Source organism: Canis aureus, chromosome 9 (genome assembly GCF_053574225.1).
Source record: "Canis aureus isolate CA01 chromosome 9, VMU_Caureus_v.1.0, whole genome shotgun sequence".
Lineage (NCBI taxonomy): Eukaryota > Metazoa > Chordata > Mammalia > Carnivora > Canidae > Canis > Canis aureus.
This window is the reverse complement of record NC_135619.1, coordinates 6,902,445-6,972,695: the sequence shown is the minus strand read 5'-3', so window position 1 is coordinate 6,972,695 and position 70,251 is coordinate 6,902,445. Positions and strand designations below refer to the sequence as shown.

At 47.1% G+C, this 70,251-nt stretch overlaps 2 protein-coding genes and 1 long non-coding RNA gene across 5 annotated transcripts; 2 read left to right on the top strand and 1 right to left on the bottom strand.

The window, feature by feature from the left end:
• Positions 1-13,433: 13,433 nt before the first annotated feature.
• NGDN (neuroguidin) lies at positions 13,434-22,763 on the bottom strand. Of its 3 annotated transcripts, none has more exons than XM_077908658.1 (11): positions 22,210-22,763; positions 21,677-21,736; positions 20,768-20,839; positions 16,237-16,374; positions 15,906-15,990; positions 15,770-15,822; positions 15,437-15,560; positions 15,172-15,340; positions 14,262-14,418; positions 14,052-14,109; positions 13,434-13,603 (listed from the first exon to the last, which is right to left on the bottom strand). In XM_077908658.1, exons 1-11 carry the CDS (start codon positions 22,246-22,248, stop codon positions 13,584-13,586), a joined length of 975 nt encoding a protein of 324 aa, XP_077764784.1. In that variant the 5' UTR covers positions 22,249-22,763; the 3' UTR covers positions 13,434-13,583. The 3 variants fall into 3 exon arrangements, with proteins under 3 accessions (XP_077764784.1, XP_077764785.1, XP_077764786.1); XM_077908659.1 differs by having other exon boundaries at positions 22,075-22,214; XM_077908660.1 differs by lacking the exon at positions 22,210-22,763 and adding an exon at positions 21,835-22,040.
• Positions 22,764-23,851: 1,088 nt separating this feature from the next.
• On the top strand, positions 23,852-26,094 carry LOC144320314 (uncharacterized). The gene is made up of 3 exons (XR_013385841.1): positions 23,852-23,983; positions 24,730-24,828; positions 25,696-26,094. It is a non-coding gene; the product is annotated as an uncharacterized LOC144320314 (long non-coding RNA).
• Positions 26,095-47,265: 21,171 nt separating this feature from the next.
• On the top strand, positions 47,266-69,505 carry MYH7 (myosin heavy chain 7). Its single transcript, XM_077908656.1, has 40 exons — positions 47,266-47,368; positions 48,953-49,006; positions 49,475-49,683; positions 49,980-50,123; positions 50,415-50,571; positions 50,752-50,779; positions 51,418-51,526; positions 51,610-51,702; positions 51,806-51,869; positions 52,206-52,304; positions 52,539-52,642; positions 53,295-53,433; positions 53,526-53,644; positions 53,749-53,898; positions 54,150-54,320; positions 54,927-55,236; positions 55,509-55,576; positions 55,942-56,029; positions 56,734-56,851; positions 56,999-57,122; positions 57,384-57,520; positions 57,764-58,019; positions 58,629-58,871; positions 59,021-59,197; positions 59,978-60,123; positions 61,206-61,296; positions 62,161-62,550; positions 62,776-62,902; positions 63,082-63,200; positions 63,945-64,141; positions 64,691-64,874; positions 65,064-65,229; positions 65,375-65,499; positions 66,077-66,385; positions 66,634-66,837; positions 66,957-67,082; positions 67,289-67,564; positions 68,441-68,536; positions 68,643-68,777; positions 69,367-69,505. Exons 3-40 carry the CDS (start codon positions 49,483-49,485, stop codon positions 69,382-69,384), a joined length of 5,808 nt encoding a protein of 1,935 aa, XP_077764782.1. The 5' UTR covers positions 47,266-47,368; positions 48,953-49,006; positions 49,475-49,482; the 3' UTR covers positions 69,385-69,505.
• Positions 69,506-70,251: the final 746 nt, after the last annotated feature.

Sequence of the window (70,251 nt, the reverse complement as noted above, 5' to 3'; positions counted from 1 at the left end):
ATATCACATTTGTATATGAAACAAAAGATATTCAAGACATGTTTTTTGTTTGTTTTTTTAGGTTTTTTTTTTTTTTTTTTTTTTAAGTTTTTACCTATTTATTCATGAGAGACAGAGAGAGTGGCAGAGACACCAGCAGAGGGAGAAGCAGGTTCCCTGTGGAGAACACGATGTGGGACTCGATCCCAGGACTCCCAGAGCCAAAGGCAGACCCTCAACCACTAAGCCACCCAGATGTCCCTCAAGACATGTTTTAGTTAAAAAAGTAAGTTTATCAAACACCACTCAGAGTATAATTTCACAATTGGGGAGGGGGTTAGATGTGAATGAATGGCCACCAGAGGAAGACACCGGAGTTCAAATCTTCATTCTGCCACTTAATGGTTCCTCGATCGTGGGCTCACTGCTTGATCTTTCCAAAGCCATAGTTTAAGAATTACCTAGCTCATGGGGTGCTATGAGATTTAAGTGTTTCAAGTACTTTCTAAAAGCCTGGCACAGATAAGCACTCCATAAATGGTAGCCATTATTTGTATTAATAATAATAAATTCAGATCAAAAATTGGATCCCTGAGATCATTTCAAAGAGAATCTTTATGACACTTGATCATGATTTAGCCTTAACATTAATCATTATTATTTTTTAAATTACTGATTCTGTGAGTTTCAGTCATTAAATTTTAGAGCTGGAAAGGATCCCGAGAGTTCATCTGACTTGGTGGTTGTTCCACATCTGGCTGCACAGAATTAGCCAGAAAGCTATTAGAGGTGGGGGAAGGGGGAAGACATTCCAAGGCTCCACTTCAGACCAGATTAGAATTTCCAGAGGTGGGATGAATGATTTCTATTTTTCACAAACCTTCTGTAGCTATACATATGCTTATACATGCACAGAATACCTCTGGGGAAGGAAACGAGGGACAAAGGTGGAGGAAATTTCTTTGTGCTCCCTTTTGTAGTGTCTGAATTTTTTACCTATTCAAAAAATAAATCCTTTTTTAAAAATTAAATAATAAGCTTCCCTAGGTGAATCAAATGCAGTCAATCCACAAACCAGAATGGGGGTCTTTATCCTTTGCTCCAGAAATTCCACTTTGGAAAAGTGCAAGATTTACATGTAAAGATATGGATATCCATCATAGAAAGAAGAAACACTAACAATAAACCTAGAAAGATCCTAAATGTCCAACAATAAGAAATGGTTTCACAGATTATGATACATCATGTTAAGAGTATTACATGTTCATGAGGTGCTCTTTAACCTGATTTTTTAATAGCACAGGAGAATATGAGAGTATGACACAACAGTAAGTGGACAAGATAGGGTGTAAATGGGCACGAATGACCTAATCATAATTTGGGAGTGTAAAGATGCTGGGAAATTTCTATGAGAAAGTGAAAAGGAATACACTATAGACAACAAGAAGCCTGTGCCCTGTTCTCTGCACTCTGCTGCCTCTCTTCAGGTCCGCACCTCTTTAGGAACCTGCTTCAAACTCCACTGAAGAGCATAAGCACTATTACCCCATAGAGTCACCTATCTTACTTGTCACATAATTATCTTATTCACCATCACATTTTTCATAACTTTAAAAAACAAGAGCTCCTTTCAGAGGAAAATATTTGCTGCACTAGGAATGTCACAGACTCTAATATCAACTATTAAACCTCAATAAATGGCTGTATGTTAATGGAATACTACTCAGTCATCAGAAAGGACCGAATACCCACTATTTGCTTCAACGTGGATGGAGCTAGATAGTATTATGCTGAGTGAAATGAGTCAACTGGAGAAGGACAACCATCAGATGGTTTCACTCATATGTGGAATATAAGAAATAGTGAAAGGGATTATAAGGGAAAAGAGGGAAACTGAGTGGGGAAAAATCAGACAGGGAGACAAACCATGAAAGACTCCTGACTCTGGGAAATAAATAAAGGGTTGCGGAAGGGGAGATAGGTGGGGGGATGGGGTGACTGAGTGATGAGTACTAAGGAGGGCACTTGATGGGATGAGCACTGGGTGTTATATGCAAATTGAATTTAAATTTTAAAAAATGGCTGTATGTTAATCAATGTTTGCTGAGGAGCTGCAAACATATAAGGCTTAGGCTAGCACTCTGTGTGCCCCACTCTAAAGACCTGGTTTCTCCAGGAGCTACCATCTCTGTGACAGATAAGACATAGATATAAGAAAATTAAGTAACAATATAAGAGGACACAAAAGCAGCACAGGCCCATCAATAAGTGCTACAGGAGCACACACACACATTTATAGATACACACAGGGTGACTCACAGCACTGTACTATGCTCTGCCTAGTTTGTATGCAAATATTTTGGGGTGAATTAATTACTGCAGTATGATGACAGAGAATGCTAAGTGGACGGTGGTTAGGGATGTAGACAATACAGCACTTGTTCCCAGTGTATTTTACACTCAAAATGATTGAGGAACATTCTTCTAACTGCTGGACTTCTCCTAGACTTGAGCTCTTGGTAAGGGGCTACACAGGGGAGACTTTAGATCTGTATTGAATATAGTTTTCTTTACTCTTCAGAGAAGAAGAACAATGACAAGCAAGCTGTCCCTATTTTTTTCCAGGTTGGGCCATAGTAGTGACTTTAATGGAATCCTTGGTGCCAGACATACTCCTGTCAATCCATACCTCATCTTCCCATCTCTGTTCTCTTCTATATAACTCCAGTTGCTCTCCTGTCTCTCTCTCTACCCCTTGTTCAAAGAGAAGCCATGGTAACCATATGGCACTCATCTTTCCAAAGATCCCACCAGTCTCTTTTAAACCTCCTAGCAAAGCAATTATCTTATTTGAAGAGAAGTTTCATCCCTAAAAAGTTGACAGGACTATAGGGAGCAAATTCAAAGTTCAACAGAATGCAATAAGGAATGGAGAATGAATCCTGAATTTTCCTATCCTGGATTTTCTTGGTTCTCCAGGACAGAGTACATTCTTAAGGATTAATATTTGTCTATCTAGATTAATATTTGCCTATTCCTCTGGCTTTGGGCAGACTTTAACCATTCTGGACAGATAAGAATTTATCTCCCAAAGAGTTCCTTCAGCAGAGTATCCCACTGCCTTGCAAGGAGGAAGTTCTTCATTTCTAACCTAAAGCACTCCTATTAAAATTGAGATTTATTTCTTTAGAAGACATTCAAGGCAGCAAATTAGCATCCTCTGTATCATTATTTCCCAGGTTACTCATGCATACTAATGTTTGAGACCCACAGCTCTACCTCTAACCTTTAGAGGCTTCAAGACACTTTCATTTCTCCCATGCTAATTATTCTAATTATTTTCCTTTTTAATAGGTTCCACTCTCCATGATTTCCCTTCTCTGTCTCTTCATACCTCTCTTGGGTTTCTTTCCACATCTACCCTTTATCCCCTCTTTCTCTCTACCTCCCATCCCCAAATCTCCTATCCTAGATGGACAGAAGCCTTGCTTTACCACCCCCTGCTTTTCTGACCTGGCATGCTTCCCTGTTGGAATGTTAATTAGCATGTGGGATTTAATTAATTCAGCAGCTAATTAAAAATGGGAGAGGAAGAGTGGGAGAGGAGGAGGTCATGAGAGACAGAGCCCGCCTTAGTGCAGAAGGCACTGGAGATGGTTCTGGGTTGGTTGGCACCATGCCACCGCCCTCCAACCCCCTCCCTCCCATAGCACGCAGAACGAGGGGGGAGGGGCAAGAGTGAGGGGCACAGACTGGCAGAGGCTCTAGACAGACTCGTTCAGTCCTGCCGCTGCTTTGTGCTGGGGAGAAACAGAAAGAGGGAGAAAATGAGAAAAAAAAGGGAGAAACACGGACAGATCCACACTCAGGAAGAGCAAAAGAAGAGGGCATCGGATCCAGTGACTCCTTTCCTCTTCAACACTGGATGAAGCAAAGAGGAGAGATTGTTCATCCCAAAAGAGAGCCAGCATCTTGGGGTTCCCTGGCTCCTAAGGACCACTGAGGACAAGATGGGAAAAGATAGCCACTAATCCTCAGGAGAAAAAGGGATAGCTTACTCTGACAACCAGAGACCCACTCTGCAGCCATTCTTCCCATACCTGCCTGTTTTCTCTGCAAGTGTAGGAAATGAGGAAGATAGCTATTGAAAATGAAAGATGGAGGAGTGGAGGGAGTAGGCACAGATGGGCGACGGGGAGCAAGTGGACGAGAAGGAGATTTAAAGGAAGAGGAATGAAGAGTATATATACATGAGGAGGGAAGGGAGAAGTGGGAGAAGGCAAAGGAGAAGAAATAAATAATGGAGAAGGAAGAGAAGGAAGTCAGGGGCAGAGCCACGCTTTGTTTGCCACGATGGATAAAGAGGGATGGAGTGTCCAAGCAGAGGACTTCCACATACTGATCCCACCCAGCCTAGGTCAGGCAGAGGGAGAATGGCAGTAAGGCAGGGAGGGGCAGGACCAGATCCTTCTCTGGGTCAACTAAGATGCCGGAGACAGGGAACTCATCTCGCAGGACCTTCTAAATACTGGATATTTCTGCCAAACCAGGAATTTATCAAAAGCAATGGAGAAAAGCTTCCAAATGAACAGAAAAGGAGGCTAGGATGACAGGAGGCTGCAGAACCCGATTCCAGGAGCTCCAACGGGGAGATGGGTGAGGAATGGGATTTTTAGCATCACCAAGCTGGCTCTCTAAGGGTATCATCTGATACTGAGGGAAATACATCCATTAGGGGGTTGATTTGAGGATTTGAGGGATGAGAAAGAGAGGAAAGACTGGGCTTCAGAAAGCACCCCTTTGGTGGGAGGAATCTAGGAAGCTTTGGAGCTTAAAGCCTTGGAGGGAATAAAGGAGGGCAAGAAGGAAGTCTTCCATCAGTGATAGATTACATAAGGCTTGACTGAAAGAAACAGGAGGAGGGTGTGAAGCCAGATGAAGCTTTTCTGGTGTTAACTGCCATAGAGCTGAATGCAATGGCAGACAGAGGTCATTGTAGCTAAGAGACAGGGTTTTCCTGGCTAGGAATTCTGATTTGATCTCTTTACCACCTAGGGCTTCCTGCAAGAGCTAGCAGTGAGTGAATCACAATTGGGAGAGAGGAAGTAGAAACTCAGGGGCTCTTTATTCTCTAGAGTTCACCAGTGGGGCTAAACCCAAGGCTGGCAGATGAGACAAAGCAGTTCTCAGAGCAAGTTGCTACTGGCTCAGTCAGAATGGAAATACATGAATGCTTTCTGAGCCTATTTTCTAGCTCAGGTTTTAATTAACAGTAAAAACTATATGGACATTTATTAATATAGCCACAATGATGGTTTTACACTAGATTCAGGATCACTGGCACTAGTAGGAGGAAGTAGGTGGTCCATAGCCTTTTGTTCTTTTAGTGGTCCTGGAACTGAAGAGTTAGTTGCAAATAAGCAGCGAGGAAAGAGCAGAGACCAGAGTTTCCGGTATCTACTTCTAAGAGCCAGAGCTATCCAGCTTCAAGATACTTTTAAGGGGGAGAAGTCTTAGGGCAAGGGGCATATTAGCAGTAAGGTCAAATTAAACATGGAATGGGAAATAGAAGCCAGGTTTGGAAATCCCCTCCCTTGACACTGCTGAGGCACTTCTGATAGGCTGGACTGTGGAACACCTAAGGGCGTTCGGGCCAGGTATCTCATTCAGCCCACATACCCCAGCTCTCCCACTGCTGATGCCCTCCCTCAGCTGGCCAACCAAGGCTGGGTTAGTTTAGACATAAACCTGACTTGCTGCTGGCTTCAAGGCTGTCAGTGACTCTGAGGATGCAACGGGAACACTGGTTTCCAAGAGATAGCCAACAAAGTCAGACCTAGATGTCAGAGAGGGTATAGGCTCTAATGCCAGCTCTGCTAATGATTTATTTATAAAATTTTGGACAATCACTTCCCTCTATAAGGCCAGAGTTAGAGAAAAAAAAAAAAATCAACCAATTTTAGCTACAGCACCGTAAGCACTAAAGGAGGAAGTTAAAACTTACAACTAAAAAAAAAAAAAAAAAAAAAAAAAAAAAAAAAAAAAATAAAACTTACAACTTTTCTAGAAGGGAACTAAAGCTGAAAAGTTCCTCCCATTCACTGCAACACATATTTACTGAGCCTTGCTTTTAAGAGAGGGACCTTAAAAGAGAGAGAGAGAGAGAGACAGACCTTATTAAGGGATGCCTCAGTGGCTCAGGAGTTTAACGCCTGCCTTCAGCCCAGGGTGTGATCCTGGAGTCCTGGAATTGAGTCCCTCATCCAGCTCCCTGCATGGTGCCTGCTTCTCCCTCTGCCTGTGTCTCTGCCTCTCTCTCTCTCTCTCTCTCTCTGTGTGTGTGTCTGTGTGTGTGTGTGTCTCTCATGAATAAATAAATAAAATCTTTAAAAAAAAGAAAAAAGAGAGGGACCTTAACAGGGATCACTATCTATATTACAGGAGTCTGTGACCCTAACTAGAGAGTCTGAAAAAGGGCAGTAAAACATTCAGCTGAGAAAACAAAGAGTGCACTGGCCTACCTGCCTCCATCAATATGCACACCTTAGGAAGGTGGGAGAGGCAGGCAAAAGAAAGGTTTTCACAGGCACCTGCAACACAGTGAAGATAATACAGTGAAGAGTGTGGTGTTCTAGCCCCCATTTTCACTGATACTCCTTCCTGTGCTCTGCTGGGCAGGCAACTCTGCTTCTCTCCAATGTAGGAGACAGCCCTGACCCACACATACTAGGGAAGTGGGAGCCAGTCACTCTGGGACAGTCATATATGCTATGGAACATCTCCTCCCACCAGGAAATGAAGGAAGGAGGCCACATATCCATACATAATTCAAGGGCACACACAAGGCAAAGAATCAGCACTGTTGCCCAGAGAGTTGCTAGGATGCTATTCATCCATAAAAATAATTCAGTAAGAGAAAAATTAGGCATTCTATTTTTTTTTTAAGATTTTATTTATTTATTCATGAGAGACACAGAGAGAGAGAGAGAGAGGAAGAGACACAGGCAGAGGGAGAAGCAGGCTCCATGCAGGGAGCCTGACATGGGACTTGATCCCGGGTCTCCAGGATCACGCCCTGGGCCAAAGGCGGCACCAAACCGCTTAGCCACCCAGGGATCCCAAAATTAGGCATTCGAGAAATTGGATCACCTTAGGATAAACAACACTACTACGTTAGTTGAGGAGCTATATTGGTCACATGACGGGCCATCACATGATGTCTCCAGATAAAGCAGCAAAGTGGGGTAAGAGCCAGGATAGTGGTTTAATGAATTTGGGCTATATTCTGGAAAGACTAAACAATAAAGGTAGCTATGGCAGAGTAAGGTCACCATGTCAAATTTGCTGAGATAATGGAGACCCAGAATGGCAGGAGGAGGAAGCAGGCTACAAGAGCAAACTGATGTCCTACAGCCAGAACTGTGCTCAGCAGACAGCCAGGATGCCCACCAAGCAGGCATCATAGCTGTCCTGGCAAGAAGGATCTTCTCAGACTCAAAAGATCAATAATAGGACATCTCCTGAGGGACCAGAGAACAGGTTTTAGAGCATGTTTTTCTTCCAGAGTCTTCAAATATAGGGTAACAAAAGCATGGCTATCCTTAGCAATCTAAACCAGAAGTTTTGGGATGTAGCCCTTCTCATCTAAATTTTTGTGACTCTCTATCTCCCATTGTCCCAGCACATGGAATCAAATTCTGTGAATTCAGATAACACAGTATTCCCTTGCCAGCTGAGTGCTCATTATCCAAATCCAGGAACTGAACAAATTTGGACAGCCAAGGATACCTTTGCTTTCCCACTTCCATTCACCCCCTCACAGAGTCTTGTCATTCACCTGACCTAGCCTTCAACAGTGACTCCCCAGTTCCCCTCACCCTGCTCTCTTCTCACCCACTCTCATCCATAGCCACTTTTCATTAGGAGAGTTATCTATAAGATACCAACAGTAGAAGAGATAAAGAAAGAAAAAGGGAGTATGGAAGAGTGTATTTTAGATAGGGGTGGGGGACAGAAACCTTGCAGAAAGAAAGAGAGAGAGAGAGAAATTAGAGGAAGCAAGAGAGCTGGAGCTGGGGGAGGGGAAGATGGCACTGCAGGGGGGGGGGGAGAGCGCCACAAAATTAATTTGAGGAAGGGAACAGTAGAGGAGACGTCCCTGGAATAACAATCAGGCAGTTGAGAGCTGGAGAAAGGCGGGAGGGCGCCAGGGGGTGGGAGGAATGGTGTTAGGGAGGGGGCCCAGCATTCAGAGCTACAGCAGCACCACCTATGGGCATGGCGAAGGATTACAGACAGCAACAAAAGAGGCCCCCACCTGGGCACGGGAGTCTGGGTGCAGGTTGGGAGGGAGAAGCTATGGCTTCTGCCTTTCAAACCTCTCGGTAACCAACACGCAGGCTAGAAGAATAAATTCTATATGGCTCTCCTGGGAAAAAAGGGACTTAACAAGGTAAGGGAGGACACAGAACTCCTGGCCTTTTCCATTCCAAGGGGGTCTCCCCCTCAGAATTCAGGCAGTAGAAGGGTATGAAAGAGAAGGAATGCCAGGTACTGAAAGGAACCGTGCGTGGGCCTGCTTCTTTCATTAGCTTGAGAAAGGATTTTATCTTTATTTCCAAGTGATTTCCTTTCCCCACTGGATGCTGGAGCACAGCTCCCTCCCTGGGGCAATGGATGCCCCTCACTCAGCTGCTTTCTCCCAGCATTGCCTTGAAACTCCCAACCATCATTAGAAGCCCCCAGGGAGCCACCAAGCTCAGAGAAGGAAAAGAAGGGTTCCCCCTATACCAGTCAAACAGACCTAGGAGGGGGACAGGGTGGAAAGAATGAAAGAGAGAATGCAAAAGCTCTGCAGAGGGAGGAGAGAGAAATGTGATCAGTGGTATTTGTTGTACTTCGAGGGAGGAAGGATCCGTCACATTTTTAATAATAATAAATACATGAAGACAGATTTGCCAGCACTGCTGCAGCTCCTTAGGAAGTGTGGGGGAGGGGAGCCAATGCAGCTGCAGCACGGACCACTACCCCCCTCCCCTCCCCCATTAGATAGGCTCAGAATTGCAGCAGCTTTCCCCTCCCCCTCTAACCGCAATCCTCCCCATCACAGCCCACCCTTTCCCTGGTCCCTTCACACAGCTCTGCCTCTCCCTCCACCACCTCTCTCCCTTTCTACTCCCTCCTAACCCCAGACTCTTTCTTTTCTGCACTGGTCCTCATTTAATATGGTCTTACTCCAGCTCTCAGAAACCCTAGTACCCATGGAGTCCTCCCCTAATCCTGAGGCCCTGCTCTTTCCTACCAGGCCCCTTTCAGCTACTGGCAATCTCCCCCATACAACACCCCCACAGAACTAATCCAGTACATTTCAGCATTTCCTGAATTCCATCAAAAAGGGCTGGTTTTTCCCCCTATTTTTATTTCAATGTGACCTCCTTTCTCACAACCTTAAATATAATGGCCATTAAATGTGCTTGTGTTCAGGGGGTGTCAGGGCCTGGGGACTAGGTGACTACTGCCACCTACTGACCCAAATTTGTTCAGGACAGACCTTTAATATACTTCTTACACAGTAACACTCTGTTATTTCAAGAGCATCAATAGCTTAAACATGCGAAGGCACGGCTCTTGGGGCTTCTCTGAGACCCTCTCAACAATGAGATCAAAGAAATACAAAAGCAAGACTGGGCAGAGAGCCAGAGTAGTGATGCCTTTCTCCATACAGAGGCAGAAAGAGAGGCTGAGCACTAGAAATGAAGGAACAAGTTTAAGTCTCCTCAAGGGTCCATAAGCAAAGAATAGGGAACAGAGTTCCTCTCAAAAGTTGTTTAAAATTTTGTGCATCATAATATGAATGATGTTACCTCCTGTCCAGTTAGTTCAGCCAGAAAGGGAAAAGGCAGGAGTTCACCCACATGCTTCCATCAAGTTGGCCAAATCCTTGAATAAGTCTAAATATGGATCTGAGAGTTACACACCTAATAGATCCCAGGGAGGACTGGGATACTCAAGATTGTTGCAGACTCTCAATCTGCTACTAATCAGAACGGGAGATTGGACAGATAAACTGGGATCTGCAAAGTGGCAGATCTATACCATGCAGCTTTCTGGATTGGCTTAGCTATGTACCTTCCACCAACAAAGGCAGGAAGATGAGAAAGCCTGAACTCTCCATGGTACTGAAAATGGACACAATCAGGTCATCCCTGCCTTATATTTTTCTAATAAAAATACATCCATAAAGATTGCTGTGAACTCCTGACAAACATTTCCCCAAGCTGACATAAAACAGTAACAAAAATACGCAAAAAGAGGTCTTGGTCAAACTCTCCTCCCCCTTCCTCAGATGAAAAAACTAAGGTAGAGATACTAAATTACTTGACTAAAGCAAGGCCAAAACTCTTTTTACCATGACAAAACTGAACAAGTGCTCACATGCACTAATAACAGACATTACTTAGTCAACATTGGAAATGATCTGTTGTTAGCACTTCACTGAGGAAATCTGACATTCATGCGGTCTAACAATCAGATAACTGAATATATGAGTAGGAGTAAAGAAATAAAAAAGCAAACAAGAGCCATAAAGAAACCCCAAGATTCTAACTCTTAGTTCCGTTGCTCTACCATTGTAACAGTAGTTTTCAAACTACATTCTATGGAATTTGAAAGGTTGCTTGGAGCTACTCAGGAATCTTGAGAAAAGCAGACTATGAGAACACAGAGCTCCAGAATCCTTCAGCCCCACTTTTTAACTTTAACTTCACTTATCCAAGTAGAACTGTCAACAGTGCACTCCACATGGTATTTGATGACCCTGGGGCAAATATTCTCAGAAATTATTTAACATTTCGTTGGAAACCCCTTTTAAATAGTGTCTATCGGGATCCCTGGGTGGCGCAGTGGTTTAGCGCCTGCCTTTGGCCCAGGGCGCAATCCTGGAGACCCGGGATCGAATCCCACGTCGGGCTCCCGGTGCATGGAGCCTGCTTCTCCCTCTGCCTGAGTCTCTGCCTCTCTCTCTCTCTCTATGTGTGTGACTGTCATAAATAAATAAAAAAGAAAAAATTAAAAAAAAATAGTGCCCATCATCTAGAAAACCAGGAATAACAAGATATCCTGGGATTAAAGACTGGATTGAATTAATATACAATCCACAAGGTAGGAGTTTGTTTTTTTTTTTTAAAGATTTTTTTTTAAGATTTACTTATTTATTCATGACACACACACACACACACACACACACACACACACACACAGGAAGAGACACAGGAAGAGGGAGAAGCAGGCTCCTCGCAGCAAGCCCGATGTGGGATTTGATCCCGGGTCTCCAGGATCACGCCCTGGGCCAAAGGCAGCACCAAACCGCTGAGCCACCCAGGCTGCCCAAAGGTAGGAGTTTTTGTTTGTTCAGTTAACTGGTATACCATGAAGAGGGCAAAATAGCATCTGGAACTTGTCGTTTCTTTGAAAGCAAGACCTTGAATAGAAATGGGGCAGTAGGCAAGGGGGAGCTAGAGGCTATAAACTACCTACCGCTATTTTTAAAAAGGAAAAAAACAACCTGAAGACTTTCATGAACCCCAAGATACTTGAGGGCCTGCATACTCTGTTCTTGTCTAACTTATAAACCATGTAACCTTGGGCAAACTGCTTAAGTGTCTCAGTTTCCTCACCGGTAAAATATAGAGATGGTATATAATTTGTAAGGACTATGTATAAAGCTCTTAGCTTAGTATGCATCACAAAGTAAGATTTTAGAAAAAAAAAAAAAGTGATCACTTTCCCTTGGAAGTTCCCATAACCCAAAAATCTTAATAAATTCAAAACAAATGCAATAGTTATTCTTAAGAAGCGAATGCAATGGTCCTAACAAAAGTGTTTTTGAACTGAACCTCCTGTCCAGTTAGTTCAACCAGAAAGGGAAAAGAATCTCTGAACCTGTTCTTGTGGCTCTTTGCTTAGATTCACTGGAGCAAACAATTATGAGGGTCCTGCACAGGTCAGGCTCCCTCAGGTCTGCCAATGACTAAAAGTTCAAGGCCCCAGAAATAAGCCCATCCTGGAAGGAATCTCAGAGATTCAGTCTAACACATTCATTTTTCAGCTAAGGAAAATTGAAGGCCAAGGACGTTAAGTGATCTGCCCAAGATCAGAGTGAATAGTTGACAGTCCCAGGTTATCTCTTACTTTCTATTAGGCTACAGCTGCCTAAAAACAGACCCCACCCTATTGGGCAGACCCGTGTAAATCCAAATTCACAGGACTCAGCATCAATAAGAATTTAGTGATGTAGAACCTAATTATACCTCTCTCCATGACACTGTCCAGGAATGCCAACACAAAATTAGGTCTTTATGAAATCCCAAGACCTCATAAAAACTCCAATGAATTTATTCTACAGATTCAACTTCTGTCCCTTCCTGTTCCTCTTTTCACTTTCTGTATTATCCAAGGCCTGATGGATCTCTTACCAACAAAGATCGTTCTATGGGCAGAATACAAGATCTCAGGTATGTAACTCCTACCAGTCTCTTGACTTGGACTGATAATTCTGTGAGATTCTCAATCTTTTGGTCTTCAAGCTAGGAATTTTCTGCCTGCCTATTCCTGGCACTCTTTTGCAAGCTCTTTGTAAAAGGACTGGCCTTTACTGACAGGTAAACTGGGGCCTTAGTTGAGGGAGGGACAAAGAGGCTACAAAACACAAGACTATACTGATTATTCATACTCTAGTCTTCTTGTTCACTCTGCTATTCTCTCCAGATAAATTCTGGAACTGACCAAAGATTGGTCCGATATTTACGCTATTTTAGAAAGAAAAAAACGTTCAGAAGTGGAGACAAGGGCAGCCTGGGTGGCTCAGTGGTTTAGCGCCGCTTTCAGCCCAGGGCCTGATCCTGGAGACCCAGGATGGAGTCCCCCGTCAGGCTCCCTGCATGGAGCCTGCTTCTCCCTGTGCCTGTGTCTCTGCCTCTCTCTCTCTCTCTGTGTGTCTCTCATGAATAAATAAATAAAAGCTTAAAAAAAAAAAAAAAAGAAGTGGAGATAAAAGTAACTTGTCAATTGGGAAAGCTTCTATATAGCTTTTCCTAGTCAGGTATCAACGGGGGTTTCCTGAATCACTGATGCCACCTGGTGGGCAGCATGATTCATTATCAAAACCCACACATTTAATATGACTTGTATTTAATTATAACAAATAATTCACAAACTTGTGGCAATGTGGGTTGGAAAAGTTGACTACACTAATCTTCCAATATTTTTTGTTAAATAACCAATTTATCATTTCTGAGGAAAATATACTATCAAAGGAAACTTTGATATAAAAGTTTGATATAAAAGCCAAACTTTTCTCACTCCCTCTCCAAAATTTCAACTTTCCCTTTTATTACCCTCACCAAAAATACCCCATACCCAATGATTCCAGTCATACAATACATGTGCAAAAGGGCTTCATAAGTAAAATCAATTTTATTAATAAAGATCTTTCCACATATCCAGAACAATCAAGGAATTCCAAGAGAATAAAACCTACATACAGTGAAATTAAAGAAGTATCCCAGTATGACAACAAACATACATATAAATATGCACACCCATAATCACCGCCGCCTCCGAAAACCTGAAAGGAAGGGAAACCAAGAATGAGGCAAAGGAGAATTGGAAAGGCTGAGGGGACAGAAAAAAAGAACACCTAGAGAGAAGGACTCAAGGGTGGGTCCCCTGGGCAGTACTCTCTCCATCCTCCCAGGGCCAGAGACCAGAAGTAGGAAGGAAACTGAAGTAGGATAACAGTTCATTCAGGTGGCACTTTCACAGTTCTACTTAAGGAAGCCTGCATACAAACTGTGGGATCTTAAAGACAGATTCCAGAAATCTTTTTTGTGAATGATGCTGATTTTCGACTTGACAAAGAAGAACAAAGCCCACCTCTACAGAGACCAACGCCCAGTCAGGAGGAGATACTAGAAGCACTGATGAGACCTAGGATGGCAAATCTGGAGAGCTGATATCCCAATTTGTACTGTCTACCCTGCACTTCACTATCCTAGTCCTAGCCATTCACTGACCTTTTTTCTTCCGACCTTTCTTCAGTATCTTCTTCCGCTTCTTGATAGGATTCTGATCCTGGAGACAGATGGAGAAGTGAAGGGATGGTGGTATACTTCCAAGTGCTAGCATCTCTTCCCACATTCCACATGGTAATAAGCCCTGTGTACATCTGGCTGAAATCAAGGAGGCTATCTCCCTGTGCCTGTGTCTCTGGGCCACAACCTTACCTCATCAAGATGAGGGGTTCCTCCTGTCAAAGCACTGATGTCACTGAAGTGTGTGAGGGAATGGAGTTGTGAGCTCATGACATTTGCCCGTTTTCGCCGTCCTTTCTCGCGTTTACTAACACTTAAACGCACCATCATGCTCTCCTCATAGTTAATCCTGCCACAGAAACACAGATAGTTTACAACATGCTTAGTCCATATGCACAGAAAGCTGCAGCCAAGAATGAGGGCCCAGGTATTTACTCACCCCCTGTTCATACGGTTCTCAAGAAATTTCACAGCAAGTCAACAGAATATGTAAGAGCAAACTAAATGTCCAATATTGAGCTTCCTCAGTGCAATTCTTATATTAGAACCTCCCTCCTCCCTAGAAATGAACTCACAGCCCACCCACAAGAACACTTGAACTATTATATTGGAACTCTTCTACTTCACCTTCGTAAACAGCATTCCCTACATGGGCCCCTTCATTCAAATCTATCAACAGAGACTGATACTGGGGCAAATCTGAGGAGTCTATATTCGTGGTACAGTTGCTTTTCTGCTTTTCTTCCCTGAACTTATCTAGCACTCTCAATGTCATTATAAAAAACTGACTTCATTGCCTTGTACAGAGGTGAGAGCTGTGATAGCGAAATACATTATTTTTAAAGCCCCACAGGGTGGAACTGCACAGACACCCCTTCAAATAGCATTTGCTCCACCTAAACTATTGGGAAAAAGAAAACATTCTTCCTCTAGTTCCTATTCTGTACTTCAGATCCCTAATTCTTAAAAACCATCAGCCCGTTTTCCACTCTACTTTCTCTAGAATATGAGTTCTCTTGATACCAGATTTAATTACATTCATCCAAAGCATAAGGACAGTTTCTATGGTATAGCAAACAATTTCCATTGCAAGGACTCAGACCTATGTTGATCCTCCTGACTCTGGCGAGTAACATGAGGATGCCGAGCATCACGGATTTCCTCTGGAGCATCTGAGTATTGCTCCTTCAGTTCTCGAATGACAGAGCTGCTCAATGCCCGTTTTTTAGCCCGTTCTAGGCGCTTTTTCTCCCGCTCAGCTTCTGTTTCATCTACGTGATAAAAAATCAGCAAGGGTTATCCCAGAACAGAGAAAAGGATAAGAGAGATGCAATTTGTGCTGAGGAGGCAGCAGCCACAATTCATACCATAATGTACTGGAACCAAGCGTGGCGGAACATATTTCTTAATTGTTCCTTTTGCAGATTTCTTCCCTGAAGCTTCAGATTGGCCTTCTTCTGTTTGATCTTCCTCCTCATCCTCAGAGCTCAACTACAGAAAGGAACATAATGTCCATAAACTTAGGAAGTGTCAGACAATAAGAAAAAACAAAGCCCGGAGTACCCTGGGGAGAAAGAAAAATCTCATACTCTACATTCTAAGGCACGAGATGGGAGTCCACAGAAGAATCCCAGGAGATCTGGGATCACCAAGATCCAGCTTAGGGTCCTCAGGAAAATCAGGATAATGCAACCCCTTACCTTGCTCATCATATTGCTGGGATGAGGCTTAAAACGGAGTGGGTCATTCTCACCTGAAATAAGAAACCCAAGAGAGTTTACAAGATTTAGAAATTTATGATGGTCCCGACATAACCTTATAGCTTCTGCCACTTACTGAGGCTGCCTGTCACTGCAGTCTTGACTAGTTTGTCAATTTGATACTTCAGTTTTTGGTCCAAGGGACGAAGCTTTTCCAAAACCTATAATGTGGTTATTAGATAGGATTACATTATCTCCCCAAAATTAAACATACATCAGAGTCCCTATATTAAGTTGCCAGATAAAGCACCTAAAAAGTAGAACAAATGAAGAAGAAAAAATTTTTTTTTTCATTTGGCTTCCTTACTTGATCATGAAAACACTAACGTAAATGAGAGCTATTGTGTGACAGTCCTAGAGTTCAGGCTGTGGAAACCTAGAACGCTAAGATGCCAAGTGCTTCATACCGTGCGAATCTCCACCAGTCTCAAAACTGCAGGATGTCCCTGAAGAGACCCTCCTGAGGCTTTGTCCAGGATGAGATGGGTTAAATCCATAAGGTACATGAGCAGTAGCTGGTCTTTTACTTCCAAGAGGCTGAGACCCTGAGGTGAACAAGAATAAGAGATGCAAATTCAGTTTTAGCCAGAGAATCAGGAGGAGAGCAGAAGATAAATAGGTTATATTTTCCAAGTTCAAGTTTTTCCCAATCAGTTTATATAAGGCATCTGGAAGAGTCTCAAACAGGTGACTATACCTAAAATGGCCACAGAGAAAACAATTATGCTAACATGAAAGAAGCAAATCTCTGAGAAGTACTAGAAGACACTAAGGGCAGGAAAAACTTATTGTTTGTTGTTACTTTATTAGTATCCCCCAAATAACTATGAGGGTTTCTCAACTTCAGAGCCAGACATTTGGTAATGGATAATTCTTTGTTGTGTAGGCTATCTGGGCCCTGCAGGATGTTGAGCAGCATCCTTGGCCTCTATCCTTTAAGGCCCCTCCAATTTTTGATAATCAAAATGCCTCCACATACTGCTGAATCTTAAATTAACTTAATCAAAACAATTACTGATTTTAGCTCCGTACAATAGAATTATGTGATACAGTTAAAAACAATGACCTACATAAGCTGACATGGACTTAATAATTCCATGTCAGCACACTTCCTACACTATGATTCCAATTAAGGCAGGGGAAGTATGATGCATACACTTATTTAAAAGACTTTACTTATTGAGAGAGAAGGTGTAAAAAAAAAAAAAAAAAAAAAAGAGAGAGAAGGTGTGTGCATGCGTGCAGGAGCAGAGGGAGAGGGAGAAGCATACACCCTACTGAGTGCAGAGCCAGACACAGGGCTCAATCCCAGTACCCTGAGTCATGACCTGAGCCAAAGTCAGATGCTTAACCAACTGAGCCACCCAAGCACCCCAGAGTTTATTCTTTCACATAATAGAAAGTAACACATGAGCCGACTTAAGATACAGCTGTTAAAAAAAAGTCTTTGTGATGACATAAAATGGAACTGAAAAAGTCCACAGCCCTGGGAAGACCTATTTCAGACAGGCTAAATATTCTGCTTAAGATTACAGAGTATTAGGAGTACAGCTGAAATTCAAACCCAGTTTGACTCCAACACCTAAGCCCTAAATATCTTTAAACCAACATGCAAAGCTCTTGATCAAGATAAGCACTAGTGTGATAACAGGAAGAGAAGCAAAGATTTTAAAGACAGATTGCGTTTAAGTTTTGTTTTTGTTTTTGTTTTTAAAGATTTTATTTATTTATTCATAGAGACAGAGAGAGAGAGGCAGAGGGAGAAGCAGGCATCATACAGAGAGCCCGATGTGGGACTCGATCCAGGGTCTCCAGGATCACGTCCCAGGCTGCAGGCGGCGCTAAACCGCTGCGCCACCGGGGCTGCCCTTGTTTTGTTTTTTAAAGATTTTACTTATTTATTCATAGAGACACAAGGGGTGTGTGTGTGGGGGAGAGAGAGGCAGAGGGAGAAGCAGGCCCCATGCAGGGAGTCTGATGTGGGACTGGATCCCGGGTCTCCAGGATCACACCTCAGGCTGCAGGGGGCGCTAAACTACTGCGCCACCGGGGCTGCTCGCGTTTAAGTTTTGAATCAGGTGTTTGGTAGTCAAATAATGGGTAAGTCACTTAACCTTATGGCCTCGGTCCCTTCATCTGTAACATATACAGTATTTCCTTCCTGCCCCAAAGAGTAATTATGAGGCTTAAATAAGATCATATGAAAGTACTCTCTAACCCATAAAACACCTATTAAGGTTCTGGTCCTGAAAGATAAATTACTAAATATCTGTTCAATGAATAAACAAATACACAGTGATTTAAAAAGGTATTTTTTGTTGTTTTGGTTTTTTTTTTTTTTTTTTTTTGGTAATATGTCACATGCTCTTCTTGAGCCAACCAGGCACACCCCTATAAGTGATCTAATATACATGTTGGCAGCCCAGAACCAGTCAAGAATTTGAGAAGCAGGTTCTTCTGACAAAGCTTGGACACTATCAAAGTTCAAAGTGAATTATAAACATATGAGAAAAAAAACAAAAACACAAAGATAAAAAAATTAGAAAAAATAAACATAGGGAAGAACAAAACTGCATGAGAAGAAAAGGCAAAAAAGAGAATATATTAAAAATTCTATTAGCTATAGGAGTGCCTGGCGGGCTCAGTCAGTGGAGCATGCAACTCTTGATCTCAGGGTTGTGAGTTCAAGCCTCACGTTGGATACAGAGATTACTTAAGAATAAAATCTTTAAAAGAAAAAAATTTTTTTACAGATTTATTTATTATTCATGAGAGACACACACAGAGAGAGGCAGAGGGAGAAGCAGGCTCCCTACAGGGAGCCCGATGCAGGACTTGATCCCAGTATGCTGAGATCATGACCTGAGCCAAAGGCAAACGCTCAATCACTGAGCCACCCAGGTGCCCTGAAAAAAAAATTCTATTAGCTATCCTTCTAAAGCACAAATCTATCATAAATCCCATATTTAAAAATCCTTCAGGGGCACCTGGATGGCTCAGCTGGTGAAGTGTCTGACTCTTGATCTCAGGTCAGGTCGATCTCACAGTCATGAGTCTAAGCCCAGCTTTCCCTAAGCCTCCTTAAGGGAAAAAACAAAAAACAAAACAAAACAAAACAAACTTGACCTTCAATGATTCTTACTCAGCTACTATAATGATTTTCATACTTTTGTTGACCTATGGAGTATTTCGCTTAAATAATAACTTAGGACAAAGCTTAATATATAAAACAGGTAACACCAGTTTTCTAGTTCAAGGACCTTTTTTCATTTGGTTTCAGGAGGACCCAGAGCCCTCCTTCTACACTGCCCCATATCCAATGATCTCTAAGAAGGTTCTACAAGACCTTAATTTGGAAACCACCATATCTTGGGATGCCTGGGTGGGTCAATCGTTGACCATCTGCCTTTGGCTCAGGGCATGATTCCAGGTCAAGGGATCAAGTCCCACATCCGGCTCCCTGTGGGGAGCCTCATTCTCCCTTTGCCTATGTCTCTGCCTCCCTCTCTGTGTCTCTCGTGAATAAATAAAATCTTAAAAAAAAAAATCACCACATTTCAATTTTTTTAGGTCTCTTTATTTTTTTTTTTTTTAAGATTTTATTTATTTACTCATAGACCCAGAGAGAGAGGCAGAGACACAGGCAGAGGGAGAAGCAGGCTCCATGCAGGGAGCCCGATGTGGGACTTGATCCCAGGTCTCCAGGATCACACCCCAGGCTGCAGGCGGCGCCAAACTGCTGTGCCACCTGGGCTGCCCCCATATTTCAATTTTATTTTTTATTTTTATTTTTTTAATTTTTATTTATTTATGATGGTCACAGAGAGAGAGAGAGAGAGAGAGAGAGAGAGAGGCAGAGACATAGGCAGAGGGAGAAGCAGGCTCCATGCACCGGGAGCCCGACGTGGGATTCGATCTCCGGTCTCCAGGATCGCGCCGTGGGCCAAAGGCAGGTGCTAAACCGCTGCGCCACCCAGGGATCCCCATATTTCAATTTTATTTTTTTATTTTTTTTTTTAAACAAGACTTTATTTATTCATGAGAGGCACAGAGAGAGCGAGAGAGAGGCAGAGACACAGGCAGCGGGAGAAGCAGGCTCCATGCAGGCTCCATGCAGGGAGCGCAACGTGGGACTCGATCCTGGGTCTCCAGGATCACACCCCGGGCTGCAGGCGGTAGCGCTGCGCCACCCGGGCTCCCGGGCTGCCCAGAAAGAGAACTTTATTTTTCGGGAGCCCGACGTGGGATTCGATCCCGGGTCTCCAGGATCGCCCTGGGCCAAAGGCAGGCGCCAAACCGCTGCGCCACCCAGGGATCCCCCATATTTCAATTTTAATACACACATCGTTTTCATTTTAACATCTCTAAAGTCAAGATGTATCTTTTTATCAATGGTACCTTAATGTTATGCCACGGATTAACAGGCATTTTTTTAGTACACAAAATAAGTGGTATGTCCCCAATTAACCCAATCTTGGATTAGAAGAAATACTATAGTTGGCCTATGAAGCTCTTCACAGTGACTACTTTTCTAGTCTTATTTCCTATCCCGTCCCCAACACATTGTACATCCAATCACACTAAATGACCTCCTTTCCTGGTATATCACCATGCTTTCAGGTCTCTGCCTTTGTACATGCTGTTTCTTTCTGTCCCCCTAGACTCTGAGAAGCCTTTCCTGACTTCCTCTGTTCTTCTGGCAATTATTTAATCCCTCTCCTTGGCATGCACAGCACTCAGGAGAACTCTATGAAGTGATTGCTATTGCTTATACCTATTGCTTTGATTGGTCTTTTCCACTAGACTTCAGTACAGAAAATGGGTCTTACTCATCTTTGAAGCTCCAGCACTTAGAACCTACAAGACACTCAATAAACCTATGATGAAGGAACTGTTGAGAACAAGTCAAGGGATGCCGACTCTTCAAGTATGTCTTACCTTCTCTGTAGGATAGGCTCTAGCTTGAACTTTTTTTATCAGAGCTTGTATTTGTGCAGTTACAGCCATCACCTGAAATTATCCAAATAAAACAACTGATGAGAATACGCTCAGTCATCTTTTTGACTTATGAAGGGCAAAAGCTAAACAATAAACAATAACACCTAAAAATTACCAGAGACATTGTCTAAAATGCAGGACTACCTTCTTTTCAGTTCTGGGAAAGGACAGGATAGATGATTTTTGATACTGTAGCAAAAATGTATAAAAAAGTTCCACCTCTTCTTAAGGATACAGAAACTATCTTACCAGACTATGGGGAGGGGATGGGAACTGGGACAGTGATGGTGGTGGGGTGAACTACCTTATGTACCTTTATCTGTACTGTTTGAGTTTTTTTTTTTTTTTTTTTTTTTAGATTTTATTTATTTATTCATGAGAGACACAGAGAGAGAGGGAGAGACATTGGTAGAGGGCGAAGCAAGCTCCCCGTAGGGGGCCGGATGCAGGACCCAATCCCGGAACTCCGGGATAACACCCCCCCAGCCAAAGGCAAACGCTCAACCACTGAACCACCCAGACGTCCCTGTACAGGTTGAGCTTTCAACCAGTACACTTGGGTACCCAAGGGGCAAATCATACCAGTTTTCCCAGCATAGGTTTCCTTAGCTATAAGAATAGAGGAAATTCATCCAGATGACTTCTTTTTGGAGTTTTCTGTATTGCTTTGGATGCAGGAATCAATTACTTTGAATTCTAGCCTGAGAAGGTTTTCATTAAGTCACTTGGCTCTCATGGTATTTGGTACTATTCAATACATGCCCTCATACGACCAAAGTTTAGGGGTGAAGCACACAAAATCAAAGCCAATCCGTCACTAAACCGTCCCAAAGGGGTGACATGACTCACCTGCTCCTGAAGGTTTTTCAAAAGTGTGACGGCACTTGGCAGGTCTGACTCCAGCATCTCCTATGAGAGAAAGATGGAGAATTAAGAAAGGCCCTTTTGTCAGAATTATGAGAGGAATAGGCTGTGGGGTGGAAAACCCTCCTGTTTCCCTCAGACACCTCACACTTCCGACATTCCCACTCCACTCCACATGCAGCCTCGCTTCACAGCCGGCCAGTCGTCCGGGTTTCTAGGAAGAGCGGTAGCTTCAGCTCCGTCACCCTACTGCTGCTCTCCCCCTGCTGTGCCCAGGTGGTTACTTCCTTTCATCAGCCCCCTTCCCTTGCGCCAACAATTTGCCCAGAGCCGCTGAAGGTATAGGAAGAGGCCACAATAGCAACGCAAAGAAGCAAACTCACGGAACTCTCGGGGGCCGCCATCTCCACAAAGCCCGCCTCTTCCGGGGCGGCACTTCCGGAGAGCTAACTTTGTTATAGACTTGAGAGACAATCGCCGCTTGCAAATCTGAGCCAATAGGAATAGTGACCCCTCACCTCCGTTCCGAACAGGAAGTGCAGGAGGAAGAGCCACATCCAGCCAATAGAATGGGAGAACTAACTAAATTCGTCAGCTCGAGGGGGAAATCTAATGACGTGAAAAAGGCTCGTGGAAATGGGGCGCGTGATTCGTAGATTGTGCGGAATGTTTGGAGTGAAGCCAATAGAAACGAGGCAAGTGACTGACCGACAGTTAGAGAGGGCCAATAGCAAAAAGAAGTTTGCTGAGCAAACAGAGAGTATTGGCTTCCAGACGCCGCAGGACCTAATCGTTTTCACCACGCTGTCCTCGCGTGGCCAGAAGTGACCGCTAGGCGGCAGTCCTCGGCGTCTCAGAGGGAGCTGGGTTGCGGGTTGCAGATCCGCCAGTGCTGGCTGCCGCTCAGTGCCGGCCTCGCGCTTGTTCTCAGACTGCGCGAGATTCCTCAGACCGCGAGGCCCTCGGGTCGGCCTTGTGACCGTTGTCTCGTGTGACCCTGGAGAAGTCCCTCTGTCTCTGAGCTTTTCTTTTCTTCTGTAAATAAGAGAGTTTGGCCAGAGAGGCCCAGAGCCAGGGTTTAGAGACCGACAGCTAGGACACTCGCCCTCTCACCTCCTGGTCGTGTGCAGAGGGGGCGCTGTGGAAAGGCCCCCTCCCCCCCCCCCGCCCCGCGCCTCTCCAACACGCCTCACCCCTACCCGTTTAGGGGATGGGGACGTACGTGAAAGCTCGGCTTACAAATGAGGAAGCCAGTTAGGATTTACGTGACTTGCCCCGTCACACACAGGTTCGCAGCAGTATTTGGTCCAAATCCAGCTTGTGTTTCGTTATGCCCTGCCTCATCTTTTCTCAGTATTTCAAAATACGACAACTCATTCCTGCTTCTCACAGGCTGATAAAGTGAAATGGGTCAGTATTCACAGCTTCCATCCTCTGCCATAAGAAATAAGCACTGCAAAGGTTAATAATGGTCTTGACAATTGGTCTTTCCAGGGCGAGGTGACCTGAACTACAAATCAGAATCAGATCTCCTGACTTGGAACCGTATCTCAGGCAGAGTGGGAAGATACTGGTTTCTAAATCTTTGGCTGGACTCTAAGGGTTGTATCCAGTCCCCGTGCCTCTTAACATCGGTTTGCTGCCTCAGGCCCACCATGGAAGCTCAAGGGTGCCTCAACAGCCTATTCATTATTATTATTTTTTAAAGCTGTATTTATTCATGAGAGACACAGAGAGAGAGAGAAAGAGAGAGAGAGGCAGAGATATCGGCGTAGCGAGAAGCTGGCTCCTCACAAGGAGCCCAATGTAGGACTCGATCCCGGATCCCAGGATCTCGATCTGAGCCGAAGGCAGGCACCCAACCCGAGCCACCCAGGCGTTCCCAGCCTATTCATTCTATCAACCAATAATCTTTGTACTGTTTGTCAGGATTTGTATTATGAAAGTTGACATTTCAACATAAATTCTCATACTTGTTAGGTCACAAATAAGCTTTTCCTTTCCTTGAACTTGAAACTAATCTGTTCATATGCATTGTGATGTCAGTGAGGAAACAAATATACTGTTTTGTTTTGATTATTAATTACTTGCCAATCATTCTTTCGTAAGAAAATCTTGGAGTTAACAGTGAAGTACGTCTTTTTTTTTTTTTTTTCTTCATGACTGAATGAGAAGCAGAGACACAGGCAGAGGCAGAAGCGGGCTCCCCATAGGACTCAATCCCAGGTCTCCAGGATCACACTCTGAGCGGAAGGCAGCCCTAAACCACTGAGCCACCCTGGCTGCCCTGAAGTAAGTCTTTGTAAAAATTTTCCAAGACTCAACCAACACGTATTGGTAAAGAACACATCATTAAATTTATTGTTTTCTATTTCTTTCAGCAATTTCATAAACTGTCAGTCATTAATATTTGCATGCACTGTCATTCCTGTCCATTCCTCTAGATAAAAGGACATGTATTTTTTTTTGCTCTGACTTCTTTCAGAATTTTTCTCTTTGGTTTTTGCAGTTCGAATATGATATGTCTAGGTATAGGGGTTTTTTGTTTTTCTTTCTTTTTTGTTTGTTTGTTTTTCTATCTTTGAGGTTTTTTGTTTATTTGGTATGTATCCTGCTTGGTGTTTTCTTTCTTTTTTTTTTTAAAGATTTTATTTATTCATAGAGACACAGAGAGAGAATGAGAGGCAGAGACACAGGCAGAGGGAGAAGCAGGCTCCCTGCAGAGAGCCTGAGGTGGGACTTGATCCAGGGTCTCCAGGATCACGCCCTGGGCTGCAGGGGGCGCTAAACCGCTGCGCCCGCGGGGCTGCCCTGCTTGGTGTTTTCTAATCTTTCTAAGTGTCAGGTTTGGTTTGGTTTCTGTCATTAATTCTGGAAAATTTTCAGCCATTATTATGTCAAGTACTTATTCTCCTTTATCTGTTTTTTCTACTTTTGGCATTCCCATTATGCGTGTGTTACAACTTCTGAAATTGTGCCACAGTTATTGGATATTCTGTTCCTTTTTTTTTCATTTCTTTTTTCTCTTTGTATTTTAGTTTAAGAAGCTACTATTGACATTTCTACAAGCTTACTGATTCTTTCATCGACCTTTGTATAGTCTACTGATAAAACCATCCAAGGTATTGTTACTTTTTGTTAGCATTTTTTACTTCTAACATTTCTTTTTTATTCTTTTCTAGAGTCTCCATCTCTACATTACCCATCTATTCTAGCATGTTGTACACTTTTTTTTTTATTAGAGCCATTAGCATATTAATCATAGTTATTTCAAACTCCCTGTCCAAGGGCACCTGAGTGGTTCAGTCAGTTGGGTGTCTCTCAGGTCATGATCCCAGACGCCTGGGATGGAGCTCTGCATTGGGCTTTCTGCTCAGCCAGCAGTCTGCTTCTTCCTCTCCCTTTGCCCCTCTGTCCACTTGTGCATACGCTCTCTCTCTCTTAAAAATTTTTAAATAAAAAATTAAATTAATAAATAAAAAATAAAATCCCAGTCCAATAATACATTAATCATGTTTTAAATTTTCTATATATTATGATGCTTTGACATCATAGGGGCCTTGTTAATCCTGGAAAGCCCTTCCCTGAGCTAGCTAAATTCTAAAGGTAAACCTACCTTTCTTTTTTTTTTAATTTTTAAAAAGATTTTATTTATTTATTCATGAGAAACACAGAGAAAGAGACAAAGGCAGAGAGAGGAGCAGGCTTCACGTGCAGGGAGCCCAACGCGGTACTCGACCCCGGGTCTCCAGGATCATGCCCTGGACTGAAGGTGGCGCTAAACCGCTGAGCCACCGGGGCTGCCCTAAACTCACCTTCCTCCCTTCCCTTCCCTTCCCCTTCTCCTTCCCCTTCCCCTTCCCCTTCCCTTCCCCTTCCCCTTCCCTTCCCCTTCCTTCCTTCCTTCCTTCCTTCCTTCCTTCCTTCCTTCCTTCCTTTCTTTCTTTCTTTCTTTCTTTCTTTCTTTCTTTCTTTCTTTTTTTAGATTTATTTATTTATGAGAGAGAGAGAGAGAGAGATGCAGAGACACAGGCAGAGGGAAAAGCAGGTTCCATGCAGTGAGCCCGACCCGGGACTCCACGCAGGACTCCAGGATTGCCCCCTGGGCCAAAGGCAGGTGCTAAACCGCTGAGCCACCCGGGGATCCGCTAAACCCACCTTTCTTATGCAAACCACTCAATCCAAAGTCCATGTCTCCATCCATCTCCTTTATCTCTTAATATCAAGCCAATATTTCTCCTGCTCTAAGTGACCCCAGGGACAGGTACATAGACAACTAGAGACCACCACTATAACCAAAAGCTCACTACAAATCATTCAAATTAACCAATCCTAAGATGTTTGCCCTGTCCTGTCTTGCATTTACCACAGAAGATACAATAAAGGATTGTGTTCATGCTTTCTTTTGTCCTTTTGCCTCCTGACTGGCTCTGGTGCTCCCCTGTGTGGCCCTGTGTCTCATAGCATGTCCCCTCTTCTCAGGGATTGTGAGTAATGAACTCTTCTTTCAAGGCCATTTACTCTGTCCTCTTACCATACCTGATTAAAACAAAATCCTGGGAACATGTATGTTCCCTGCCATGTATGAATCTGGTTCTCATGTTGCTTTGTCTCCTCAGATTTGGGGGGTCATTTTTTGTTAGCTTTTTAGCATGACTTGTAATTTTTTCTTAAAAACAGGTAACGATGTACTGGATAATAGGAACTGAGGTGGATAGGTCTTTCATATGAGATTTTATGCTTATCTGGCTAGGAGTTAGGCTGTGTTTACTGTTTGCTATAGCTGTAGGTGTCAGAGATTTCAATTTCCTCTGATGTCCTTTTTGTCTCCTCCATTGTCTTGGGTTTCCCTTGAAACTCCTTCTTAAACAGAATCCAAGCCTTTCAATTCTTTCAGCTATAACCCACTGTTATTACATAGGAGTCCTATTGATATGGTGATAAGGTGAAAGGGAAAGCATCCTATCATCCTATGATTGGATCTCAGTATTCTAGTGGGCCTATGTCCCTGGGCTGTGACCTTCATGAGTGCCTCTCAGGTTTTTTCCCCCTTACGTGAGACAGGAAGACTGGAGGAGTCTTGGAGTTGGGTAATCCCCCTGCCCCAAAGTCATGTATGGCTTTGGTGAAGGCTTTTTCCTTGCTGGATAGGCTTTTGTTATGGAGAAACCTCTGAGCTTATTTAAAAATCATTACATTACCTTCCCTTGGCCAAACATGAGGGAATTTTTCTCTAGCCTTCACCATGAGAACCTTGTGGGGCTCCTGGATGTAAACTCCACAAAAGTCAGGAGCTCACCTTAGACTGGACTCTTAGGAGTTATTAACTCTCCAACTACCCACACTCAGCCTCTGGCAAGTCTTCAGTTATCATTGGAGTGTTCCTATCAGTTATTGGCTCCAGCAGCTCCTGACTTTTGTCTGTATTCACCTACCTCTCCAGTTTTTAGGGTGGCAGTTTGTTATGTGACCTCAATTCTCTGATGGAACTAAAAGTTTGTAGTTATTCGGGTCAGCCTTTTTCTTGTTGTTAGGATGGGAGAGATGACTTACAAGCTATTTACATGTTGTAAATAAAGTACCCTTGGGACGCCTGGGTGGCTCAGTGGTTGAGCACCTGTCTTTGACTCAGGGTGTGATCCCGCAGTCCTGGGATCGAGTCCCACATCAGGCTCCCTGCATAGAGCCTGCTTCTTCCTCTGCCTGTGTCTCTGCCTCTCTCTATATATCTCTCATGAATAAGTAAAATAAAATCTTTTAAAAAAAGTCCCCTCACCAGATTCTTCATCAGCAATATGCCTTCATTTTAAACTTAAAAATGTTGTCCATGCTTATCTTTCAACTAGAAAAGTGATTTGTATTTTAACTAAATAAGTACTAAAATTTAGTTACCACCTATGATCTACATAGACATCACTGTAACTTGTGCCGTCTGCATAAAATACTCAAACACGTTATAAAGTTACATCAATTTGATTGAACAAATCAGTCTTTTGACACCAATTAGGTTGGCGGTGTGTTTAGGGATAAATACTGGACATAACACATGCTCTTAATATGTATACTACAGTATAACAATATCTTATGTTTACTAGTTAAAATAATCCTACCAAAAGAATAAAGCCATATTGAAAATTGGTATAGCCATTATGGAAAATATTATGGATTTTCCTCAAAAAGTTAAAAATAGAACTACCTTACCATCCAACAATTGCACTGCTAGGTATTTACCCAAAGAATATAAAAATGCTAATTCAGAGGGATACATGCACCCTAATATCTATAGCAGCACTATCTACAATAGCCAAATTATGGAAAAAGTCTAAGTGTTCACTGACTGATGATGGGTGGAGCTGAAGAGTATAATGCTAAGGAAAATAAGTCAGAGAAAGACAAATACCGTATGGTTTCACTCATATGTGGAGTTTAAGAAACAATACAAATGAGCAAAGGGAAAAGAGAGAGAGAGAGAGAGAGGCAAACCAAGAAACAAACTTTTAACTATAGAGAACTAACTGATGGTCACCAGAGAGGAGATGGTTGGGTGGGGGAGTGGATTAAATAGAGGATGGGGATTAAGGAGTGGACTTGTGATGAGCATCAGGTGTTGTATGGAAGTGTTGTATACCTATATTGTACACCTGAAACTAATATTACACTGTCTGTTAAGTAACTGCAATTTAAATTAAAACTAAACAAAAGAACAAAGCTGTATTTTGTAGAAAAGCTGTCTAAAAAAAAAAAAAGCTGTCTACACTGCTTTAGTTTTTTAAAAAGAGTTTTTTTGAGGTATAATTTATATACCATAAAATTCACCTGTTTTAAGTGTGTAATTCAATAACTTTTAAAGAAAATTTACAGAGTTGTACAATTATCACCACAACCCAATTTAGAACATTCCCATCATTCCAAAGGGATCTTTCATGCCCATTTGCAGTTTATCATCATTCCTGTTTATAGCCTTAGGCAATCACTGCTTTCTTTCTTTATAGATTTTCCTTAACTATACATTTCATATATATGAAATCATATAGTATGTAGACTTGTTCATCTGGCTTCTTGCACTAAGCATAATGATTCTGAGTTTCATCCATATTTTAGCATATATCAATACTTCATTTCTTTCTTTTTTTAAATATTTTATTTATTCATGAGAGACACAGAGAGAGAGGCAGAAACACAGGCAGAGGGAGAAGCAGGCTCTACGCAGGGAGCCCGACGTGGGACTCGATCCTGGGTCTCCAGGATCATGCCCTGGGCTGCAGGCAGTGCTAAACCGCAGTGCCACCAGGGCTGCCCCTACTTCATTTCTTTTTATTGCTGAATAATATTCCCTTATGTAGATATACACATCTTATTTATCCATTCATCAAATAATGAACATCTGGATTATTTCCACTTTGGGGCTATAATGAATAATGCTGCTATGAACATGTTTATGCAAGTGTTTATGTGGATATATACTTCCATTTCCATTGGGTAATTAGAAGTATGGCCAGGTCATCTGATACATGTATATTTACCTTTTTAAGAAACTTTCGAACAATTTTCTAAAGTAGCAATGCCATTTTACATTCCCACCAGCAATGTTCGAGGGTTCCGGTTTCTCCACATGTTTTCCAAACTTCTTATTGTCTGTCTTTTTTAGTATGGCCATTTTAATGGGTGTGAAGTGTGGATGTGAAATGGTATCTCATAGAGGTTTTAATTTAAATTTAATTTGAGGAGAGCCCTGGTGGCTCAGTGGTTTAGTGCAGCCTTCAGCCTAGGGAGTGATCCTGGAGACTTGGGATCTCATCTCACATCAGGCTCCCCGCTTGGACCCTGCTTCTCCCTCTGCCTGTGTCTCCGCCTCTCTCTCCTTCTGTGTCTCTCATGAATAAATAAATAAAATCTTTTTTAAAAAAATAAATTTTATTTTAGTATCTTTTCATATGCTTATTTATTAGCCATTTGTATGTCTTTGTTGAAATGCCTTTTTAAATCTTTTGACAAAAAAAAAAATTTTGACCATGTTAAAATTCAGTTGTCTTCTTATTGAGTTGTAAAGTTTCTTTATATATTCTTAACACAAGTCCTTAATCAGAAACATGATTTGCAGGTATTTCTCCAAGTCTGAGGCTTAAATTATAATTTTCTTAATGGTTCTTTTAGGTACAAAAGTTTTTAATTTTTATGAAGTCCAATTTATCAATTTTTCTCTTATGGATTGTGCTTTTAGTATCATATGTAAGAATTTGTGCCTAACCAAAGACTTTCCCTGTGTTTTCTCCTAAAAGTTTTATAGTGTGGAATCTCAAATTTAGGCCTATTGCTCATTTTAAATTATTTTTGTGTATGGTGTGAGGTTAAGGATCTAAATTTATCTTTTTGCATGTAGATTTTCAGCATGATTTGTTGAAAAGACATTTTCCTCCAGTTGCTTTGGAATTTTTGTTGACAATCAATTGATCAGGTTTAGTTTTAAATTTTAATTAAAATTCAGTGTCTCAGTTGTTCTAAACACATTTCAAGACTTTAATAACCACATTTGGCTGGTAGCTACTGCACTGAACAGTAAAGCTCTGGGGACACAAAGATGAAAATATTACAGTCTCTGACCCCAAAAACCTTACAGTCTGGTAAAACAAACTTAAGAAAATCAAAACAGAGTATAAAATGAGCAACATGCTAAAAATAAAAAGCATTAGCAGAGGGGGAAGGGGAATATTTGTGAATATATTAAACAAGTAGCTATATATATTGGTCAGGGATCTCCAGAAACAAAGCCAATAGGAGATATTATAAGAAATTAGCTCACACAATTATGGAGGCTAAGAAGTTCCACAATCTGTTGTTTGTAAGCTGGAAACCCAGGAATGCTGGTGGTTCAGTAGCAGCCCTAATCCAAAGATCTAAAAGCCATGGAGAGTCAATGGTGTAAGTCCTAGTCCGAGGACATAAGATCAACATCCCTTCCTCCACCTATTTGTCCTGTTCTGGGACTCAATAGATTGGATGAGGCCTATCCACATTGGGGGGGGCAACCTACATTACTCAGTCTACTGATTCAAATGTTAATCTCATCTGGAAACACCCTCACAGACATACCCAGAAATAATATTTTTTTTAAATTTTATTTATTTATTTATGAGAGAGAGAGAGAGAGAGAGAGAGAGAGAGGCAGAGACACAGGAGGAGGGAGAAGCAGGCTCCATGCCGGGAGCCTGATGTGGGACTCGATCCCGGGACTCCAGGATCACGCCCTGGGCCAAAGGCAGGCGCCAAACCACTGAGCCACCCAGGGATCCCCCCAGAAATAATATTTAACCAAATATTTGAGCACCTTGTGACTCAGTCAGATTTACACATAAAATTAATCATTACACTATACATAAAAGTACTCATAAACATTGACTCAGAAATCTATCTCTTAGCATTTGACAAAATCATTCAAAAGACAAAGTAAATATTTATACATGTATATGTGTTTACATGTGTATATGTATACATATATGTTTATTATATGTTATAAAACATTATAAGTTAAAAAAACTACAAAGGGTGTTGGAGAGTGACTGTCAGTAGGTATGAGATTTCTTTTTGGGGTGATGAAATGTACCAAAATTAAAGGTGATGGTCATACAACTCCAAGTACACTAAAAACTAGTGAATTGTACACTGTAAAAGGGTGCATTTTGTAGCATATGAATTATATCTCAATAAAGATGTTATAGGGCAGCCCTGGTGGTGCAGCGGTTTAGCACCGCCTGCAGCCCAGGGCGTGATCCTGGAGGCCCTGGATCGAGTCCCACGTCGGGCTCTCTGTATGATGACTGCTTCTCCCTCTGCCTGTGTCTCTGCCTCTCTCTCTCTCTCTGTCTCTATGAATAAATAAAAATAAAATCTTAAAAAAAAATAAAAATAAAGACGTTATAAAAAATATAAACAATCACGGAACACCTGGGTGGCTCAGTGTTTTAGTGCCTGCCTTCGGCCTAGGGCATGATCCCGGAGTTCCGGGATTGAGTCCCACATTGGGCTCCCTGCATGGAGCCTGCTTCTCCCTCTGCCTGTGTCTCTGCCTCTCTCTCTCTGTGTCTCTCATGAATAAATAAATAAAATATTTTAAAAAATATATAAACAATCTAAATATTCAATAAGTAAATTTTCATATTCTCAGAAATTTAAAAAATAGCCCCATAGCTCCATTTATTGATATGTAGCTTCCTTTATATGCCAAGCACTATTCTGAACACTTACATGTATTAATTCAGTGGTTTTCAAAGTGTTATCCTCAAACCAGTAGCATCAGATATGCAAATTTGGGTACCCCACCTAACCTATGGAATTGGAATCTTTGAGGATCTCTGAGGCTGGGACCTAAGAAACTGTGTTTCAACAAGCCTTCCATGTGATTCTGCAGCATGGCCATGTTTGAGGTATCACTGAACTTACTTAATCCTCACAGCAAACCCATAAGATTGGCAATAATGTTTTTGTCCTCATTTTACAGATATTAGTGGAATATCTACAGTCATAAATATGATAAAATCTAAGATTGTAGAAACACAGAATGCTCACTGATAGAACATAAGTTTGTATATAGTATGTACACACAGAGAAAAATATCTCTCACACACACACGTTCTCTACTTGGAAAGAAGTAGAGAAATAAAAATAGTTAATGTGATTGGATAGGAAACCTTGGGTGTCATTTTTTTTTTAAGATTTTATTTACTTATTCATGAGACAGAGAGAGAGGCAGAGACACAGGAAGAGGGAGAAGCAAGCTCCCTGCAAAGAGCCCAATGCGGGACTCAAGCCCAGGACCCCAGGATCACACCCTGAGCCGAAGGCAGACACTCAACCACTGAGCCACCCAGGCATCCTGAAGAGACCTTTATTTAATACAGAAGGCTTGTTTAATTCACTTCACAAAAGCATGAACAGATGATGTATCTCTTCTGTAACTTTTTAAAAAATATTTTTATTTTATTTATTTGATGCAGAGAGAGAACCAGAGAGCACAAGTGGGGGAAACAGCAGAGGGAGAGGGAGAAGCAGGCTCCCCATGGAGCAGGGAGCCCCATGCAGGGCTTGATCCTGGGACTCTGGAATCAAGGTCTGAGCCAAAGGCAGCTGTTTTACCAACCAAGCCACTCAGGCACCACTCTCCTGTAACTACTTAGAGACAAACTGAATTAACACTAACACCAACTACGATAGAGGAGTACTTAACTGCAAGAGCTAAAAAAAAACCTCTGCTCAACAAAGTTGTGATGACAACCAACAAACCATTAAAGACATGGATTCCCAAACATGGCTAAGGATGGGTTACAGGGGTGACCGACTACATCTCACAGCACAGCATCATAGACAGGGTAGGGCCAAGGGGGCCTGGAAGGGTCGGTTGACATGTTAACTGTGATGCATAAAACTGAATCTTACAGCAGGGCAGAAGATATAGATCTTTACCTCTCAGAGAGCTTTATCTGTACTGGTAGTTCATGCTGTGGTCTATGCTATGTGATGACTAGGAGGAGTGAGGAGGGCCTGCGTTGTGCCTAGAGGGGCAGACAGAAAGAGTCCTGACCAAGTCAGGAAGATAGGAAAACCCATCCTGGGATAAGGGAGCTATACGTAGTCCAGTCCAACCTGTGAAGGGATAAGCTGTGACCAGGTTATGAAGTGTCTTTAAATGTCAGCCAGAGGACCCTAGGCTTTGTCTCAGAGACAACATGGAGCCCTAGAAGTTTCTACAAATGACAGATAAGTAAGAAATGGTACTTTAGAAAATGGAGTCTGCCAGCCATTTGGTGCAATGAACAGTTGGAAGACTAATCAAGGTGCTGTTGCAATTATGCAGGTATGAAAAGGGGCACAACTGAACAGGTAGACTGCAAGGAACTAAGAATTACTAGATGGGACCTACTGAAATGGGGTAGATCTTGGAGAATGTTGTCACTGTGGATGCTAGAAGGAAGTCCAGACTGGCTCGGCAGCTGATAAAACGAGTATGTCTGTTAAATAGTCAGGAAGATGTTCTAACAAGGGGACACTAGAACAGGTTTGGAAAGCTAAGCAGACTAGTTGTAAGGATAGATATCACTCAGGGCACCTGAGTGACTCAGTCAATTAAGCATCTGCCTGTGGCTCAGGTCATAATCCCGGGATCCTGGGGTCCAGCCCCACATCAGCAGCTTGCTGCTGCTCCATAGGGAACCTACTTCTCCATCCTCTCTGTTGCTCCCCCTGCTTGTGCCCTTTCCCTCTCAAATAAATAAATAAAATCTAAAAAAAAAAAAGAAAAAAGAAAAAAATAGATAACACTCACTGAACATTTGCTGTTTGTTGGCAGCTGTGCTTATAACTTGTTTTCTTTTCCCTTAGCTTTCTTGAGGTGTAGTTGACAAATAAAAATTGTGTGTATTTAAGATGTACTATACGATGTTTTGATACATATATACATTGTGAAATGATTACCACAATCAAGCTAATTAACAAATCTATCACCTAATATAATTACCTTTTTCTTTTGGAGGTGGTGTTAAGAACAATTAAGATGTACTCTCAGCAAATTTCAAGTACACAATACAGTATTGTTAACTATAGACACTGCGATATACATCAGATCACCCGAATATATACATTTTGCATGTCTGAAATTTTGTACCCTTTGAACACTTCCCTCAGAGGTTGGTAAGCACCATTCTACTCTGTTTCTGAGACTTCAACCTTTTAGATTCCACATACGAGTGAAATCATGCACTTATTTCCACATGTACTTATTCCACATATGAGTGAAATCCTGTGACTTATTTCACTTATCATAATGTCCTCCAGTTCCATCCATGTTGTCACAATAATAAGATTTCCTTCTTCTTAAAGACCGAATAATATTCCTTGTGTGTGGAGTCAGATTTTCTATATCCATTCATCCATTGACAGACACTTAGGCTGTTTCCATGATTGACAATTGTAAATAATGCTCCAATGAGCATGGGAGAGGAGGCAGATATCTCTTTGAGATGGTGATTTCATCCCCTTTGGATATATACTCAAAAGTAGGATAACTGGGTCATGTCATAGTTTTATTTTTAATTTTTTGAGAAACCTCAATTTTTTAAGTAACTCCACATACATGATTCTTAAGCCAAGCGTATGGAATAGATGTTACCATCCACCTGTTACAGTAAAACTGAGGTTTAATGCTGAGGTTCCAAGCAAGATCTTCCTGGTTCCAAAGGCTGTGCCCTTTCCTCTGGATTAGTGGTTTCAAATATCAATGTGCATTAAATCACTTGGGGGGGAGTATCTTGTTAAAATACAGATTATGTTTCAATAGACCTGTGTTGGGCCTGAGATCTACAGTTCCAGCAAGCTCCCACTGATGCAGATGCATGAGTTCATGGATCACATTTTGAGTCACAAGACTTTGCAGGACACTCATTTTTTTTTCCTCAGAGCGGTTAAGTAATTCACCCAAGTCACACAGCTGGTCCATAGTAGAACCAGGGTTTTTGAACACAAGTCTATTTGATTACAAAACCTACGTTCTTAGATATTAAGATATGTTGTCTCCTTTTATTAGCAGGAGACAGGGCCCCCAGCTTCCCGTGTGGGGCTTAAGGGAAAAATCTAATCTCTAATCTCTGGGTAGATGGGAGCCAGAAAAACTAAGAGGGTTACCAAGACAGGGCCTCTGGCAGAGGGAATACAACCAGGGCTCAGTTACCAGACTGGGGCACAGGGTGGGGCCCAAGTCTTAGGAACAAGATAGAGGCTAAGTTTCTGGAACTATGCACAGGGGCAAGGATAACTAGATGCTGAAACTCCAAGTCCAGCTGGAGCTCACTTTATGCCTCCTGTGTGGGGCCTGATCAGGGACAGGACTGACCTGCAGGTGAGACAAAGTAGAGCAGAGGAGAAAATAGACACAGAGTTGTGAGCCAGGGCACCTTCCTACCTTCCTCCCCAGGATCCTTGGCACTCCCCAGAGAGGCTAGGCTTTCTTACAGCTCACCTGTATCCTGGGGGGGCTATCAACCCCATTCCCTGCACTCTCATTTCCCACCCTCCATTCTCTTGATTTCAAGCCTTCCTCTCATCTCAGTCCTCCATTGTGCACACTCCCTGTTTGTACAACAGGATAGTTCCATGTTTCAACACCTTAACCTATCAACCTTGCTCTATTAGGACTCATAAAAAAAAGTCTGCTTCCCCCCCCCGCCCCCCCATCCCTCACTCATTTTTCTTCCCTTTGATTGGCCAGGGCATAGAGTAGGTCTCTGGGAAGTCAGAAAGCAGTATTAGTATTACTATTAGCAGTACTAGTACTAGTACTAGTATTAGACTCAGTGCATCTGCAGTGGGGTATGAGAGGCCCATGGGAGCAGCACAGAGCAATGTGAGAGTTGAGAGTAGGGTATTTCAGATGCTTCTGGGCTTATACTTTTGCATCAGGAAAGCAGCCATCCATGCTACACCAGCTGTCGACTCAAGGGCTGCATCAGATCATCAACTATATTAGGATCTTGGACAGAACTTTTGATTGACTTTTGGCTAAAGGCCACCTCAGAACTTCCACAACAAAGGACAGATACAAATGTGAGTTAAAGAATAAGTTATAGAGCCTAAAACAGAAAAATGACCAGATAAATTTTTGAGCATGAAACATGAGACATTTCAGAATTGCCTTTGCCAAAGAAATGATCAGAGATTATCAAGTCTTGTATACAGATACAGATAATAGCTTCTGCTACATACTAGGATGATTTCCCATGACCTGAGAATCCACCATGTGCGTGCTATCACTTCTGCCCCCAAGAAGTCTCTGTCCAAGTTAGTCTCTCCTAAAAGGAGAATGTCCAAGGGGCAAAAAGAGCCAGGGCAGAAAGAGGATGTTTGTCGACATCTTCTTAGAAATCCTTTATCAGCCTCCTTGAGTCACCTTAAAATTCATTTTGGAAAAAAAAATTAATTTTGATTCATTTTTGAGAGCTGATTACTGGTTAGCCTCTGGAGACTCTGGTAACCATGCAAATGCAAAAAAAGAAAAAAATCATGCAAATGCAAGATGAGAAGAGACCTCTGGAATCAGAAGCCTCCAAAAACTACAAACATTTAATTTTTGTATATCCCAGTTAAATAAAAATCTCAATGTATATTTTATCCATACACATAAAAGGGCCTGTATGGATACCCTCTAACTACTAACCGTGGTCACCTTTGTGGAATGGGACTGTGAATAGGAAAGAGGTTTCGCTCCTTTTGCCCTATAGAAGATGCACTGTTTGAACATTCAAAGTCATGAGCATTTCTTTTATATTAAGGACAAAGGAGAGGAGGAAGGGAGGGAGGAAAGAAAAAGAGATTTGAAAGAGAAAAGAATATACAGAAAGGCAAAAAATGCAAAGAGAGGGAGTGAGAGAAAGAAAGGGAATAAGAGAGAAAAGGAAGAAGAGGAGCTCCCTCTACCCTCGCCCTGAATAAGATCCAGGGAATCTCATCTATGTCCCTTATCCTGCAGGAGCAGTTGGAGCCCTCAGAGGAACACAGAACAGCAGCTGTCCACCTTCTTTGGTGTATTATTCATCACGTATTTATTTTATTTCAATTTGCCAGAGTTGAAAGAGCTCAAGATAAAAATACACATAGTTTTTAGACATTTAAAATATTTTTAAAAAAGATTTTATTTATTTATTCATGAAAGACACAGAAAGAGGCAGAGACACAGACAGAAGGAGGAGCAGGCTCTCTGCAGGGAGCCCGATGCAGGACTCCTCAGACCCCGGGTTCACGCCCAGGGCTGAAGGCAGAAGCTCAACAGCTGAGCCACTCAGGTGTCCCTGGCCATTTAAAATATTAAACAATGAACAACATTTAGGGAGACTTAGGAACAAGAGGCAGGGGAAGGGAACACATAAAAAGAACATGTTGAGCAAGAAAGAAATAGCAGGTTCAAGTAAACAGCAACACATACCAGTCTGTTTAAAAACCCCAGGAGGCCTCTACTCCTTGTCTAAGCTCTGAAACCTTGTTCCCTAGAGGCTGGGCCAGAAAGGTAAACCTAGAAGACTTAGTCTCCCTTTTTCCTTCAGAATGCCTGCAGCATTGGCCAGTTACCATGGATGTGGTTGCTCAAGACCCAACCCTCTGTTCAGGATCCATCTGGCACTTACCTTCCACAGAGGCCTCCCCTCATTGCCCTCTGCCCTGCTGCTCTGCCTTCAGGGACAGCACTTCTCCATTCCTGTACTTATGTCCTAAAGTTTTCTGTTATTTTGCATATGCTAACTATTGTCACTCTGGACCTGTGATCATGTTGGCCACGTGTTCATGGATCTGAAAACTCTTTGAGGACAAGGAGGCCTCTGACCTGGCCCTTCACCCCTTTCAGTGTCTAGGGGCTGCCTGGTCCACAGAAAATGTGCAGTGACCTTCCCTCCCCTTCTCATCATCTCTCCATGCTCTCCCCCAGTGACATTGCCAGAAGCCAAGAAGGGACCATGGTTAACAGATGACCACACAGGCACGGCTGTCTAATTCTAGCCAAGGGCATGAGGGAAAGGACAGAACCCAGGGACCTGTGGCCTCTTCTATGAGAGGACACAGGGCTAATAATAGGAGGGGAGATTAGGGAGGGATTTGAACTGCATTGTTATCTCACAGGAATGGCCTTTCAGAGTCTTTTTTTTTCCAAGCTCTTCCAAGACCGGCACCACCCCCTCCTTTGCCCTGTGTCCCTCTGAAGGAGTGCTCAGTGTCTTTCACCACTTCTTTCTCTCCTCTTTCCATCTGCTCTTCTCTGTTATCCCCTGTCCATTCTCTCCCCATCCTGTCCTCCCAGCCCCAGTCTTCTTCTGCCCCTCCCCAGTCCTCATCCCTTTTCTATCTCCTGCACCTATTTTCCCTACTTCTCTGCCTTGATCTGCTTCCTTCCACCACTCCCACAAATCTTTCATACATATCCTCCTTGCCCACTTCTGGGCACCACTCCCAGCCCCTCTCCTCCCAGGCACCTCACTGTCTTCAGCTTCAAACACCAGACCTGTTTTCTAAGCTGGTGGACTTTGTCTCCCCTTTCCTAACACATTTGAACCAGCTTCTCCTTCTGCCTCTGTCCCCTTGCTAAGCCCTCCCTCAAAGCTGAGCTGCACAGGTGCAAGTAAAAGAGAGATTGGGGTGGGCTGACAGACTCCACTCCCCTAACAACTAAAAATCACCACCACCAGATACCAGGCATTGGGATACCTCTGAGAACAAGACTCAGGGCACACAGGCCATAGGAGACACCTCCCTGAGCCGAGCCACAGCTATTCTTAGGAACCCAGTACCACAAAAGGGCCTTTTGCTGTATTTCACACCACGCCCACGGAGCTGCTCTTGGGAGCCAAGCTGTAATCTCAGAAACAAGGGGCCCAAGTTCGGAGAGGTCAGGCTGGAAACTGTGCCCCCAGCCCAAACTTCTCAAACCTATGAGACTCTGCCCTTGGGGCAAGGTCACCTCCCCGCCATGACACACAGCCACAGCCACACAGCCACACAACTCTGTCACTCTCTCTGCATTCTTGGCCTATTCACTCTACAGCTGAACCTCAGCTCTGCTGGCCCCTACCCCTACCCCCCCACAGTACCTCCTGGTCTGCCCCTCTCACTCAGGCTCCCAAAGGACCCTTTTCTGGCTCTCCCCTACTCCCAACAAACCAACTGCCTCACCATCTTGCTTCCTCCCCATTCTTCCTGCTCAGAATGGTTCAGGCTGTTTTGATCTAGTAAATCCTCAGCCTGTTTGATAAAGGCCTTTCCTTCCTTGCTGTTGGTAGGGAAGCTAAGATCCCAGCTCTGGTGCTTTCAGGGTGGAAGAGACTGACCAGCTCTCAATCTTCAGTCTGGTCTGTGGTTCTGAGGTGTTCTGGCAGTCAGGCTGTCTGCTGCCCCTGAAAAACTCCCTTAGGAGAAAACAGCAGCCAGCTCCCCGGGCTCCTCCTTTGTTCCCAATCAGGTCCGGGGAAGTTGCTTGCGACCCGCCCTCAGGGCTGAAAGGACCCACTTAATGTGGTAATGTGTGTATCTCTTTGTGTTCTTAATCAGTTGCTAATAGTTGTATGGATTTTGCCACAAGTGCAGCAAAGGGCAGGAATTAAATAGAAGGGTCAGCCTTCCACCCTACCTCCCGCTGCAAGGAACCAGCAGCAATCCCCTGGCAGGGTTATGGGCTGGGGCAGGTGGAGGCACCTGCACAGTCAAAGCGGCAACATCATCATTCCAGGTAAAATAAAAATAGTGAGGCATTAGCAAGCAGAAGAAGCTGAATGACAGGCGCTACTTGTGCTTCTGGTTCACTCTCTAGGGTGAGATCCCTGCCCTCCAGCCCTACTTTGTCCTCATATAGTGGGCCACAGGAGGCCAGGACCTTTCTCAGGCAAGTGGGTAAGGATCACAGGATGACAGCATGGCTGCTCCAAGCTTTGCTCTGAGCTCCTGGGAAGTGTGTTTGGAGGTGAGGGGGAGTTGGCTGAGCCTTTCGCTTGCAAGCCTGCTTTATGGTGGTGCGTACCACAACTCTCCAGGTATCCCAAACCACCACTCAGGCTTCCAGAGAGAGAAAGGCAGGAATAGGAAAACAACTGGAAAATGCAAAAGGGAATGGGAAACAAAATAAGGGTATTTCTTATCACCTCTCTTCATGAGTTCAGGATTGCCCAATCTTTTTTTTTTTTAACGTTTTTAAGATTTTATTTATTTATTCATAAGAGACACACAGAGAGAGGCAGAGACACAGGCAAAGGGAGAAGCAGGCTCCATGCAGGGAGCCCGACGTGGGACTCAATCCCAGGATCTGGGATCATGACCTGAGCCGAAGGCAGATGCTCAACCGCTGAGCCACCCAGGCGTCCCAGGATTGCCCGATCTTAAAAGCACAACTAACTGTGTTACTTGACCCTCTTCCCTTTTAGTTTCTGTCTAATCTCTTTTATTTCACTGCCAAGCTCCTCAAATACACGGTGGCCACTCACTGCCTCCACTGCCTGGCCGCTCATCCTTTTCCTAATACCTTCCTGCAGCCTGGCTCTGCCCTGTGACTCTATGGAAGGTCCTTGCTCCAATGTCACCCAAGTTCCTTATCTCTGTCTCCCTGCCACTCAGCCTTTCTTTGGCATCTGACACTGTGGCCACCTGCTCCTCTTGAAACTTCTGGCTTCTAGGAAACTGCCCTTCTCCTGTACTCCTTGATTCTTGAATGTCCTTCTCCCTTCTCTGTGAACTTCTCTTTCTTCTCCCATCTTTGCACCATGAGTATCTCCTGGAGATTTTCCTCTTGTCTCCATCCCATGGCTCCTTCTGTGTGCCCTCCCCACCAATGCAGTAGGTCTCAGGCACCAGCCCTGACCCCTAGTCCCATTATTCAAGCTTCCTACAGGAGAGCAAAACGTCCTCCATTAGCTGCCCCTCCAAACCCCTACACCAAACATTTTGTCCTTCCTCCTGTCTGTGGAAAAGCTTGTCCCCGTTGCTACTACCCCCATCCTTGCCAACATCTTGTGGTCATGAGTCTTCCTTCTTTCCTGTGTCCAGTCTCTCAGCAAGGCATTTCTTTCTTCCTTAGAAACCCTTTCATCGGGCAGCCCCGGTAGCGCAGCGGTTTGGCGCCGCCTGCAGCCCGGGGCATGATCCTGGAGACCCAGGATCGAGTCCCATGTCTGGCTCCCTGCATGGAGCCTGCTTCTCCCTCTGCCTGTGTCTCTGCCTCTCTCTCTGTGTTGCTCATGAATATATAAATAAAATCTTAAAAAAAAAAAAAGAAACCCTTCCATCCTTGCCCCTTTCTCTTCACATTTGCTGGCCCTGCCCTCCTCCCAACCTTGATTGCTACTCTCCCCTCCTCTGTGTCTCCCTGCCTCCAGCCTCTTCTCCCTCAAAGCACACAATAATACTCCTGCTTGGCCCCTCCGATTCTACTGTCATGATGTCATAGTGACTATCCCCGATTCAGAGCTTTGGTCATTTTTCATTATATATTGTCCACTTTACTGGTCCGGGAAACAGGGCAGCATTGGTAGAAAGCACCCTGTAGCAAGACAGACCTAGATTTGAATCCTAGTGCCACACTTGCTGCTTGACCTTCAGCAAACATCTTGGCCTCTCTCAACCCTGTTGCTCAACCATAAAATGCAATTTAATTGGCAAGCAAGTGTAAGATAATATGTATAAAACACCAGGTTGTGCCTGGCACATGTTGACTTTCCACACACAAACAACCATTTCCCCTCTTCTAGAGTATGATCCCACCTCAATCTCCAGATTCCCCATAGTCCAACCAGGCATACATCATCTGAGTCTTCTTGACTTCACCATGCCTTTTGCCTGCCATGCTTTTTGGTCATGCTATGATTCTTAATCACCTACACCACATCCCCATTCCTAGTGTATCTCAAAGCCCTCCCCTCCCTTGGAGCCTGTTTCAGGTCCCCTCCTAGAAACCTTTGACTGTTCCAACCCACACTGAACAAGAGCTTCTCTGCTCTTAGGTTGTTCTGGATCTGGGCCACATCGTGTAGCCCTGAACCATTCTCCCTTGGTTTCTAGTATGTTGCCTGGCTTCCCAAGCTGATGGCAATGCCTGTGGGTCAGATGTCATGTATCCTTCTGTAGTCTCCACAGAACTGGGCATGCAGCAGAGTCAACAAGGCATCTGATTAAGTGACTGACTGGGACCCAGCTGGGGGGAAGAAGGATAAGACAGGCTGGAGGCTGGAAGGGAGGCACTCCTGGCAAGTTCACAAACACCAGTGCTCTGTCTTCAGACTGGCTATAGAAGGTAGCTCAGACTCTGTATCATAGGTGCGTACAGAAATGTATGCATACACAGATATATACGTATATATGTACGTAGGCATGTGTGCTTGTGTGCACTCACCTGCGTTTATAATTGAGGGTAGAGGTGGAGAGATAGGTGATGGGCCAGGGAGGCCTGCTTAAGAAAGTGGTGCCTCTAGCAGAAATAATGAAGTAGAGAATCCCTTCTCCCCTTGGGAAGGAGGGCAGATGGTTACTCAGCTTCCCCACTGAGCAATTACTATCGGCTCCTTGTAAATTGCATGGTCTTTCCGTATCTTGGGCTGATCTAGGCATGGCAGCTACAGGATACTGCCCCAGGGGTGTCTGTGACCAGAGCAGAGGTCCTTGGGTGAAGGAGCAGGGCTTGTGCTGGGGCTCTAGGAGAGGCCCAGCATAGAGAGTGCAGTGTAAGGCTCCAGCTCTAGACACCAAAATGTCTGGCAGGCAACTCTGGGATTCTGTTTCTCAGTTTGCCCAATTGTTTCACATCACAATACCCTGGCCATTCTCCTTCCAGAAGTGTCTAGCCCCCTCAGTATCCTAAGTCTGGCTCTAATTCAGTGATGAGTAGGACTGCTGAAGGAACCCAGGTCAGCTCCATCTCTGAAGGCTTCAATTTAATCTGCCTCCCCTCTACAACCCAGCTCCTGAATCCTAGAGCCAGCCCACCTCCACCAGGCAGTTCCACCCAGGATCCCTAAGATCCTCAGCCAGGACACATACAAAACAATGTAGCTGACAGTTGGTTTGAATGGCCAAGCAGCCTCCAGCTTGGGACCTCTGTTCCCATCAGGTATCCTTGTCCGATACCATCACTGAGCCTGGGTGACTCCTGGTGGACTGCAGTTCAACATATTGACCTCCCTTGAGGGCAAGCCCTTGGGCAGTAGTCAGGCACTGCTGCCTCTCCTGGCTTCAAGGCTTGACTGTAGGCCTGGACTGAGCCCAGGACAGCTTGAACACGTGGCCTCTTGGTCATGATGTTCCCAAGGGCAGCCCTGATCTGGGTGGAAGAGGCCACAGGATTCCTAGATCTCTGATCCACCCTGGCCTTGCACCAAGTTGACTTAACGAGGCTGAGAGAGATGTAAAGATGTAGAGGACCCATGGCAAGGTAACCAGTCCTACCACTTGTAGTCAGGTCTGTATTCCTAATGGTAAAAGCTGCCACTTCATGAGGGGCCACCATGTGTCTGGGGCTGTGCTGGGTCCTTTACCTGTGCAAACCCTAAGGGACTTAATAGTCCTGAAGGGAAATGTGACCATCCCCGGGTTACAGATGACAAAACTGACTCAGTGAGTTGTGACTGATGTTGAACACACAGCTGGAAATGGCAGGTACAGGTGGGTTTTTTTTATTTTTTAAGATTTTATTTATTTATTCATGAGAGACAGAAAGAGAGGTAGAGACATAGGCAGAGGGAGAAGCAGGCTCCTTGCTGGAAGCCCAATACGGGACTCAATCCCTGGACCCCAGGATCACAACCTGAGCCCACGGCAGATGCTCAACCACTGAGCCACCCAGGTGCCCACAAGAACGGATTTCAAAGTGGATCTTTGTTACTGACCCCAAAGCTCCCCAGGCTGTTCCTTGCCTCCCTTCTGAGGCTTCCAGCCTTGGCCATGCCCCACAAAGCCTTCCTTTTCAGGAGTTGTACCCCTGGAAACACTCCCTGGAGGCCAGACCCAGCTTCCCAAAGACCCCAAACTAAACTGAGCCAGCCCCAGCCCTGGCCCATGTCCTCTTCCCAGCTGTCCACTGCCTATCAGAAACCAGAGACTCTGGAGTAGAATGGGGCAGGGTACAGAGGGGTACAAAAGATTTTGAAGCTAGCAGGAAGACAAAAGAATGACAAGAAGGAACAGCTGTTTGTAAAGGGAAACCTGACACAGGCACAAAGCTCAGGCCCTAATCCCAGGCTCGTGTGGAGCCAGGGTAGGGGTCCCCCCAAGGTCAGGATTTTAGGGGTAGGCATATAGGAGCACTGGACCCCACCGCAGGGTGGGCTCCTTCTCCCATGTGTTCAAATAACTGATGCCTCATTCCTCTCCCTGGGCCAAACCCCCTGTCTCTCCCTACTCCTCTTTTGCTCCTGTTTCTGGGGTTGGGGGTTCCTTTCTGGATTCCCTCTTTCCATACTGAGGTCCATTCTAACTTGCCCTAGTGTACCCCCTCATTCTCCATTCCTGGTGGTAATTTTAGCAACTTTTTCTCTGAACTCCTGCTGGCATGTCACAGCAAATGGCCCCTGTTTGGGCCTGACATTTGATCAGGGTGGTGACAGAGCTCAGACAAAGCGGGCACCATGCCGGGGGAGGGGAGGGCAGAGCAGGGCAGGAGAGACAGATCACCTTCCTTTCTCTCCAGGCCTTATATGGTCTACCTTGGTGAAGCTGCCCTCCCTCCAGCCCCTCTTTATTTATAGCATTTTGCTCTGCCCTCCTTTGTCTTGTCGGCTCTCACTCTACAGTACACTCTGCACGATCCCCACCCGCCCCCACATGGTGGGGCCCCCTGGCCCCTTACTCTCCCCACTCAGGAATGTGCATGCAAGCAAAAGCACTGGCTAGAAGCTGAGGTCCATATTGCACTTCTACAGACAGTTGAATAGACCTGTCAGGAGGAAGGGTCTTTATTTTGGTCCCTGTTAGATCCTTATTGACTAGAACAATGCCATATCAGTAGGCGTCCAATAAATACTTGTTGAATGAAGGGATCAGCAAAGCTGCAGCTAGTTGAAGGAAGAGAATCCTGACAGAGTCAAGGGAAGGTGCCTCAGGGCTGGGGAATGAGTGGGGTCTTTAAGGATATCAGACCCTCCAACCTGTCTCCAGATCCTGGGGAAATGAGGCAGAGAGCTTAGCAGCAGAGGGGGTAAGTTCCAGTCTGTAGTGGAGCGGTTGGAGCACCGTAATGCTGGAACACCAATAAGTCAGTGCCCTCCAAGCCCAAAAGAAGGAAACAAAGTTCAACTGATCTCCTAAACGTAGAAAAGACTTCCCAACTCCACGGTCAAGTAGGCTGGCCCATGGTGAAGACACTGACTTGGAAAGGGCTCGGCATCCTCTGGGTATCTCAGTTGCCCGCACCTATACTTGAGCCCTGGGAAATCTCACAGGGGCAGTGGCTTTGGGCTTGGGAAGCTGGATGGAGAGAATAAAAAGAGATTTTGCCCTTTGTCACCAAACCCTGAGGTCTTTACCAGTGGGCCTAATTCCTCAGCCCCTGGGAGGGCTTAGTCCAGACCCAAAGTTTGTTCTGCCTGGTGTGTTAGCAGCAGAGTCCACATTGGCCCCCCTCAGCAGACCTGCCATTCACTTGCCTGTGCCTTCTGCTGTTCAAGGCCCACAGATGGTGCCTGGGTTACCAAGCAGTACCCCCTGGGGCCCCACCTGGATTTGCCCTTCCCTGCCCTGCCTACCCCACCTTCAAAATGTACCTGTTCTGCACACCCCATCCCCCAGGCCTGGCGCCCTCCTTCCAAACTGACAGCTAATCGGCTGGATTAAACCGCATGCGCTGAAGAGCTGTGCTAGGGAAGGAGGGGGATTTCAAAGCAAACCACGCAGTGGTTGCCTGGACACGGAGCCAGTGAAGCTTGCACGCACCGCACTGTAGCTAGAAGAGGGTGGCGTTAGCTGCGTTCTGTGCTTGTATGTTGAGGTCCTTTTCTTTATCTCCTTTGTGCTGCTTTTAAGGCCTGCAGGAAAGGAGGATATTTTTCCTGTCCTTCTGTCCCATTTGCCAGAACACCAGTCTCACCAGGTCTGGAGAGAGACCGTGCCACAGAACACAAGAGGATAGGTGGGCCAGGCAGCAGCTGTCTTTGTGAGGGGTCTCCTAGCTCAGAGCATCTATGTTATCTATGCCTCCAAGAATGTCTGGCTCTGAGCTAGAGCGTTCAGTACCTGAAGGCTGAGCCAGGAAAATGAGTCAGGCAAGGGGCTCCTCTAGGACCACCAGGCAGCAGCTGGGTCTGCCCTCTGAGTACAGTGGGTCCTGACCTCTGCCCCATCTGCTTAGCTCCCCGCACTGCCTGGAATCTCGCCCTGCCTAGCTGCATGACCTTAAAGAGGGCACTTCCCTTGTCCATAAAATGAAGGACTAACGAATGGCCTGCCTGGCTCTGAGGTTCGGTGACCTCAACACATTGCCTGGCTGGTCCAAGGAAATCAGTGCCCAAGCCAGAGTCCTCATCTCTAAGCTCCCTGGTCTTGTTCTTGCCACTTGGCTGGGAAAGCTCTTTCCAGCTGCCCTAGTCTAGCCCCCACTGGGGGGCCGTGGCCCCAACTCTGCCCTACCCCTCTGCTGTTGACACTCACCCCCTCCCATCTCACTGGTGGACATAGGACCCAGGCCAGGAAGCAGAGAGACACTGTTAGTGGGGCTGGGCCACCAGCTCAGGGGGCCAGGGGCCAGAGGGGCAGCAGTGTCAGAGGCCAGGAGAGCCCTGTGGGGGAGGGGGATGGAACAGAGCCCTGCCTGCCTGAGGTCATTGGTGGTCTGACCAGTCCCCTCTCCTGCCAGCTATGGAATGTTGAAGCCTGGCCTGGGAGATATTTTGGCTGCACTTTGAGCCATCCCCGCCCCCTGGAACTCAGACCCTGCACACTCCATGCCATAACAATGACGACCACTTCCAATTGTTTCCTAGCTGGATGGGGGGTGGGGAGCACTTTGGGAAAAGGGGGGGAGCCTGGGGGAAATGCTTCTAGTGACAACAGCCCTTTCTAAATCCGGCTAGGGACTGGGTGCAGGTGGGGGTGGGGGCGCCTGCTGCCTGATATATACAGCCCCTGACCAGGCCAAGCTCCACAGCTCTCTCGTGCTCTGTCTTTCCTTGCTGCTCTCAGGTAGGAGCGCCGAGCAGGAGGCCTTCCTCTGGGATAAGGGGGCCCCAGCTTTAGGAAGGGCTCCTCTAGAAACAGCAAGCTGCATGCAGGGCTTCATGCAGAATACCAGGTCTGATCATTGAGCACACCCAGTGCAGGTGTAAACATGAGTCTAGGTGCCCTGGGAGTGGGGAGGTTCATGTATTGGGGGTGTGTGTATGAATATCTATATCTGAGCATATGGGACCAGAATGTGTTATGCATTAGAGGTGTATGTGTGTGTGTTTTGTGTACAAGTGTGCATGGTCTCAATGTATGGTGAGGGGAGGGTGTGTACCTCATTGCCTAATTAAGATACAGAAATATCAAGTGGGAGATGTGTTTACGATCATGCCTTAAGACAGCTGATCCATTTGAGTGGAGGGAGAAGAAGATGGGAGAGAGCAATTAGGAAATATATATGCTTAGAAGCTAGTTCTGTGGGGTCTGTAATGAGTAACTACCCATATCCATGCACATGGAGGTACTTGTATGCACAACCAGGAGTCAAGACTGCTACAGTGTGTGTACACTCTGCAGAAGGAGTTCAGAGGCACATGGTGTAATATTCCAGGGTTTTGTGGGGTTTTTTTTTGAGATTTGCTTATATATTTTAGAGAGAGAGAGCACATAAGTGGGAGGGGCATACAGAGAAGGAGAGGGAATCTCAAGCAGACTCCACACTGACTACAGAGCCCAACTCAGGACTCGATCTCATGATCTCACCGAGATCATGACCTGAGCTGATACCAAGAGTCAGACGCTCAATCTACTGGGCCACCCAGGCGGCTCTGCTCCAGGTCTTTGTATACTTGAAAATACATAGTGATCTGGGTTTATTTATACCATATACATACTTAACAAGCATCTCTGTGGCCAAGGCATAACGGCACACTGGGAGGGATGTGTGTGCTGAGGTATAGGAAGGAAGCGTGTCTGTATGAGGCATGTGCATGAGCAGCAGAAATGCATGTTCATCAGAGGACATGTGGAGAGTGTTTGGCTGTGTGATGGGTATGTCTATGAGAGGATGCCCACAAGGGTATCCTCTCTGAGAATATCCACCAAGATTGACAAACGAGGACAGAATGAAAGAGAACTGGCTTTGGAGTCATGGGATATGGGTTCAAGGCCTGGCTTTGCCAGTTATTATTATAGGTTCTTGGACAAGTAAACCCCTTAAACTTAATTTCTTCATCTGTAGAATGGGGTGAGGCTTGGGTAAGAGAGGATGTGTAAAAGTGCTTTGGAGACTGTAAAGCACTGAACAAATGCAACCATTAGTTGTTTCTCAGGTGGCTCAGAGTATAGGCAATACTAGATGAGTATAGGCAAGGGTAGGACCATCTCCCAGATGGGAGAAGGAGGAATAGGCATCAGGAAATCATTAGAATTAGAGCTCAGGATAAAGAACAACAGTGTTCAGAAAGCCAGATAGAAGACAAGACCAGGGAAGCTGGCCACCACTCCCCACCTGTTCTCAGGCCTGGGGGAGGGGTGGATGCTGAAGGGCAGAGCCAGGGAGCAGCAGGGAGGTGGCCCTGACACAACCTTCCCTCTTTCCAGGTCCCCTGCAGGCTTGAGCCCCTTTCATCTAGTACGCACATTCGAGAAGCCAAGGTAAGAAAGGTGAAGATGAAGTGTGGGGGAATCCAGGAAGATTGGCCATGACAGCCCCAAAGCCAGGCTATGGGATTCTAGTTTCTGCCTTGCCTTGGGGAGTATGTCTTGGCAACCAAGAGCCCCTTGCCTGTGACTAGGGAGGAGCCAGGGAAGGACAAGGATTTGAGATGGACACAGTTAGCTTTCTGCTCCAGAGAAGCCCAGGATGCTCCTCACTCTTCCAGGAGACCCCCAGGCTGAACAAAAGTTAGCCTCCCCTTCTGCCCTGACAGGTTTGCTAGGCTATTTTCTTGAGTTGAGGGATCAGCTTGAGAAACAAGGGATGCAAGATGACCTGCCCCTGACTCATGAGTATGGTGCTAGATTCTGGGGCTCCCACTGAAAGAGAGAGAGCCTAGGGAAGGGGGTGGAGGGTGAGTGGGTGGAAGGACAGCCAGCATCCTCTCTCACTCCCACCCACTGCAGGTGCAGCCATGGTGGATGCAGAGATGGCCGCGTTTGGGGCCGCTGCCCCCTTCCTGCGCAAGTCAGAGAAGGAGCGGCTGGAAGCCCAGACCCGGCCTTTTGACCTCAAGAAAGATGTTTTCGTGCCCGATGACAAGGAGGAGTTTGTCAAGGCCAAAATTGTGTCTCGAGAGGGTGGCAAAGTCACCGCTGAGACTGAGAATGGCAAGGTGGGTGACAGAGCTGGCATGCGAGGCCCTCTTGGACCACCCCCTACCCCCTCTGGGGTACGCAGAGGGGTTACCACCAGGCCCCATTACACACAGACCTGAGGACAGTCTGATTTCACTTTCTTTGGGGCAGCGATCCATACCTTCCCAACAGCCCTTCTCATTCCCACTATCGCATCCATCTTCTTTCTGATCCTGGGCCCTTCTCTCTTGAACACCACTGTCCTAGAACTGGTCTGACTCCTTTCTGGGCAGAGGGAGAGTTGACAATAGGGCCTGCGTGGGGGCTGTTGCAGACGGTGACCGTGAAGGAGGACCAGGTGATGCAGCAGAACCCACCCAAGTTCGACAAGATTGAGGACATGGCCATGCTGACCTTCCTGCACGAGCCCGCTGTACTCTACAACCTCAAGGAGCGCTACGCCTCTTGGATGATCTACGTGAGTGCGCCACCCAGGACATCCTCTGAGTCTAGTAGCTTCCTGATCCACATAGGCCCACCTCCTAGAGCCACAGGTTTCTGTTCTTTGTGTCCAGACATTACTGCACTCTGTACTGGCCCCTGCAACAGGTTCAGTTCTAATAACCCCCGAGGCTGGGATTACTCAGATTTAGTGCTTTCATAGATTTTTCCTTTCCCTTCTTCCCTTCCTGGGATTGTTCTCTAACTCTGAAACCTGCCATTACTCCCCCTTCATCACTAGTAACTCAACCCTCCTTCTCTACACTAGACCTACTCGGGCCTCTTTTGTGTCACCGTCAATCCCTACAAGTGGCTGCCGGTGTACAATGCCGAGGTGGTGGCCGCCTACCGGGGCAAGAAGAGGAGTGAGGCGCCGCCCCACATCTTCTCCATCTCTGACAATGCCTATCAGTACATGCTGACAGGTGACAGGCCTTGACTGCAGGGTTTTCTCAGGAGCCACATGGGAGGGAATGCACATGTTGATTTGGACAACTGAGAGATGCCTGGAGGGAAGCAGGGAGGTGGGGCAAGGGGGTAGGTGGATGCCAGGCAAGAGCATCCTCTGTGGCTCCTGACTTTTCTTCCCTGCTTGCTCCCAACAGACAGAGAAAACCAGTCCATCCTGATCACGTGAGTGTAGCTCCTAACTCATTCCCTCCAGACTTCCCTGATCCCAGTTGCCATTAGGGACCCCAGCCCTCATGCATGGACCCGGAGTTCTCATTTCCCTCCACCTTCATGCCAGCTCCTCCTTCTTCTGTGACTTTTACCCCTGCCTTTACTTCCCATTTCCTTTCTGCTTCCCACCCTTCTTAGAGTTTCCTTCTCCCATTCCCTGCACTCACTCTCCTCTAAATCATTGCTTACTTATCCATAAGCCCAGTATCACCATGTCTTCTTCCCCTCACTTTCTTTCATCTTTCCCTTCAGAAACCTTCCCCCCCCCCCAAAAAAAAAAAAGAAACCTTCCCCATTCTGCCACCACCACCCATTCTTTTCCAAAATGGCCCAGGCCCACTTCTTCACATTGACCTTGCCTAGCTAAGACCAGGTTCCTTCTGTTCAAACCCAGCAGCTCCTTGTGGTATCCTTCCCAGTGCTCCCCTTGATCCCATGTGTGTTCGGGATGCACATTACCCAGCAGCTTCCTGCTTCGGGGGTCCCACTCAAGTGGGACCAGACACTCTCTCCTGACTTGAGGCTTGTTTGTATCAAGCAGTGTCTGTTCACTGCTTGAGCCCCTGACGAGCCCCTGACTGTCCCAACAGTGGAGAATCTGGGGCTGGGAAGACAGTCAACACCAAGAGGGTCATCCAGTACTTTGCTGTTATTGCCGCCATTGGGGATCGCAGCAAGAAGGATCAGACCCCCGGAAAGGTAGGCCTGTTGTTCTACATGGGCCTGCACTGCAGGAAGAGAGAGGGAGGCCTCTCACCTGCCATCCTTCCTGACCTCTGCAGGGCACTCTGGAGGACCAGATCATCCAGGCCAACCCCGCCCTGGAGGCCTTCGGCAATGCCAAGACGGTCCGGAATGACAACTCCTCCCGCTTTGTAAGTGGTCTCTGACATTGGGTTGGGGATTCAGGGTGGTGGAGGGATGGCGTCAAATATGAGCCTTGCCTTAACCCATCACTGCTCTCCTCCTTCTCGCCAGGGGAAATTCATTCGAATCCATTTTGGGGCAACCGGAAAGTTGGCATCTGCAGACATAGAGACCTGTGAGTGCCATGAATCTGCTAGGACTCAGTTTGAGCTCACCCTCATTCTCTGCGATCTCCATCCCAACCTGTCTCTCTCTTCTCTCTATCTATGTTTCTCTTAAGGTCTCTGCCCTTCAGTCTCTCTCCCTCTCTTTCTGTCACTGACTCTGTATCTCTGTTTGTATATTCATCTCCCTCTGAGACTCTCTTTAGTTGTTCTCTGCTTCTGTCTCTTCGTGTCTGTACGTGAGTCTCTCTGTCTCTCCCTTTTACTTGTTACATTGACCATTCCTTTTCCTCTATTTCTTTGTACCTAAATCTCCACATTTCTCTCTCTTTCTTCTTCTCTTACAGACCTTCTGGAAAAATCCAGAGTTATTTTCCAGTTGAAAGCAGAGAGAGATTATCACATTTTCTACCAAATCCTGTCTAACAAAAAGCCTGAGCTGCTGGGTGAGTCAGAGCTACCCACCGAGACCAACTATCTCCATGGCAACCTGGTCCCCTCTGCTTGTGTCTGCTTGCTGGCATGCCCTGGGTTTATGGCACTGTTGGATTCAGTTCTGTGGGATGTGGGACCACATTAAGCCTTGTCACGTGCTTTCCTGCAAGCCCTGTGCTGTGGCAGGCAGCCCCAGTGAGAGCCAGAGGTTTGTGCCCCATCCTAATCACATCTTCTCCTCCCAGACATGCTGCTGATCACCAACAACCCCTATGATTATGCATTCATCTCCCAAGGAGAGACCACAGTGGCATCCATTGATGACTCTGAGGAGCTCATGGCCACTGATGTAAGTGTGTGAGAACCTGGTCAAGAGGTGAGGGGACTGTCAATGAGGAGTAAATGAGGCCAGTTCGCTGGCTCAAGAGGAGAGCTGAGATATTGTTTATCTATTATGCAAAGTGGTATGACCCTCCCAAGGGCCAGAACATGTCCTATGACCAGGATGTGTTAGGGAATGGGGATGTTGAGATAGGGTGGCTAATATTTGGTATTCGAGCAAACAGAGAATGTTGAACATCATGAGACAGAAAAGCAGACAAGCCAAGAAGCAAGGCATCATCAAGGGAAGGGGGGTGGGTCATCTAGTCGCCATGGGGCTGGAGCAGACTATTAGGTGAAGACCAGATATAGACAGGTATGGAAGGTTCAAGTAGGGAAGCAAGTGTAGGGTCTAGAAGAGGGACAAAAGTAGAAAACATGAGTGGGTAACCAGAGCAGCTTCAGAGGACAGCTATGACCATTGATGCCAGATCTGGGGCAGTATGCACACCATCCTGCTCTTATACCTCCAGTCTTGGTTTTGGAGTTCCTTGCTGGGTATGGGAGTCTTAGAAGCTACAGAGATTCAGGAGAGAAATTCTCTCTTCAACTGAAGAGGGATCTCATTTGCCTGCCATACTTCCTATTTTGGGGTCCACCAATATGGGATCTGCCTACAGAATGCCTTTGATGTGCTGGGCTTCACTTCAGAGGAGAAGAACTCCATGTACAAGCTGACAGGTGCCATCATGCACTTTGGAAACATGAAGTTCAAACAGAAGCAGCGAGAGGAGCAGGCTGAGCCAGATGGCACTGAAGGTGGGAGTCTGGAATGCTGGGGGACAGCTTTGGGCCACATCTGTAGAGGAGTCATCCCTTTACCAATTTGGCTGCCGGCTCTCTCTTTCCAGAGGCTGACAAGTCTGCCTACCTCATGGGGCTGAACTCAGCTGACCTGCTTAAGGGGCTGTGCCACCCTCGGGTGAAAGTGGGCAACGAGTACGTCACCAAGGGGCAGAATGTCCAACAGGTGGGTCATGTTCAGAACATAAGTGGGGAGGGAGCTGGCATGCTGCGGTGGAATTCACTCTCTGTACTAACTCTCCTCATCTGGGTCTCTCCCTTACCTTCCAGGTGGCATATGCCACCGGGGCACTGGCCAAGGCAGTGTACGAGAAGATGTTCAACTGGATGGTGACACGGATCAATGCCACCCTGGAGACCAAGCAGCCACGCCAGTACTTCATAGGAGTCTTGGACATCGCAGGCTTTGAGATCTTTGACGTGAGTGGGGGGAGCCTATGCATAACGGGCAGCGGGGGGACTGCGCAGGGAGAGTGACTCACTCATTCCCATCTATTACCATCATGGCCAGTCTCAGGAAAGGCAGTGGGGCTCAGGAGTGGCAGACGCCTCACCCTGTCTTCCACAGGAGCTCTCCTTCCCTGGGAGGAGCATGGGCACGGGCCTGGGCTGATCCCACTGGCCACTCAGACCCCTGCCTGCCTGACCCACTCCACCCCCACCCCCTGCAGTTCAACAGCTTTGAGCAGCTGTGCATCAACTTCACCAATGAGAAGCTGCAGCAGTTCTTCAACCACCACATGTTCGTGCTGGAGCAGGAGGAGTACAAGAAGGAAGGCATTGAGTGGGAGTTCATCGACTTTGGCATGGACCTGCAGGCCTGCATTGACCTCATTGAGAAGGTGCTGCCTCCACCTGCTGCCTGTGTCCCCCTCCCCTGTCATCCCAGACAGAGTGCCTGAACTGCTCACTCACATCCTACCTGAATGCCCCAGTCAAAATGGCAGCCCCTCTCCCTGTTGGAGAACATGATCTGGGTCCCAAGCTCTGTGTTGTCCTGACCACCTAGGACAGGGTGGCACAGGGAGAGCTGAGGTCCTGGGGGCTTGAGAATGGACACAGGGAGGATGGGCAGCTCCAGAAATCCTCCCATACCAGTGTGTTTATCAACCTTAGGTTTAACCTGGCTTGAATATGGGGCAGGGAGTCATAAGAATGTGCCTGTTTTCAACCACAACATCTCAGGGATCTGGGCAATGGAATGATGTATAAAGCATCTAAAACATCCACATTCCCAGACTTTCACAAAGGTCCCTCTGAAATCGAACAAACTCTTCCACCTTGGGAAGCCGTGAACAGGTGCAAGTTGGGAAATAACTGGACTCAAAGCTGAGGCTGATACTTTAATTCCCAAAGGGGAGTCACCATAAGCAAATATCGACCTTAAAGCAGGAACCTTCTGCATCTGCATGAAGCATGCTCAGTGATGCTTTCCCCCCTACCCTCAGCCCATGGGCATCATGTCCATCCTGGAGGAGGAGTGCATGTTCCCCAAGGCCACTGACATGACCTTCAAGGCCAAGCTGTATGACAACCACTTGGGCAAGTCCAACAACTTCCAGAAGCCACGCAACATCAAGGGGAAGCAGGAAGCCCACTTCTCCCTCATCCACTATGCTGGCACTGTGGATTACAACATCCTGGGCTGGCTACAGAAGAACAAAGACCCACTCAATGAGACGGTAGTGGCCTTGTACCAGAAGTCCTCCCTCAAGCTGCTCAGCAACCTGTTTGCCAACTATGCTGGGGCTGATGCACGTAAGTAGAGACTGGAGCCCTGGGACAAAGGAGCAGCATCCCTGCCATGGTTCTGAAGCAAGTCCGTTGCTATACTCCATCACTTTTCTGTCAGGTTGTGCCCTAAGGTTTACAGGTTCAGTGAGGTAGAATGGGGTGGAAAAACTGAGCGCCCCACAGTGAAGACCCTCTCCTGGAGACCAAATGCCAGTGAGGATGTAAAGAGTCTGTGATGGAGCCTCTGGCCTCTCACACGGCCCTTCAGCTCCCTTTCCTTGACTCTCCTCCCTCAGCTGTCGAGAAGGGCAAAGGCAAAGCCAAGAAGGGCTCATCCTTTCAGACTGTGTCAGCTCTGCACAGGGTAAGCATGTGCTCTCACCCCAGCCCAGCGTGGCTCCCCAGCAGCCACCAAGCCTGGTGGCTTCCCACCACTCCCCTTCTCTTACCTGACTCCTCTGTCTCCTCCTTCCCTTGTGGTTTCTTTCCCTCCTTGTCTTTCCTCCTCTCCATTCTCTCCCGCTTTGTGGGTGGCCTCTTCTCTCCCTGTTTCCCATCTCACTCTGCTCTTCCACCTCTCCCCTCCTCCGTGTCCTCCCCACCATTCCTTCATTCTCTCTGTCTGTTTTTCCCTTCCTCTCCTCTCCCTCCCTACTTCTCTCTCCTCCCCCTCCCTACATCTCTCTCCTCCACTTGCATTACTTTTCCCACCTGTGCTTTGGACCACAGGAAAATCTGAACAAGCTGATGACCAACTTGCGCTCCACACATCCCCACTTCGTGCGTTGCATCATCCCCAATGAGACAAAGTCTCCAGGTAAGGCCCAGAACTCAGCCCAGCCATCTACTGGCCACATGCCCCATGCTCTGGGAACAAGGTCTCTTAAGCCATGGCTAATCCCCCACCATGGTGGTTTCCAAATGACACTCTCCTCCCATCCCCCATGAGGTAGCAGACTACTGTCCACTCATTTCCTTGTATTTGCAATGTGGCTGGGGGCGGGGGTTGTAAGGCACTTTCATGGGCATTGCTTCAGAGCATGCAACCCTCAATGAGACATATAGAGATTGTTTATCCTTTTTTTGACTGATTAGGAGTTGGAATCTCAGGGGCCTCGATTCAAAGCGTGACTCTGCTTTGGTCAGCTTAGTGACCTTGGTAAAGTGCCTTAACTTCTCTGGGCTTAACTCCTCTGGGCTTAGCTTCCTCTCTAGAAAGTGGGATATATCCACCCTGGCAATTGATAATAATCACAACATAATTATATGATAATAAACACAACATAAAATAAGGAATGTGAAAAGCTTTTGATTACTCTTAAGAGTACAGCTAGTAAAAAAAATAAATAAATAAAAAGAGTACAGCTAGTAAAAAAAATGGGAAGAAAAAAAAGGACCATTATTAAGTGACTTGCTAAGGTTGCTGGCTAGTGAGTGGTAGAGCCAGAATCAGAGCCCAGAACTTTTGGCTTAGTCCAGTACTCTCCCCACACCTTCTTCCCTCACCCCCTACTGCTGCAGGGGTGATAGACAACCCACTGGTTATGCACCAGCTTCGCTGCAACGGTGTGCTGGAGGGCATCCGCATCTGCAGGAAGGGTTTCCCCAACCGCATCCTCTATGGGGACTTCAGGCAGAGGTGGGTACAGGGGTGCCCCCAGAGTTCAGGGAACAGGGGGAGCTTGGGCAGACCTGGTGGGAAGAGGAGTCCACAGGTGGCCCTGAATGCTGTGGGAAGAGCAGATTGGCGCAGAACATGGGTGACTCAGGGCACCTTCCTCTCCAGGTACCGCATCCTCAACCCAGCAGCCATCCCTGAGGGCCAGTTCATTGACAGCAGGAAAGGGGCAGAGAAACTGCTGAGCTCCCTGGACATCGACCACAACCAGTACAAGTTCGGCCACACCAAGGTGAGGGAAGGAAGGAGATGAACTGATTACAGAAAGACCTCTCTTGTCCTTTAGTTCCTCAACTCACGGCTCCTTCCCTTTTATCAATTGGCTTAGGACCATCTCTGAACTGCATGTTTCCCTCCCATAAACCAGTACCACTCCCAGTCCGAGCTCCAGCTGCCATTGGCCTCTTCCCTTGAGTTCTTTCCTAGGGTGTTACCTTCCTTAAAAGAACTCTCTCCTCTTTCCTCTCCTGGCCCACCCACCCCTTGGCTATAGGTGTTCTTCAAGGCTGGGCTGCTGGGACTGCTGGAGGAGATGCGTGACGAGAGGCTTAGCCGCATCATCACCCGCATCCAGGCCCAGTCCCGGGGTGTGCTCTCCAGAATGGAGTACAAGAAGCTGCTGGAACGCAGGTGAGAGCTTCAAAGGAGGCTCCTGGTTATCTAAGTAAGGCTCAGGATGGTTCAGGGGCAGTATCAGGAGAAAGTTCAACAAGACTTCAAACAAGAAGACCACTGGAGGGGCTCCTATGGACCTAGGGTGGGCCTATGGCCAGAGAGACATGGAGGAAGCAAGGGCCATTACTGAGGAGTCCTGACTCAGGACAGGAAGGAAAGATGGGATTCTCTTACAACCCTCTCGCTGTGCCCCTGCAGAGACTCCTTGCTGATAATCCAGTGGAACATTCGGGCCTTCATGGGGGTCAAGAACTGGCCCTGGATGAAGCTTTACTTCAAGATCAAGCCACTGCTCAAGAGTGCCGAGACAGAAAAGGAGATGGCCACCATGAAGGAAGAGTTTGCGCGCATCAAAGAGGCGCTGGAGAAGTCAGAGGCTCGCCGCAAGGAGCTGGAGGAGAAGATGGTGTCCCTGCTGCAGGAGAAGAATGACCTCCAGCTTCAAGTGCAAGCGGTGAGGCTCCTGGGCCTCTGTTGGCTCACCCACCCAGCTCAGCCAACATCTCCTACACATCCTGCACCTCCCCACCCAGGGCTCACCTTGTCCTCTCACAGACACAGGATTTTGGAATCCACACTCCAACGGCCTCCAAGGGGGTCCCCACAGAGAATGAAAGAGAAGGGGAAAAGAACTAACTTTTAAAAACACAGGCTTTCCACTTGGGTTCAGCCTGGATTCACAGCTCAATAATTTTGTGAACCTAGGCAAACCATGCATTATCTTTGAGTCTCAATGTCCTCATCTCTGGATAGGGGATAAAGCTGGCCATCTTACCAGGTAGTAAATATGTTAAGTAAATGCAGTTCCTTCCCTTCAGTGAAATAGAACAGAGGAAAGGGCCAAGTAAAGAGACTTCTGAGTTCCCTTCCTCTGCTTCCATCCTCCAATATTCCCATCACATCGTCCTGAAATTCTTCCCTTCCTCATCCTTCTGAGGTTCTTCTTAGCTGGGTTGTCCTGGAGCTCCCCTCCTACAGTGAGGGCTTAGCTGCTCCCTCCTTGAGCCTGCCAGGGTGAGAACCCCACCTACTGAAAAGCCTCCCCTCTATGCTTTGTCCTCAGGAACAAGACAACCTGGCTGATGCAGAGGAGCGCTGTGACCAGCTAATCAAGAACAAGATCCAGCTGGAGGCCAAGGTGAAGGAGATGACTGAAAGGCTGGAGGATGAGGAGGAGATGAATGCTGAGCTCACTGCCAAGAAGCGCAAGCTGGAAGATGAGTGTTCTGAGCTCAAAAGGGACATTGATGACCTGGAGCTGACGCTGGCCAAGGTGGAGAAGGAGAAGCATGCAACAGAGAACAAGGTGAGGGCAACTCCTTCTGGCTCCAGCTCAGGTCTCCTCAGGATTCCCAGACCACAGTGTGGTCCTGGTCCTTGGCATTGGACATCCCGATAGATGTCTCCAGGCTGATTACCTCAGACCCTAAAGGGAGTGGGGTTCTTGTTCGGCAGGTGAAGAACCTGACAGAGGAGATGGCTGGGCTAGATGAGATCATTGCCAAGCTGACCAAAGAGAAGAAGGCTCTGCAAGAGGCCCACCAGCAGGCCCTAGATGACCTTCAGGCTGAGGAGGACAAGGTCAACACTTTGACCAAGGCCAAGGTCAAGTTGGAGCAGCAGGTGGATGATGTAAGTAGATTGTCCAGGGCCTAGATATACCATGTCCATATCCGTGTGTGTGTGTGTGTCTGTGTGTCTGTGTGTGTTTGGAGGGATGAGATTGGAGAGTGGTCCCTCCCCTGAAACCTTTCTAAAAGGGAGCTGGGGAATAGAAAAGGAGAAGGGTAATCAATTATCAGTTATGTATCTCATCCCATGATAGGATCAACAATAGAGATGGACTTCCTTATTTCAATTTAAGTTCAAGCCTTTGAACCAAAGATATCTCTATCTTTGACCACAGGGTCTAGAGAGTTATCACATAAGGATATAATACATTTCTTTGGGAATTTTGTGAGGCTCTGAGGATCTTTGGACCTCTAATATTTTACGCAGGATCTGGTCCTCAGTGATCATTGTTCCAGATATTTCTCTATGCATATCTCCATTGGATCATCTATCACCCATATTATCATTATCGAAGTATCTATCTCAGCCATAAGACTGTAAGCTGCCTTTAGGTGAGAACTTGGATTGATTGATTCAGTTTTGTATCTGAAGTGCCTAGGACAGGCCTACAAGAGCCTGCTGAATGAACAAATGGTACTTTGGGGTTTAATCACATGGTCATTCATGGAATCATTTATCAAATAGTTAGGTGCTCTTACAGCTCCCTGATCCACTCTGGGGAAGCTTTCCCAAGTCCTGGATATCTCTTAGGATTCCCTAAACCTGGAGTGACTGAGCTTCCAAATCACCAAATCAGGGTGATTGGTCTTACAAGGCACACTGGTCCTTCTCCCCCACCAGCTGGAGGGATCCCTGGAGCAGGAGAAGAAGGTGCGCATGGACCTGGAGCGAGCAAAGAGGAAGCTGGAGGGTGACCTGAAGCTGACCCAGGAGAGCATCATGGACCTGGAGAATGACAAGCAGCAGCTAGATGAGCGGCTTAAAAAGTAGAGTGTTTCCCTCCCCGGCACCTTTCCTTCTCCCCAGCTCAGCAGTCTATTGTGCCTATGACAGTACCGGCTGTTCCGAGATGTCCATCCTGAGGCCACAGCCTCATGCAGCCTCCATCAGTGGGTGCAAAACTGTGGACAGAGGCCCCCAGGAAAATGGCTCCCTTCCCCCAGCCACATGCAGCAGGGCCTTGCAATCTTCCTCAGCAGAAAATCTAACCTGGATCCCTCAAGCCTTTTCTTCCTGTTGGGCAGCAAAGAGGGATGGAAACTAATAGCTTACTTCCTTCTACACACAAATTCCTTTGGAAACCAGTTGCTTAATACTGAGCAAGGCTCCACACAAAACCCTCTCAGGAAAGACCTTTTGGGTCCTTTGCAGAGAGCCCAGAGGATCACAGAGAAATAGGGTAGCCACCACGCTTGAGCAGTACAGGGGTCTGATGAATCCAATTCTTATTACAAGTCTTACCAAGATATACAAATCCACTTCCCACACTTGATAAACTGAGCCTACAGGATAGGTTTGGATAATCAAGGACCTTAGGGAGCTTTAGGGTCAGGACTTTGAAAGGCTCTGAGAATCATGATTACATCATCATGGGGCTTGCATCTGCCCAGGAGTCTTCACACTTCCCTGGGCACAGCATGTGTTGAATTAAAGAAGGAATATATGATCCCAAGGATCCTCAAACCACCTTCTAAGGATGGTATCTTGAGCCCACTTTACTGAAGAGGCAATGAAGTCTCAGGAAGGTTAACCAAAGTGCCCAAAGTAATGGTGATAGAATTAAAGGCCACCTGAGCCAGAAGGGGCCTTTGAAGCCATCTAATGTAGTGCCCTTGATCCACAGGATCAGAGAGTCCAGGTCTTGTCACTCCACCTGTGGTGCTCTGCCCATTAGGTTTCTTATTCCTTCAACACATTTCACATTTTCAGGGACCCTATGTCATCCCCAGATGCTATTTTTCTGATGAAATCTTGCTCTTCGTCTTTTGTATTACCATTTCCAATCACTGGTGGGCCCTCCTGGTGCTCAACCAACCTTCCTCATCTTTCCCTCCCTCCTTCTCCACAGGAAGGACTTTGAGCTGAATGCCCTCAATGCGAGGATTGAGGATGAGCAGGCGCTGGGCAGCCAGTTGCAGAAGAAGCTCAAAGAGCTTCAGGTGAGGTGTGGGATGCCTAGGCTGGAGCCCATGGGCTGGCTGCCAGCTTCCTTGACCCCCTCCTCCAGGATGTCCTCCCCCCAGCATTACAGGAACTTGCTATATGTCTATAGAGATGCTGAGCTACCACAGTACACACACAGAGCAACACCCCAAGGAGGGGCTGGGTGATCCAAAGATGACATAGGAAGAGACCTTGAAAAGGTTACAGGTGTAGGGGCAGAAATCCTGGCTTCCTGTCTCAGCTCTGGTTTAGCTGGTAACTATGAGGAGCCCACTCCAGATATCTGGGTCTCTGTGTCCTCCCTTATTACCAGTGGCTTTAAGATCTCTTTAGCCTTGACAGTCTGTGACTTTGATTCTTACCCCTAAAGCAGAGATTAAACTGCTTATAATATCCCTAAAACACAGGTCTTTTTGTCCCTCTTAAAGAGTAAGCTTCAGGCAGCCCGGGGGGCTCAGCGGTTTAGCGCCACCTTCAGCCCAGGGCCTGATCCTAGAGACCCTGGATCGAGTCCCACATCAGGCTCCTCGCATGGAGCCTGCTTCTCCCTCTGCCTGTGTCTCTGCCTCTCTCTCTCTCTGTGTGTCTCTCATGAATAAATAAAATCTTAAAAAAAAAAAAAAAAAAAGCAAGCTTCAACCACTTTCCTTTCAACAGAGAATGTATAATGTTCTGGCCTAAAGGAAGGCTAGTTCAGCTGTCCAAAACATCTTCTCCAAATCCTTTTATTTCCATTTCTCTGCTGATAGAATGGAATAGGCTTGCTGTTCCAGACAGGCCAGGAATGTTGTAGAGCTCTGGGGTGGGGGCTCCGATGGAAGGCTCCAGGTGGTGGGTCTGAACTCTGCATCCCGGCCCAGGCTCGGATCGAGGAGCTGGAGGAGGAGCTGGAGGCTGAGCGCACCGCCAGGGCCAAGGTGGAGAAGCTGCGCTCAGACCTGTCCCGGGAGCTGGAGGAGATCAGCGAGCGGCTGGAAGAGGCCGGCGGCGCCACGTCCGTGCAGATCGAGATGAACAAGAAGCGGGAGGCCGAGTTCCAGAAGATGAGGCGGGACCTGGAGGAGGCCACGCTGCAGCACGAGGCCACGGCGGCGGCCCTGCGCAAGAAGCACGCCGACAGCGTGGCCGAGCTGGGCGAGCAGATCGACAACCTGCAGCGCGTGAAGCAGAAGCTGGAGAAGGAGAAGAGCGAGTTCAAGCTGGAGCTGGACGATGTCACCTCCAATATGGAGCAGATCATCAAGGCCAAGGTAGGCTGCCTGTTCGGGGCCCTTGTGCCCAGTTTCCTGCACCCACTTCTACTTTCTGTCCATGTCTCCTCTCTTCTCTGATGGTTTGGTTTCCTGCTTTCCTTTTTCCACCCTATTCTCCCATCCTCTCCCTTCAGTGCCTCTCTCCTTCGCTTCTATAATTACAACTCTGACTACCCATCAGTGCCCCCTACATCCATCATATGACTCCCCTTCCTCCCTCAGGCTAACCTGGAGAAGATGTGCCGGACCCTGGAAGACCAGATGAATGAACACCGAAGCAAGGCTGAGGAGACCCAGCGTTCTGTCAATGACCTCACCAGCCAGCGGGCCAAGCTACAGACTGAGAATGGTGAGCCCCACCCCATCTTCCCTGACTTCTTGAGCCACCCAGCCTTAGGGAGACACACACACACACACACACACACACACACACACCCCTCTCCAGAGAATGGGGCCTAAAGGTAAGGGGAGGGGAGGGAGGAGTGGGGCTGACCTTCCAGAGCTGAGTATGCCTTTGTGCCCCTCCAGGTGAGCTGTCCCGGCAGCTGGATGAGAAGGAGGCACTGATCTCCCAGCTGACCCGAGGCAAGCTCACCTATACCCAGCAGCTGGAGGACCTCAAGAGGCAGCTGGAGGAGGAGGTTAAGGTGAGGCCTAGACTAGGGCCACTTGGCCCAGGCAAGGAGCAAGTAGGGCCCAAGGATGAGGCTTGCTGTCTTTCTATTGTTCTCCCATTTTCCAAACAGAATCCCAGCCCAGAACCTACCATATGTCTCCTGAATCTGTTGCCCTCTGCTTTTCTGTTGCCATTTCTGGAGAGAGAGGGCCCTGGGTCAGGGGGGAAGTGAGGTGGAAGAGAGAAACAAACTAGGGAGGGAATGGTGGCCTTGGCTGGCCACAGGTGTGGGATGCAGAAACTGCACAAATGGGTCAGGACAATCTGAAAGCTAGAGAAAGAAACTAAACTGGAGCCTATTGTGCTGGCACTTTGCTGGCCTCATGAACAAAAGGGGGAAAGAACACAACCTTTTGAAAAGGCCAGTGCTCCAATCCTGACCTTCCCCTTAGAGCTTTGTAATCTTGAAGAAACCACCTGGCCTCTCTGAGCCCCTGCCTCCTCCCCTGTAAATGGGGATGAGATTGACAATGCCTGAGATAGTGAGGAGCAGGAGTGGTGGGCATGACACGAGTAAACAGTGCTATATGCTCTGCGGACATTCTTTGTCATTGGTCCTCCATAGACTGTTCTAGGTCTCCTGGGGATTTAGAGCTAGGTGAGGTCTGGAGAAATTAGGGTGAGGACTGGAGAAATTAGGGTAAGGACATGGGCACTGACTGGGGTGTACTCTAGAGAAAGCTGAGCTCTCTTCTGGGCGGTTGCCCCTCCACAGGCGAAGAATGCCCTGGCCCATGCACTACAGTCAGCACGCCATGACTGTGACCTGCTGCGGGAGCAGTACGAGGAGGAGACCGAGGCCAAGGCCGAGCTGCAGCGCGTCCTGTCCAAGGCCAACTCGGAGGTGGCCCAGTGGAGGACCAAGTACGAGACGGATGCCATCCAGAGGACTGAGGAACTCGAGGAGGCCAAGTGAGTCCCAGGCGGCCCACCTCTAGCTGAGGCCCATCTGCAGGCAAGACACAGCCCAGCCCAAGGCTGGGAAGACTCCTCACTGGGTATGGATGCTTGGCCAGGTTTGGACAACACAGGAGAACCCTGTCCAGGGCCCCAGCTCCTTCTCCTCTCAGGGAAGCTTTTTGCTCGCGTTATGTTTCTCATCCGAATATAAGACGAACAAAAGGTTTGTCTGAGGGTAGAGTGCTCCCACCAGGGGCAGGATGCTCTGGCAGAGGAAGTGGGGTGGGCTGCCAAAGCCCATGCCTCCTCCATGTCTGCAGCCTAGAGGCTGGCCCGGGGTAAGACCACCTGGAAGGCCCTCCTGGGTCCTGTTGGATCTTCATAGTGTGCCATCAAGACCCTCTTTGCCTACCTGGTTCTTAACCCCATGGGGCCTCTCCTCAGCTTCTCCAACAACGCTTCTGAATTTTCAAGGATTGTTTTCTAGAACACTCACATTATTTCTCCTTGTCCAAACCTACACCCTCTATCCTCCCCACCTTCTCCCATCCTCCTGGGCAGGAAGAAGCTGGCCCAGAGGCTGCAGGACGCAGAGGAGGCCGTGGAGGCCGTCAATGCCAAGTGCTCTTCACTGGAGAAGACCAAACACCGGCTGCAGAATGAGATCGAGGACCTCATGGTGGATGTGGAGCGTTCCAATGCAGCCGCCGCAGCCCTGGACAAGAAACAGAGGAACTTTGACAAGGTGGGCCTGGGCTGGGGGTCTCAGCCAGGGGCAGAGCTGGAAGGCCAGAGTCACCATAAAGCCAGGGGCCTCCTCCTTGGGGGCAAGAGGGGAGGAGGCTGAGCCCTGCTGAGGGGCTAGGGCAGCCCTGGAGAGGGTGAAGTGCTGGGGCTGGGAGAGGGGGCTGTGCAGTGAGCCGGGTCCCCACAGATCCTGGCCGAGTGGAAGCAGAAATATGAGGAGTCGCAGTCAGAGCTGGAGTCGTCACAGAAGGAGGCGCGCTCCCTCAGCACAGAGCTCTTCAAGCTCAAGAACGCCTATGAGGAGTCCCTGGAGCATCTGGAGACCTTCAAGCGGGAGAACAAGAACCTTCAGGGTGCGCTGGGGCCTGGAAGGCTGGGGGGGTGGATGAGGTGGCTGGGGGTAGTGTTCTCATGTGGCACCACCTAGGGGCTCCAAGAGGGGTGCCTCCCCATTGGACCATGGCAGCCCCCAACTGAATGGCCCGACCCCTCCCCCAGAGGAGATCTCCGACCTGACTGAGCAGCTGGGTTCCAGTGGAAAAACCATCCACGAGCTGGAGAAGGTCCGCAAGCAGCTGGAGGCCGAGAAGCTGGAGCTGCAGTCGGCCCTGGAGGAGGCTGAGGTGTGTGTGCAGAGTGTGGCCCAGAGGATGTGTGCAGGGGAGGGAGCTGAGCGCTAGTCTATGGTCCCTGTTCTCATCTCCCTTCCGTCTGTTTTATTCACTGTCCCATCCTTAGAGCCTAGAACAGTGCCTGGTACATAGCAGCCACTCAGCAAACATTGTGGAATGGATGAATGAATGAATGAATGAATGAACAGCTCACTCTATTTCCTTCACACATTTTACCCATTACATCTTAGACAAGATTTCCTGTTTCCACTCCCCTCTCCTTTCTGCCTCTGCCTCCCTCTTCAGGATTTTTTACATTCTATGCCTGATTGCCTCCGTTTCCTTGGCAACACCTTTCTCTTCATTTTCTTCTTTGTCTTCATAGCTCACTCTCCTCTGTGAGGGTCTGAACCACCTCTCCTGAGCCTTCTTTTTTCCTTTTAAATTTTCTTTTCTTCTTCCTCCTGCTTCTTTGACTGAACCACTTAATACCACTCTTGAATTCACTTTGTATCCATGATTCATGGACAGACTCCTGCCCCTGGCCCTATGCTCTCATCCCCGACCCTCTCTCCCCACCTCCTCCCAGGCCTCTCTGGAGCATGAGGAGGGCAAGATCCTCCGGGCCCAGCTGGAGTTCAACCAGATCAAGGCAGAGATCGAGCGGAAGCTGGCGGAGAAGGATGAGGAGATGGAGCAGGCCAAGCGCAACCACCTGCGGGTGGTGGACTCGCTGCAGACCTCCCTGGATGCGGAGACGCGCAGCCGCAATGAGGCTCTGCGGGTGAAGAAGAAGATGGAGGGCGACCTCAATGAGATGGAGATCCAGCTCAGCCATGCCAACCGCATGGCTGCTGAGGCCCAGAAGCAAGTTAAGGGTCTCCAGAGCTTGCTGAAGGTACATGGAGACTCCCAAAGCAGGAAGTCCCCTTACTCGGAGATGGACTAGCCTCCATGTGGCCGGGTTGGGTGGTGGTACCCCATTACAACAGCAGGTGCCTCCTGGCCTCGGCTACTGCAGAGATATCCCACAGGCCCTCCTGACCCAGCACACTGGGCTCCCCACTGGCATCCAGCCTAGCCTAACAGCCTTCTGATGGACCCAGAGGCCAACCTGTCTCTCATACCCACCCTCCTGATCTACAGGACACCCAGATCCAGCTGGACGATGCAGTGCGTGCCAATGACGACCTGAAGGAGAACATCGCCATCGTGGAGCGGCGTAACAACCTGCTGCAGGCCGAGCTGGAGGAGCTGCGGGCCGTGGTGGAGCAGACAGAGCGGTCCCGGAAGCTGGCGGAGCAGGAGTTGATCGAGACCAGTGAGCGGGTGCAGCTGCTGCACTCCCAGGTGAGTGACTCCACCACATTCCTAGACAGAAACACAGCTAGCAGAACTCAGCAGGTGAGGTTTGGGAGCCACCCGTGAATGCTCAGTGCTTTTCATGCTCTATTCACCTTGATCCTCAGAATACCAGCCTTATCAACCAGAAGAAGAAGATGGATGCAGACCTGTCACAGCTTCAGACTGAAGTGGAAGAGGCGGTACAGGAGTGCAGGAATGCCGAGGAGAAGGCCAAGAAGGCCATCACAGATGTGAGTGACTGCTCCCTTTCCCGCCCCCACTAGTGACATGAACAAGGGCCCTGGTCCCAGCCAGGCCACTGTGCCCTGACAAGTGGACTCTCCAGCTGCATGGGTTGGTGGGCCTTGGGAAACAAGCGCCAGGATGGGGCAAAGGTGATCCTGGAGGGAGAAGGGGCCACAGGTCCTGTTCTCTTACATGTTGCTCCCGTCCCCAGGCTGCCATGATGGCAGAGGAGTTGAAGAAGGAGCAGGACACCAGCGCCCACCTGGAGCGCATGAAGAAGAACATGGAGCAGACCATCAAGGACCTGCAGCATCGGCTGGATGAGGCTGAGCAGATCGCCCTCAAGGGTGGCAAGAAGCAGCTGCAGAAGCTGGAGGCCCGGGTGCGGGAGCTGGAGAATGAGCTGGAGGCGGAGCAGAAGCGCAATGCAGAGTCAGTCAAGGGCATGAGGAAGAGTGAGCGTCGCATCAAGGAGCTGACTTACCAGGTGCGGGCATGGTGGCTGCTCTGGGGCTGGACCCCTTGTACCACAGCCTGAAGCCAGGGCAATAACACCTAGAGGAATGAAGTGTTCTCTCTTAGCCTCCTCCAGGGAAAAGAGTGGGAGTGCAGCTCCCCACTGCCCTATTTCCACTCTGCAAGCCGTCTTCTACCCTGGCGGTCCCCTGGGCTAGACATGAACCTCTGAGCCTTGTGGCCTAGGAGCTCCACCTCCAACATCCCCCTCCACCTGTCCCCTGGGGACAACACCCAGAGCTCCAGACAGAGCTTACCCAGCACAAATTCCCAGAAAGCAAATATGTTACCAAGCCCTTGTTGGGTGCCATGACCACAAAAATACATCAAAAACAATACCAAAGTCTTTCAGCAAATCTCAGAACTTTCTCGTTTGTTTTCTAGAATCAGACTCCTAATTAGATTTTGCTTCTGTGCCAATCCAGAAAGTTATCATCTCGACACACATGTGTTCTTAACTTAGATCAAATCTATGTCATTTCCTTGCAGCCCAGGAAGTCTTATTCTGCTGCAGTCCCAGAGTTACTCCCAGGCATGCTGGCTTCTAGAACAAGAGAATTTGTTCTCTGCGGGTCCCCAGAACTTCTAAGGGCCTGCTCCCCAGGATAGTGCATAAAAATGATTTTGTGCAGAATTGCAGGATTCCATCTACTCTGGTACAAGGCATTAAAAAATATTAGTAGTTTTTTACGGAAAAAAAAATTATAAGGAGAGTGCAGGTGTTTGTTGAGGATCAGAAAGGAGAAGTGAGTGAAGATATTACATTCCGGGTAAAGACAACAAGCAGGGGGAGGGGGCATGCTGCCTCTGAGGACCAGGCCATCCTCATCCCTAACCCCACCCCCAGACGGAAGAGGACAGAAAGAACCTGCTACGGCTGCAGGACCTGGTGGACAAGCTGCAGCTGAAGGTCAAGGCTTACAAGCGCCAGGCGGAGGAGGCAGTGAGTGGCCCTGCTAGGGACTGGGTCCGGGGGAGGGACATTGGGGAGTTGGTGGCCTCCTCTGGCCTCCTCTCACCTCATGGTCCCTGTCCCCAAACCCCCACAGGAAGAGCAGGCCAACACCAACCTGTCCAAGTTCCGCAAGGTGCAGCACGAACTGGATGAGGCGGAGGAGCGCGCGGACATCGCCGAGTCCCAGGTCAACAAGCTGCGAGCCAAGAGCCGCGACATTGGCGCCAAGGTGGGTCCCTCCACTGGGCCTCACTAGTCGCCCCGGGTCAGCACACCCACCAACACCAGTGCCCCTCAGACAGAGCCCACTCATACCAGGGATGCCTCCTCTTCATTCATCCCCCACAACTGAACCATGAAGCCCCAGAGGGCCATGTAATGCAGTCCTCTGTGATTTCTAAGATTCTTCAAGCTCTAACTTTCAATGACTTTGTGAATCCCAGCTCTAGGGTGGTCAGCAACCCTAGAAGACCCCAATTTGTATACACCCACCGTGTCCCAATTCCCCCCAACTGCTGATCTCCTCTCGTCTTTCACCTAGTTTTGTCCTATAGCCTAGCGACCCTACTGACCCTAAGATGGACAGCCCAGATTACTCCTAGGTCCTCACCCAGGCAGTTTCCCTCTGGCTGACCTCAGAGCCCTGACCCTTCCACACCGACCCCTAGAAAACATCTCTTATTACCATGGGGGTGTGCCTCAGGCCTAGAGCAGTCCTCCACCCCATCGGGTGCCCCGTCTCCCCTCTGTTTTCTATGCCCATCCCTGCCCAACACCCACCTCCCCAGAACTAATTTGGATTTTATTTCTTTCAAAAGGGCTTGAATGAAGAATAGCTTTGCCATATCTTCTTGATCTGCCCGGTCCTGAGGGTACAGATGAAACCCCCAGTTCCAGAGCCTATATAGCAGCCCCTTTGGACAAAGCAGAATAAAGTTATTTTCCTTAAAGCCAAAATCCTACCTCCAGACTCTTCTTCCTTGCCTGCCAGCCACAAGGACATGAAAATTGGGGTGGGCCATGGGGCCTGGGGGCTGGGGCTCCAGGGAAGGAGGGGCAGCTTCACAGACAGCCCAAGGAGGCCTTCCTAGAGAGCTCTGGAGGCTCTGAGCATCCTTGGTACAGCACTGGCTCAGATGTTCCCCTTCGTCTCCTCCTCAGCAGACAGGTGACAACTCTCCTCCCAACCTTCTCCCTGGCCCAGAGACCCTTGGGGTTAAAGGAGATTTAGAAAAATCCTTAGGGCTTGCTTAAAGCATGCAGAGCATATCTCCAATGGACCTACACTGACCAACACTACCCCCCACCACCATGGACAGCACCAGGGCTGGGCCGCCAAGGAGAGGTTTAGCACATAGGGATGCCCTCAGAGGCATGGGGTAATGACGCCCAAGCTCCAGCCTATGGCACGTCTCTGAGAGGGTACAAGGACTTCTGGCTGCAGCCCATTAGCCTTGCAGACACCACCACTATCTCCAGCTGGAGATGGCCCAAGGTCAGGGCCCCCACCCCATCACCGCCAGAACTGTACCCTCAGCCCACCCTCTCCTATCTCCCTCACATCCCTCTCTGTCCACAGCACTCCTATCTTGTCCTTCACTTCCTGCTGAAACTTCCTTTTCCAGGACCCTCCTCATCTGGGCTCACTGGAGATGGGGCATCTTTGGCCGGTTTATGACTGGCCATCTGGAGGGGAGACAGGC

Excerpts from the sequence above, each read along its gene's own strand:
- MYH7 (XM_077908656.1), top strand. The coding sequence starts at position 49,483 with ATGGTGGATGCAGAGATGGCCGCGTTTGGGGCCGCTGCCCCCTTCCTG. Across the intron at positions 57,123-57,383 it reads ACAAGTTCGGCCACACCAAG|GTGTTCTTCAAGGCTGGGCT; the intron begins GTGAGGGAAGGA and ends CCTTGGCTATAG. Across the intron at positions 60,124-61,205 it reads CTAGATGAGCGGCTTAAAAA|GAAGGACTTTGAGCTGAATG; the intron begins GTAGAGTGTTTC and ends CCTTCTCCACAG.
- NGDN (XM_077908658.1), bottom strand. The coding sequence starts at position 22,248 with ATGTGGCTCTTCCTCCTGCACTTCCTGTTCGGAACGGAG. Across the intron at positions 21,737-22,209 it reads ACTTCCTGTTCGGAACGGAG|GAGATGCTGGAGTCAGACCT; the intron begins GTGAGGGGTCAC and ends TTTCTCTCATAG. Across the intron at positions 14,110-14,261 it reads GAACCCCTCATCTTGATGAG|GATCAGAATCCTATCAAGAA; the intron begins GTAAGGTTGTGG and ends ATCTGTCTCCAG.